This window comes from Lampris incognitus, chromosome 15 (assembly GCF_029633865.1).
Source record: "Lampris incognitus isolate fLamInc1 chromosome 15, fLamInc1.hap2, whole genome shotgun sequence".
Lineage (NCBI taxonomy): Eukaryota > Metazoa > Chordata > Actinopteri > Lampriformes > Lampridae > Lampris > Lampris incognitus.
Genome location: NC_079225.1, coordinates 34,577,450 through 34,649,538, shown reverse-complemented (window position 1 = coordinate 34,649,538; position 72,089 = coordinate 34,577,450). Strand labels below are relative to the sequence as shown.

General features: G+C 44.1%; 3 protein-coding genes across 6 annotated transcripts in view; 2 read left to right on the top strand and 1 right to left on the bottom strand.

The window, feature by feature from the left end:
• Nucleotides 1-15,117: 15,117 nt before the first annotated feature.
• On the top strand, nt 15,118-36,564 carry hnrnpub (heterogeneous nuclear ribonucleoprotein Ub). Its single transcript, XM_056294390.1, has 14 exons — nt 15,118-15,718; nt 16,781-16,895; nt 19,106-19,185; nt 20,142-20,281; nt 20,996-21,095; nt 21,686-21,798; nt 22,262-22,525; nt 23,788-23,907; nt 24,676-24,804; nt 26,906-27,074; nt 30,834-31,115; nt 31,364-31,641; nt 32,713-32,862; nt 34,279-36,564. The coding sequence occupies exons 1-14, from the start codon at nt 15,268-15,270 to the stop codon at nt 34,327-34,329; spliced, it is 2,442 nt and encodes an 813-aa protein (XP_056150365.1). The 5' UTR covers nt 15,118-15,267; the 3' UTR covers nt 34,330-36,564.
• Nucleotides 36,565-37,507: 943 nt separating this feature from the next.
• On the bottom strand, nt 37,508-39,948 carry lft1 (lefty1). The gene is made up of 4 exons (XM_056295085.1): nt 39,681-39,948; nt 39,207-39,453; nt 38,817-39,056; nt 37,508-38,104 (listed from the first exon to the last, which is right to left on the bottom strand). Exons 1-4 carry the CDS (start codon nt 39,946-39,948, stop codon nt 37,780-37,782), a joined length of 1,080 nt encoding a protein of 359 aa, XP_056151060.1. The 3' UTR covers nt 37,508-37,779.
• Nucleotides 39,949-52,280: 12,332 nt separating this feature from the next.
• Nucleotides 52,281-72,089, top strand: part of cdc42bpab (CDC42 binding protein kinase alpha (DMPK-like) b) — a 127,632-nt gene continuing 107,823 nt past the window's right edge. For 3 of the 4 annotated variants that reach the window (XM_056294071.1, XM_056294070.1, XM_056294068.1), the window contains exon 1: nt 52,281-53,198. In XM_056294071.1, the coding sequence (XP_056150046.1) occupies nt 53,021-53,198 (178 nt within the window). In that variant the 5' untranslated portion in view covers nt 52,281-53,020. The remainder of the gene's footprint in view (nt 53,199-72,089) is intronic. The other variant, XM_056294069.1, reaches the window with a different exon arrangement.

Genomic DNA, 72,089 nt, shown 5'->3' with positions numbered 1-72,089 from the left:
CCTGCTGGGGAGCCTGTGTTAACATGTCGGAGGCAACCATCACCCTCAGCACGTAGACTGTGGTGCTTCAGTCCAGTCAAGGAAAGAACAGGCCCAAAGACCAACAAGCTAGTCGCCAAGCAGCCACAGCCCAGCAGGCACAGAGCCCCTGTGCTTCTCTGCCCCAGTGATACAGACCAGCGTCAAAGCCACCCGCTAGCACGCCCACCACTAGTGGTCCTGCACCATCCCACCCTGCCTTAGCCCTGAGCGCTGAGCCTGCCGTCCTGCCCTCTGCTGAGACAACTTAGGCCATACGCAACTTATGGCAGCATGGCAGCGACGGCCTTGACCCACAGCAGTGCCACCAGTTAAAACGCCTCCTTGATGACTATGCGGATATCTTTGCTGCTAGAAACAAAGACTGCAGGCAGACTGGGCTGTTCCAGCATGCCATCGAAACCAGCCCTGCCCAGCCTATCCGTCTGCACTCTCATCAGCTAGTCTTTGCTAAGCAGCAGGTGGCAGAGGACAAAATCCACGAGATGGCTGCTACTGGGGTGATTGAGCCCTCTGACAGTCCATGGGTGGCTCCAGCTGTCTTAATGAGGAAGATGGATGGCTTCTGGCGGTCCTGTGTGGACTATCAATACCTTAATGCCATCAAAAAAATAGGACTCTTACCCGCTCCCTTGAATCGACAACGCCCTCGGCCACATCACGGGATCCAGCTGGTTCAGCCCCACTGACCTGCATAGTGGCTACTGGCAGGTGGGGCTGGCCCCCACCACAAAACCGAAGACCACCTTCACCATCGGACAGGGTCTGTGGCAGTTCCGCATCATGCTGTTCAGGCTCTGCAATGCATCGGCTACGTTTGAGCAGCTGATGGAGAGGGTGCTGGTGAACGTACCCCAGAGCCATTGCGTCACTGTTGTGTTAAGCGACCACTCGAAGACACACGTCTGTTAGCATACGCTTCTTTACTTCAACAACCCACGTCACACTCCATCTCCCCTCTTACAGTCACTTACATCCTATCTTGCCCTCTAGCTCCCCCTACTGTCCTCCAACTGTATCAACTCAAGACATCACATATCCCCTTTGCAAAAGATAACATTTCCATCACCAGCTATACAATCACTGCTGTGCTTATGCTGAACTGTATAAGCTATGAACAGTCTTACAATAACAACAGAATACCTTGACCATAAAACAAATAACAGTTTCGAAATAACAGTCTTATGCAGACACTACTAGGTCATTAAAAATAACAGTTTTGAAATAACAGTTTCATACAGACAGTACTAAGTCTATAAGAAAAAACAGTCTCAAAATAACAGTTTCATACCAACAATAGGCTACTCTTGTTTTAGTTTACCGTCCTCACATAACATAGTCCTGTGCCCAAGCCGGCAGCCTCCTGACCCTGACCTCTCGCAGAGGGGGCTGAGCATGTAGTGGGTCAGGCTGGACTTGGCTACAGTCTATGTCAGGCCCCTCAGGACGAATTTCCTGTGAAATCAGTTGACTACCATTGTCTGAGATGAACTCTTTTGGGTTTCCTTCCCTGCTGAACACTGTAGACAGGAAGTGGATCACTGATGCAGAAGTAACTTGGGACATGAATGCAACCTCAGGCCACTTGCTAAAGTAATCTATGAGGGTAATAGCAAAACGGCAACCAGGGGCTGTGAACTCAAAAGGGCCTACAATGTCTATTGCTACTTTTTCCCATGCAGCATCTGGGAATGGAACAGGTTGCATAAGCATATGTGTAACAGCTGTCTTGTCATGCTGCTGACATGTGAAGCAAGATTTGATTGTGGCTTCGACTTGTGCATCCATCCCAGGCCACCAGTAGAGGTCCCTGAGATGTTGTTTCGTTCTGACGATGCCCTGATGTGTCTCATGAGCCAGTCGTAGCAGTGGTGGCTGCAGTTGCTGTGGCACCAGTAGACGGTAGTCTCCCCGCAGGACACATCCATCCACTACAGACAGTTCTGCTCTCAGTCTGTAGTAGGGTGTCAGTGTTGGATCCAGACCCGAGTGTGGCCATCTTGTGGCAATGAACTTGCGCAGCTGTGACTGAACAGGGCATGCTTGACAGGCCTCCTTGAATTCATCTGCAGACACAGCTGAGAAGCTGCCAATGAGTGCCACCACCTCCAGCTCGTCCTCCTGTCCCTGATCAGCAGTTAGCAACAGGATCCTGGACAGTCAGCTGTGAAATTTTCTGTGCCAGGTCTGTACTGCATGTCATAATTAAATGACAGCAACCTAGCCGACCACCTAGCTATACGCATACCAGCTCTGTCCAGCCCCTTAGAGGAGAGTAGTGTAGTGAGGGGGCTGTGGTCTGTACGTAACGTGAAGCGTGTGCCCCACAGGTAGGTCCTCCATTTCTCTGTAGCCCAGACACACCCCAAAGCTTCTTTCTCCACCATGGAGTACTTCCGCTCTGCTGATGAAAGCATGCGTGACGCAAACGCCACTGTTCTCTCGGAGTTGTCTGAGTGTATTTGAGTCAGCACAGCCCCAACCCCATAATCTTAAGCGTCAGTGGTTACGATGGTGGGCAGATCAGGGTCAAACAAGGTCAGTGCAGGACTGCGAACAATCAACTGTTTCACTGTTTCAAAGCTCTGCTGTGCACTTGCAGTCCAGACATATGCAGCATCTCCTCGCAACAGGCTGCGCATAGGCTCCATCACTGAGAAGTAGTTGGGAATGAACTTTGCATACCATGAAGTGAGCCCCAGAAAGGAGCGGAGGCCAGAGGCATCCTTGGGGGCAGGTGCCTGCAACACTGCCTCCACATGACAGGGGTCTGGCTGTATCCCCTGGGCTGACACCCTGTGGCCCAGGAAGCCAAGCTCTTCCTGCCTGAATTTGCACTTTGCCATGTTCAGTTTCAGTCCTGATGCATTGATGGCCTGGAGTACTGCTCGGAGATGGGCATCATGTTGTTCCCTGGTTTTCCCATAGATGATCACATCATCCAAGTAGCATTGGCACCCGGGTAAGTCTTTCAGTACGGTCATCATCCTCCACTGGAAGCAGCTAAGCCCTGAAGCCTGTCCATATGGTACACGTTTAAACCTGAAGAGACCCTCGTGTGTGATGAAAGCTGTGAGATTTCTGCTGACCTCATGGAGCAGTACCTGATGATATGCACTCTGCAGGTCCAGTGCGGAGAAAACAGTTCCCCCTCTGAGCTCTGAAAACATTTTCTCCATGTGTGGGAGAGGGTAGTTGTCCACCACTATAGCCTTATTAGGCTCCCTTAAGTCCACACATAACCTAATAGCTTTTCTTTGCGGTCACTACAATAGGGGAAACCCACTCTGATGACTCGATAGGCTCTATAATGTCCTGTCTTTGAAGATTCTCAAGCTCCTGCGTAACTGCACCTCTCACTGCAAAAGGTAGGCAGCGCAGTCTTTGCTGAATTGGGGTCACATCTGTGCGCACTTTGGTTTTAAGAACAAATCCTTTTGCATAGCTCAGTGTCTCCCCATTGCCCTGTTCTGAAATGGATGAAACAGCATCTGGGTGACGTGTGACTGGGGAGCAGGTCGGACTTGCAACCTGACCATTCACTGACTGCATATCAAGTCCAGCAAACAAGTCTCTGCCTAGAATGGCCGTGCCCAAGTGTGTAACATATATCTCACTCCTCATACTTTTACTGGCGTATGACACAGTGGCATGTAGAGTTCCACTCACAGGATAGGGTTGCCTCCGTAACTCACAAGTTTCAGTGTCGGTGTACTCAGTGGGGCGTTTGGGAAAAGTTGCATTAACATTGCATTGGGAAGGATTGAAACGCCAGAGCCCGTGTCCAGCATAAGTTCGACATTTTGTCTTGTCTGCCCCTCAACAGCCATCTGTACTGTGCACATTATTTTATTCCCAGTGCGAGCTACAGTATCTACATTTAATATAGTCACTTCCAGCACAGTGCGCTCTACTTGTTCCACATCATCTGTAATTTCACTTACTCTCTTTGGCCCCCTACACACCTTTGCAAAATGCCCCTGTTTCCTGCAGTTATTACAGTGGGCCCTCCTGGCGGCACAAGATGGGTAGAAAGCTTTATGGTCGTGTGCTCCACATCTGAAGCATGTTAGCCCTTGTCTCTTGGCGTTGTCTCTCGTGGACGCTGGCGGTCCCCTGGTTGTGTCCACCGGCTGCATACCTACAGTTGCCGCGGGCGGCGCTACAGCCGCAGTTCCTCGGTTCATGATTTTAGCATTAGATATAACGGATTCAATTAGTCCAGCAATAGTCACAGCCTTTTCCAGAGTTAGGGGCGCCTCCAGCAGCAAACGCTCTCTTATCCGATTGGAGTTAGTCTTTTCCACCAACTGGTCCCGTAGCATGTCATCCTCAACCGTTTTAAAGTCGCACGTAGCCAGCTTGAAAAGCTTATCGAAGGCTCACCCGGAGACATGAGGAAAGGTGGCGTTGGGTTCACATTCACAGCCATCGTCGCCAATATGTTGCGTTGCTAAGGGACCACTCGAAGATACACGTCTGTTAGCATACGCTTCTTTTCTTCAACAATTACGTCACACTCCTTCTCCCCTCTTACAGTCACTTACATCCTATTTTGTCCTGTAGCTCCCCCTACTGTCCTCCAACTGCATCAACTCAAGACATCACAGACATGTACCTTGACTATCTGCTGGTACATGCCAACAACTCCGACGGAGCCCTGTCCAACCTGGGTGAGGTCTTCACTGCCGACCGGTCTGTGGCTGAACCCTATTAAGTGTCACCTGCTCATGAGGGAGACGAAGTTCCTGGGCCATGTAGCAAGTGCGCGTGGCGTAGCCACCGACCCAGCTAAGGTGGCTGCCGTCCGAGACTGGTCAACCCCGACCAACGTCGGCGAACTATAAATCTCCCTGGGCCTGCACGAGATACTAACTCGTGAGCACCAGTTAGTATCTCGTGAGCACGAGATAGTTATCACACACAAAAAATCCGCCCATGTCCCCTTAGGGGCTCCGTAATATTTCGGGTTTTCAGAAAAGACAATAAATCCACTTCTGCTGCCATTCTTTCAGCTGAGCCAAGGCTAGGCGGTAATGCGCCACAGGAAGTGCAATCTCGTGCGCACGAGATACTAACTCGTGAGCACGAGACGAGATAAGTATCTCGTGCTCACGAGTTAGTATCTCGTGATACTAACTGGTGCTCACGAGTTAGTATCTCGTGCTCACGAGATAGTACTTCCTGTGGCGCATTACCACCCAGCCTTGGCTCAGCTGAAAGAATGGCAGATACTAACTGGTGCGCACGAGTTAGTATCTCGTGAGCACGAGATAGTTAACACACACAAAAAAATCGCCCATGTCCCCTTAGGGGCTCCGTAATATTTCGGGTTTTCAGAAAAGACAATAAAACCACTTCTGCTGCCATTCTTTCAGCTGAGCCAAGGCTAGGTGGTAATGCGCCACAGGAGGTACTATCTAGTGCGCACCAGTTAGTATCTCGTGAGCACGAGATAGTTAACAACAACAAAAATTCGCCCATGTCCCAGGGGCTCCGTAAAATATAGCTGATAGCATCATCAACCAACTAAAAGATGATACGGTAGGCTAAATGATGCCGCCGTTATCTCATTGCATGCTTTGTAGATGGGCTAACGTTTAATGGTTTAATCCTAGTCTAGTTTCGCTAGTTTCTGTGCCTGGGATTTTTAATTTCCTTTTTAAAAACATGTCTTGACATTTTCCCTGCTTCTTACAGATCGACATCAGTGTCATAAACGTTATGACTGATGAGGAATTAGGACAGTATGTTGTAGCGAATTCGGGGGACAACGTAACCACAGAAACTGCCGCGGCCAGGAAGCGAACCTGTATCGCCCGCACCGCAGGAGTCATCGCTAACCGCTCGACCAAAGCATGGGACCCGCGAGCCAGCGGCCAGCGTGTCTACTAATCCATGCACGTTACAATATCATAAGATATGGGGACCGACTTGCACTCCGAGCATTTTGTGGGCAAAGAACTGCGACAAACGAAACGTCAGGAGCTGGCAGGTCAGTGAAGTCCGCTCTCATGCAGCAAGTAAGAGACAGACTGCTGGGGGCCCAACAGAACACTCCTGTCGACACAGCAGCAGCAGCAGCAGCAACAGCGGCGGCGGCGGCGGGAGGCCCTGGTGCTGCTGGGAATAACAACGCAACGAAGGACACACGACGAGTTGAAATGGGACGGCTCCACTTTGATAACGGCACTTACCATCAGGTCAGAACAAGAAATGGAGGCGGCACACGACACCGGTCTGTCCAGAAAACAGTAACTGTGGGTGAACTACTGGAGACTGGCAAAGACTTGTTTTTTCCAAATGGACATTCATCCAAAGGACCGGTGGAAGACTTCCCGTTAGATATTCGTGATTTTAGGCAGAACACGGTATCCCATGACGTCACGGTAAGCGAGCTGTACACGAGCAGAGTAAACTACGAATGCTGCGCGTCTGCACGAGCTCCCAGGCTAAAGACGTCCCAGCGATTCTTTCTGACACGTCATCGGACTTCAAGCAAACGGTGTGCAGACAAATGCTCAGAAGACAAATGCTCACGAGACAAATGCTCACAAGACAAATGCTCACAATACTAATAGAAAAAGAGACACATGCTCACAAATTGTTTTACAATCTTTATTTTTCAAAAAGTCAACTGAACATTCTGTTGCATGTCACATAAGACATATCACATAGGCCTAAGCATGTGAGAGGGATCACATCTCCCTGACAAATGACATGGTGATCTTAAAGATAATCATGATAATGAGACTATCAATTACTGTTTGGTAATACATAATCTTAATTAACCTTTATTCATGGAAGAATATTCCATTGAACAGTCTGTTGCATGTCACAAGACATGTCACATAGGTCTAAGCATGTAATAGGGATCACAGTGACCTAATTAAGAGATTTTAAACATTTCATATTTGTATATCTGTATACTATCATTTTCGCTGTAAATATAGATTATAAAACAATTTGTGAGCATTTGTCTCTTTTTCTTTTAGTGTTGTGAGCATTGGTCTTGTGAGCATTTGTCTTGTGAGCATTTGTCATGGAATCCAAGCAAACAGACAAGGGGCCAATGAAGAAGGTAATTTATCTTCTGTCACATTTGTGTTATCAAAACATTGTCGTTTAAATCAGGAGACACATCACTAAACAGAACAGATGACAAATGTTCGCTTGTAACGTGAAACTTGTAGTCTATGATTTATGTCGTCTCTGTTTATGTGTAGGTTTGTTATTGTATCACTGAATCAATCTAGTGTTGCCTTCATGGCTGCATAGAACAACTGTCAGTAGCCTATAGCCTAGCTTACTTCTATTCATGAGCAGAATTAACACTGTTGGTAGTATCCCCACGTTAATGCAGGATATGCAGAGATTATGAAAATTGACACTATAGTTCACGCATTATACTTATAGGTATGTCATAGGCTTAACACATAAGTAGACCATGAAATAAACACAAAGAGCCAATTCACAAAATAACAGGGCAGCTACTGCTCTCTCTTTTGGCAAGAAAATGTGTAGAAGCTGAAATTATAAAGTGTTGAATGTGTGTACAAGAGAAAGTCTCATTCAGCCTAACTGTTTTACTGAGTGAAAAAGCTAAATCAATAGATGATCAAATCAGCTGTATGAGTGTGTGTGTTTTTAAACAGCGCAGACATCATGGCAGCAGACTAACGAGATCGTGTTTGCACCAGCATATTATTAAGCAAAATCTTTTGGAATGGTGTGGACAATATGACATTAAGCAGGGCAGATTGTGAGTGTAAATGCTGCACAGTTCATGTGCAATCTATTGTTTGTGGATCCGGCCCAAAAACTCTTTGTAGAAACTCATCCCTCCTGCTCAGACCTGCGTGGACGGGACCAAGCCTGCTATCAGTAAGACACATCTGACCTAATCAGCAGCCACACTTGGACTGATTGAAAGGCCCAACGATAGCTGTGTTTGAAATCATTCACTCATTCACTATTCCCTACATAGTGTATGTCATATAGTGCACTACTATATCCGTGATAATGGACGGGTTGGAACACAGCTGTAGTGTCTGCTTCAGTCTCTTCTCTGGGTGAGCTGTGGCCTGCTGAGTTGTGGTTCCTTATGTTTAACCCTCAGGTGCATTATTTGAGTAAGTGTGGACATTCTTTACAGTTAGGATTGTTTCCCTGATTTAGCTGCCTTTTAGTTGCATCTGAGTGTCCTAGTTTATTGATTAGCATTTTTCCATCACCTTTTAGCATTTAAATCATCTGAGTTACCATAAACGAACTACAGTCAACTGTTTGAATGGAACCCCGTGAGAACAAATTAACTGTTGAAAGATTTTCCTCCATGTTTTGATCAATGTGCCAATGCAGATGCTCTGAGTATAACCCAGCCATCAGAAAGCAAGTTTTTACATTCTCACTATTGCAGCCATATGACAGCATATGTTGTTTATCTGTCTTTCTCCACATAAAATTCAATAACTAGAATTAATCACTTCCTTTATTTTTGGTGTGAATAATGTCTATCAAACCTGTCTCATCTGCAATGAGTACATCCTATTCTGTAAAAAAGGAATGCATTTAATTCATTTGTATTGTTTTCAAAGAGTAGCACATTTATAAATATTTGCTCCACTTCTCTCCCCACTTATGTATATGTTCAATTACAATAAGTTCAGAAAGAATTGTTTTGTATAATTTGCCGATCTGCTGATTTCTTTATAGACTAGGACTATGCAGAGACGATCCTTGAGGAACAGAACCAGGAGACGTTATCACTGGAAGACTGGAACTGATCACCAAGTGGATCATCCAGAGAGATCCTCTGATTCAGATCCAGCACCAGGTTGCTCAATGCAGGAAAACCATGAAAAAGTAAGCTCCAATAGAAATTACTGCAGTTTTACAGACCCTGTCTGTGACATACAATATACACCGCATTTGAACTAATCACCGCAACTTGCAGTAGAAACCACATGGCTTGCAATCCAATATACTGTACAGCAATGCAGCACACAGTCTGCAAAGGAATGTGGACCATGACGTTGTGTATCACAGATTTAACTTTAATAAAATATGATTTTGTTCCAACAACGGTAAATCCATATTAAATTTAAACTGCAGCTAAAATGATGGAAGAGGGTTAAAAGTTCAAGCTCAATGACACATTAACTCAATATGCATATACAAAAAATATCTGCTCAGGTGTAAGGTGTTTTATTCCCATGTACTGTATGTGATAGTACACATGATGAGATGATGCAAAGGTAATTGTTTTTCTTGTTTGTTTTTTATCATTTGATTATGAACAGAGAGGAGAACCAAGCAGGCAACCAAGACTAGCCCCTCCTAAGATGAGTAACACAGAGGTCCTGCATCCACCATCTTCTGATGATGATGTCAATCATACTTGCCAGTCAACAAGCAGGCATGAATCTGAGTCTTTAATGTCTCTGTCAAATCAAGACACAGTCCACTTGTCAAGTGGCGAGTCGGATCCCCCTCTTGCCCTTGCCATCCAAGCATCTCTTGAAGACTTTGAAGTACAGTTTGGACCCGTTTATGGTGAAGATGAGGATCTAGACTCCGCCCTTCCCTGGAATCCACAGGACTTGAACAGTATGCAGGTATAGTGTAGAACTGAGTTAATAATGGTGCTGCAAACATTATTGCCATTATTATTTAAAGTATTTTTCCTATTCATTATTCAGTCTATGATATGTACCATAAATAAGAGTGCCGAAGTCACGCCCCTTCCGGTGGACCCTCATGGGACCTTGATGGTAAAAAATATGAATGGCAGTGAATGAGGAGAGGAATGTGTATGTGACGTCATAGCTTTCACTCGCTTCCTGCAGCTTGGAGTGACTGCAACCTGGCACAAAACACACAGGCATCTTCAATCTTCAATCATAAATCCATTAACCATAAAACAGTGGAATTTCAGCGGGAGGCCAAGCTGCAGGAAGCGAGCGAAAGCTATGATGTCACATACGCGACCGCCTCCTATGTAGTCTTTCTAATTACGTTTGTTTCAAAAGCTTATATCTCAACAGTTTTACGACAAAGTATGACTTTCTTGACCTTAAAATTTATGTTTTCAATTCATTAACAACATATTTTGATTTCATGTCCCAACTCAAACGGGATCAAAAGATAATATTTCTCTCCTCATTCACTGCCATTCATATTTTTTCAGATCTAAGGTCCCATGAGCTCCACCGGAAGGGGCATGACTTCGGCACTCTATTGCCATCACAACTTATCTCAGCCCAAGCTGGTGTTCTAAGATTACTTTATTTCTAATCCAAACGTTCAACAACCAAAGAATATTCAATGTATTGTGATAGAAAACAGAACAGCAGCAAATCCAGAAATAATTATTTTTGCATGATAAATAACTTGTCAAAGTCATTGATTTATTCTCTGTTAACTAATTGATCGATCGATCTATTATCATACCTAATTACACTTATTTTTAATCTTGCAGCATTCTACACCGAATGACGGCCCTGTATCGTCAAACAGTCTTCCAGCATCAAAACCATTTGAAAAGGAACTCCACTGTGTCAAATTAAGACGTGTAAACATAGTTGATGATGTCCTTAATGTCTTCATGGAACCCAAAGTACTGAATGTTGATCTAAAAATGGAGTTCACAAACGAGAAAGCTGTGGACAGTGACGGTGTGTCAAGAGAGGTATACTCTGCGTTCTGGGAACATTTCTTAGAAAACTGCGAGGGGGAAGAAGAACGAGTACCCAGACTACGACCAGACTACACTGAGAAGGAATGGCAAGCTGTTGGAAGAGTGTGGTTAAAAGGATACCTGGACCACAACATCATACCAATCAGATTGTCACCAGCTTTTGTTCTTGCCTGTTGTCAAGGAGTTAGTTCAGTGGAGGAAGAGCTCTTGATGATGTCATTTGCCAGATTTCTTTCAGCGGACGAGCGAGCATCAGTTGAAAAAGCACTAAAGGGCAGCATGGATGAAACTGTTCAGGAGGACTTACTCGAAATCTTCTCAAGAATGGGTTCACACTGCTTGCCCACTAAAGACAACTTAAGGGCTGCCATTTTAAGAAGGGCGCACAAAGCTCTTCTTCAAGAGCCAAAGTTCATAATTGACTGTTTCCACTCCAGTATTCACAATGCTGTGCCAACACTCATAACCAAAGACAGCATAATGGAACTTTACGAATCTAAGAGGCCAACTAACAAGAAAGTGGCCCAGATGATAAAGCCATCATGTGAAACCCTAAATCCAGAAGAGCAGACAGCCCTTAACCACCTGCTACGGTATGTGAGAAGCATTGACCAAAGAAAACTGGACATCTTCTTGCGCTTCTGCACAGCGTCCACTGTGCTGTGCAAAGACACACTTGAAGTGACTTTTAATAGGTTGTCTGGTTTAAGTCGCAGGCCTGTAGCACACACATGTGGAGCAGTTCTTGAGTTACCATGCACCTACAGCTCATATACCCTGAGTTCCATGAAGAACTTGACAATGTCCTGTCTGGCGATTGCTTTGCAATGGATATTGTGTAGTGAATGCAAGGGATCTTGCACGTTTCCCTCTTCTGTTGACATTTTTATGGCATTTGTCTGACACAAACTATATTTCTACAAATACACTAAATACTGTTGCTGTTCAACGGTAAGTGGATGAAGTGGTCCTTTACAAGGATACAAGTCACTCATATTACATGAAAACATTGTCTCACTTAAATGTAAAAGTACTTGGCTATGCAAATATTGTTTCCTTTGTCATGTCATAGGTCATACATTACCGGTACTTAATTTGCGAGTGTCAAATCAAAACATTTAATTTGTTCATTCATGTATTACAACTAAGAAAAACATTGTACTACAAGGAGAAGAGATGAAACCAGAAGAATTATCTGACAAGATTGCTTAATTAGACTTAAATCTGAAACATAAGATTTCGGATTTTTTTGTTTCGGCATCATCTTATTGCATAGGCTTTTGCTGTAATATTTGTCAGCACACCGAGTTTGACACTTTGCTCAAGTCCAAAAGACAGTTTTAAGTTAATCATTCCGCTAAGTCATAAAGGTCTGCTCCCATAGGTAAACAACCCTTTTTCATGTACCATTTTCACATTTTCATATGCATGTTTTATGCAATTGTTATCAGTCAGTGTTCAACAAAATAATGCCTGCACTGCAAAAACTCAAAATCTATAACACAATGTCCCCTTAGGGGCTCCGTATTACACTGACGCTGTTTCGACTGGGAATTTGCCACCATCGCCAGTCCACCCTACCACTTGACTGACAAGGGACGACCATTCGACTGGGACGACGCCTGTGTACGCACAGTTTTTGTGTCGATGTTAATGCCAGAGGAAGTTTGGACCTCTGCAGTTAGTGAGGCAACAGAGCGTTGGCGACTTTTACGCACTCTGCGCCTCAGCACTCGTTGACCTGTGTGACTTTACGTGGTCTGCCACTCTGTGGCTGAGTTGCTGTTCCTAAACGCTTCCACTTTTCAGTAATACCACTTACAGTTGACCGTGGAATATCTAGCAGGGAAGAATTTCACGAACTGACTCATTGCAAAGGTGGCGTCCTATGACAGTACCACGCTTGTATTCACTGAGCTCTTCAGAACGACCCGTTCTTTCACAAGTGTTTGTAAATGCAGACTGCATGGCTAGCTGCTTGATTTTATACACCTGTGGCAATGGCTCTGAATGAAACGCCTGAATTCAATGTTTAAGAGGTGTGTCTTTTGTACATGTAGTGTAGCATATATTATATTGTAGCGAATTCAGGGGGGCAACCACAGGAACTGCCGCGGCCGAGACGCGAACACGTATCGCCCGCACCGCAGGAGACATCGCTAACCGCTCGACTAAAGGGTCAGACCCTCCCGCCAGCGGCCAACGTGTCTACTTATCCATGCACGTTACAATATATTATAATTATATAATGTGGCCATATTATTTATATATATACACTACCGTTCAAAAGTTTGGGATCACCCAAACAATTTTGTGTTTTCCATGAAAAGTCACACTTATTCACCACCATATGTTGTGAAATGAATAGAAAATAGAGTCAAGACATTGACAAGGTTAGAAATAATGATTTGTATTTGAAATAAGATTTTTTTTTACATCAATATTTGCTTTCGTCAAAGAATCCTCCATTTGCAGCAATTACAGCATTGCAGACCTTTGGCATTCTAGCTGTTAATTTGTTGAGGTAATCTGGAGAAATTGCACCCCACGCTTCCAGAAGCAGCTCCCACAAGTTGGATTGGTTGGATGGGCACTTCTTTGAGCAGATTGAGTTTCTGGAGCATCACATTTGTGGGGTCAATTAAACGCTCAAAATGGCCAGAAAAAGAGAACTTTCATCTGAAACTCGACAGTCTATTCTTGTTCTTAGAAATGAAGGCTATTCCATGCGAGAAATTGCTAAGAAATTGAAGATTTCCTACACCGGTGTGTACTACTCCCTTCAGAGGACAGCACAAACAGGCTCTAACCAGAGTAGAAAAAGAAGTGGGAGGCCGCGTTGCACAACTGAGCAAGAAGATAAGTACATTAGAGTCTCTAGTTTGAGAAACAGACGCCTCACAGGTCCCCAACTGGCATCTTCATTAAATAGTACCTGTTAGAGCCTGTTTGTGCTGTCCTCTGAAGGGAGTAGTACACACCGGTGTAGGAAATCTTCAATTTCTTAGCAATTTCTTGCATGGAATAGCCTTCATTTCTAAGAACAAGAATAGACTGTCGAGTTTCAGATGAAAGTTCTCTTTTTCTGGCCATTTTGAGCGTTTAATTGACCCCACAAATGTGATGCTCCAGAAACTCAATCTGCTCAAAGAAGTGCCCATCCAACCAATCCAACTTGTGGGAGCTGCTTCTGGAAGCGTGGGGTGCAATTTCTCCAGATTACCTCAACAAATTAACAGCTAGAATGCCAAAGGTCTGCAATGCTGTAATTGCTGCAAATGGAGGATTCTTTAACGAAAGCAAAGTTTGATGTAAAAAAAATCTTATTTCAAATAAAAATCATTATTTCTAACCTTGTCAATGTCTTGACTCTATTTTCTATTCATTTCACAACATATGGTGGTGAATAAGTGTGACTTTTCATGGAAAACACAAAATTGTTTGGGTGATCCCAAACTTTTGAACGGTAGTGTATGTGTGTGTATGTATGTGTGTGTGTGTGTGTGTGTATATACATATATATATATATATATATATATATATATATATATATATCTCAATACAGATGCAGGAAAAAAGTTTTAATACATAGCAGTACAAGCCTGTTTCGTGCGTCGCGCACTCATCAGCCCATACCATGAACGACCATCCCTTAACCGGGGGGGGCGGTTAAGGGATACATACATACATACCCATACATACATAAATACATAAATATATACATACATACATACATACATACATACATACATACATACATACATACGTATGTGTATGTATGTATGTATGTATGTATGTACCCACCTCTTGTGTGTGTGTGTGTGTGTGTGTGTGTGTGTGTATATTTAAATATAATCCAGTTAGTCAAGTAAATTTTTTATGAGACCGTACAAGCCTGTTTCATGCTATAAGCAATCATCAGCATGAAACAGGCTGTCCTATAGCATGAAACTTATCACATTAAACTTAAGCTTATAGCATGAAACAGGCTTGTACTGTCTCATAGAAAATTTACTTGACTAACTGGATTATTTTGCTCCTTATTTGTTGAGCACTGCTCCTACCGTTGAGTGTTTCTTTTAACAAAAGTTTTATATATATATATGTGTGTGCGTGTGTGTGTGTGTATGTAAAATATGGTCACATTATAGATAATATACATTGCCATTACCGGGATTACTGAGCATGAGTAAAAACAAATACCGGCTTGTTTAATAGAACACTTTTTCTTTTGACTCATGTAACTAGAGCCTGTTCTACATATTCTGGTACGGTAGATGGCGGTATTCACCTTAAAGTTATTACTGCAATCCGCCAAAAACGCAAGGAAGAAGAAGCAGAAGAACCCCCCCCCCTCCCCCGCGCCACTCGATCCTGTCTCTCTGCCGGTGGAAAGATACGGGTCCCATCAGACGTAGTGTGACCGACATCCGTTGTGGAAAAAAGCGGCCGTTATTTATTTATCGTCCTTTTTCGTGAGTTCGTGTTTTATTTAACGGCACCGCGTGTTTGTCGACGAACATCCGAATATGAGTTCCATCAACGTTAAAAAGCTGAAAGTACAAGAGCTGAAGGACGAACTGAAGAGGCGTAACCTGTCGGATAAGGGTCTGAAGGCCGAGCTAATGGACCGCCTGCAGGCCGCGCTCAATGAGGAGATCCTGGCCGGAGATTCTCCGCAAGGCCAGGAGGCAGTGGACGAGGGCTTTGGCCAGACTGCCGACCAGGAGGGCATGGGTGAAGGCGAGGGTGATGGTGAGCCCGAAGAAGGCCCGATTGAAGAAAGCATGGAGGCCAACGAGGAGGAGGAAGAAGAAGAGAATGGAGATGGCGGTGATGGCGTTGCGGAGGACGAAGAGATGGGCGAGGGTGACGACGATGACGACGATGAGGAGATGGACCCGCTGTTGAAGGGAGACGCGGACGACTTGGAGAAAATAGACACGGAGGACGGTGAGACGGGAGACCAAGCTGCTGAGGGTGAGTCAGCCGGGCTGGTTTGGTAAATGTGACTGGCTGGATGGGTGGGTGACTGGGTGTAAGTGCTACCGGAGCCGGGCGGAGCGGAGCGTCCATGTTGTGAGCCAGCTAACGGAGGCGCCACTTCGCTAAGCTAGCACGCGTTAGCTATCATTTGTAGCCAGATAACTTATTGTTAATTAAGATACACGAGTGACGATAACTTGATTTAAGGCCATCTTAACGACTCAGTAACGCATCGTCTCCGATTGCTTTGTCAGAGAAACGAGAAGTTAACGCCACAGTTTAGCCGATGGAGTTTTCCGTTTCGTTGCGGTAGCTTGATAGCTTGCCAGTTAACGCCATGGTCTTGGCTGGCAAGCTAAAATTCCTTTGTGTCCATGGTACAATGCTAAGCTAGCTAGCTGGCCGGCCGGTTAGCTAGCTAACCCCAGCTATCCAGCAGACCATCCAGTCGAGGTGAGAAAAGTCGGTGTTGATGCTTGTCTAGATTTCGCGTGGTTATTTCGCTCGTGTTGTGCGAGTAAAGTGCCTGTTATTTTGTTAGATCGCGTTACAGCGTAAGGCTTTTCATTATACTATCTGATCTAGTGAATGATCAAAATAAGTGGGGGGAGGGGAGGCAGTGCAGATCTGGGCAGCTGTACCTTGTTCCTTGCATGATGCGTTTTTTTCCAGACAATACTTGTCCCCTTTAGAAAAACATATACCCTAGTGTCCTTGAAAGTAGTCTAATTTAAGCCCTTATCTTCCTGGGTTATTGTACCCTTTTATGTTGCAGTTGCTGTTTTCCCCATCCCAGCAAACACTGTTGTCATTACGTACACCAGGACCAGCTTACATTTCTTAACCGCTATCTGGTCATTTGAATTGTTATCATCCATAGACTTTGAATGTCTTTATATTAAGTGTAATCATGAGGTGTTACCTCTTAACTAATAATGGTCGACACATTGTAATTGCAGAACGGGCTTCGTGGGCGAGAACCCCCCACTGCCAGTCCGACCTCTCTCTCTCTTAAAAAGGAGCACCTCAATATATATCTTTGTTTTATTTCCAAAGGGGATGCGGACAAAGACACGAATGCTGATCAGAAGAATAAGAAGGGTGTTAAGAGACGCCGGGAGGAACATGGAAGGGGCTACTTTGAATTTATTGAAGAGAACAAATACAGCTGGTAAGGATGGGACAGCAAAAATGGCCTTCGGCATTCCTGAAGCGCCATCCATAGCTTTGTTGAATTGTATTGGCTTTAAGTGCCAATGCACTTAACTAGCAAAAGAAAACCCTCATTTTTAAGTAATTACCATTTTATCAGTAACCTTACTTTCACATATGTTTTGAGGGTCATCCCTTTCAACTTAAAAACCTTACCATTTACCTTTTGCAGTGCCCACTCACATTGTGTCTGTAATGGACTGCATTCTGTAGCTGAGGTGCATATATCAAGTCTTAATGAATTATAACATCTGTTCCTCATGCCACTTATTGTTTGGAAAGCCCATTGTGTCCTCAAGGTGAACTGAGGCTGGTCAAAGAGAAGCCAGAGGGAGTAGCAGATGTGCACTTTGGAGGGAGGGAGGAGAGCGGAGGAAAAGAGCCAGGGTGGGGAGGAGGGGTCAATGACAGCAGATTAGCACAATTCCCGATGTCGCAAAATTCCCGGAGTATAATGGAACGTCCAATGAAGAATTCGCTATTGACCGTCCATTGTTTGACCTCGCACTTGTGTATTTCTTTCTACTTTTGTTTAACTGGTATGGTGTCAAAATGCTATATGTGTGTCATGTAGCCTATTGTGTGTGTGTGTGCGTGTGTGTGCACACGTGTGTGTAAACATTTTTGAGAGCATGATTTTATGTGCGTTTCATAAGAGGCTCCTTTCTTGCCCTGAGCTAGTGACTTCAGGCATAGGGGGGGGTGATGTGCCTGTGTGTGTGCCTAGTTCTTGGTCAGTGTTTTGTTTTTATTTTGCTGTTGACTGGTGCGGGGAGCAAATGGGAAGCAGGGGGTTGATCTTCAGCTGTTGGAGACAAATGTCCTCATCACAATAATGCGTTTGGGAGTTCTCTGCACCTGACCGAAAATGATTCACTCAAGGACCTCAAGATATGCCAGCACTATTATCTCTTCTCTTGGCTGTGGCTTTTTTTACCGTTCATTTTTTATTTCCTGTTTGCATTAATTTCCGACAGAGACTAGTTCTTACATTTTGTTTGCAACTTTAATTCCTATATATTTTTTTCCCCTAATAAGATCGCTGCATTCAACAAATGCCTGCCGTGTAGTCAGAGATCCCTGGCCCACTCCTGTCATCCTGTGTGACTGTTTATTAATCATATGCTCTGACTCAGTCTTGCAGAGTGCAGCCCTGTTCTGAAGTTGCCACAATTTTTTCCCCATGGAGGTCATTTGGAGACTACTCCTTGCTCTTTGAGGACAAACAACACGTGACAAATCACTCTGAGATGTTTAGTCTGAAACAGATGATGGAAACTGGGTGATCATGTACCCACTGCACCCCCAAATCTATATTTAGCTAAATACTCCAGTTACTCTATGCTGCTATATCATATTAATCCTACTCCCAAAGCAATGATTTTTGTACCTTATTATTATTATTATATATTCTATTTTTGTTTTTTATTATTAGCGTTAACACTTATTAAATCCGTTGGACTTTTTAATGTTCTGAACATGGCTTGGGCTATAGTTTATGAAACTCTCCACTCGGGATTTTTGATGTCAAATCTGAATTCTACAGAGTTGGTAAGTTACTATAGCGCTCATTTTAGCTCAGAGTCATGGCCTACTTCCAACACACACACTGATCCCTCATGTCATCGCCAGATAGATTTCCTTGAGTGTGGATCAATCAATTCTTACTCAGCAGTTTCACTGGACTTTGACATTTTTAGTGAAAATTCTGTATCCAACTCCACATACAGGGAGTGTATCCACATACACCTGGCTAATCCCATAGCTATCTCAAATACCATGAATGCATTTTAATCCGTTAAGGAAGAGGCCTGCTTTCATTTTTTGTTTCCATCTAGCTATAGTCTTGCAGGCTACCGCTAGGAGAGATGTTGTCTCTCTGTGTCTCTTTCCAATTTTAGATTTCGCTGGATGCCACAAGGTAAGTGCCGTCTGCTGTGGCAGAAGATACATCAGATTATCCAGAATCTTGGAGGCTCATGCCTGCTGGATTCACTTTAGTTTTTTTAGTTTTTTTTTTCCTCTTTCTCAACCCCCTCCCCAAACCTTCAATCTATTTTATCTTCTCTCTCCCACTTACTTTTCAGCAGGTGGCATCCAAGTCATCTTCACAGGTTCCATGTGGCGCTTGGCCTCTATCATCTAACTCTGGTTGTGTGTCTATTTCAGGGCCTCATTCAAGTCTCCTGTGCCACCCTTGGAAGAGGCGGATGAAGAATTTGATGACACAAAAGTCTGCTTGGATACCTGTGAGTAAAGCTCTAATCACAGTGCAGTTTTTCCTGAGGAAGGGCTCTCAGTTGTTGATTGGAGGCAAGCATAATTAATGTCCACACAATTATGAAAATGGCTGGAACAATGCCTGTTATAGGTCGAACAAGATGCACTGAGGTTGACTGCAAGAAGGGAAAAGCATAACATTTTAAACAACTAGTTTATTGTTAATTTTAGGGTCTGGGTATGAATTTTATGTATGACAGTATACATCACAATCCATTTTATTGCCAAATTTTCACATTACCAAGATTACCACATTATTTGGTGCATTTCTTACACTGTCGCATCATATGCTCTCTGTCCACACTGAAACCGTCATGTGAACAAACCACGTATCCATCAGCTGTGAACTCGAGATTGGACCGGGGACATTCCTCGTCCATGACACAGTGCTTTTTTCAACACGAGCAACAGGAAGTAAATTGAAACGGTGACAAAAGTTCACCTCAGAACAGCACACTGCGCTGCATCATTCGCAGCCAGTTCAGACATTCCAGTAGAAAATAAAGCAATTAAATTGATTTTTGTCGCTGATGCTCACTCGCATCACATTGTTAGGACAGTGTTATTGTGAACCTATAAACCTAATAAAAAAATCTAAGAACATAAATGTCAAGGTATGAGTCACGAGTAAAAGTAACTAAATAATAATAAGTAAAATAAAAGTAGCTAAAAGTATTGAATTGTTTGATATAATGTTAGTTTGACGTAATGTTGGTGTTAAGCAGACTTTGGAGTGCTGGATCTCTGTATTGTTGATAATCTTGTAAAATGTAATTTACTTGCACACGTTAGAATCATTGTCTAGAAAGGATTACTATATGTTGGCTGTGGTTGAAGCACCAAACTTAAATTTTTGCTTGTTTTCTTAATGTTTTTTACTTCTGAAAAACATTTGGTGAATTAACTGTGTGCCTTTGTGCCATAGATAACTGTGACCTGCACTTCAAGGTGTCACGGGATCGTTACAGCGCCTCATCTCTCACCATGGAGAGCTTTGCCTATCTCTGGTCAGGAGGCAGGGCCTCTTATGGCGTGAACAGTGGCAAAGTCTGCTTTGAGATGAAGGTACAGTCATCCCTCAGTGCAATTTTTTTCTCTGTGAGGTGTTGAGAATATTGTTCTTCACTTTTGAATATCCCGAGTATTGAAGTTTTACAGAGTTTCTATTGATAACTGTCACTAATGGTAGTCTCGTATCTTCAGGTTAATTCTGGATCCTGAGGGTGGTCTTTTTTGTTTAAATATACTGACATTGTGGACACCGTGGTAAATTGAATAGTGTTTTGGCAATCTGAATCCCAGAGGTTCATTCGAAGTGAAACGCTAATTTACAGTGCTGCGACATCAGCACCTTTTTAACCCCCAAACAAATTAAAACATGCCTGAACTTGTTTGCTTTTGATGTTGGACTATCTTTTGGTAAAAGCCTTCTATGAATGTCACCATATCTTTTTGCTAGCCGCAATTGGCTCCCCTGAACTTAATGCAAGGTCACTTCTTCATATTTGTGCCGTCATTTTTCCCAGGAAAGTCCTATCACATTAGCAGTCAATATGAGCAACTGCAAAAGTAGTCATTATTTGGATATTCACTGATGAACTATTGCCTGATGCACACCAGGGATGATGATTATCAAAGCATGATTGTTCACATTTAAATTTTAAAGATTATAGCTCTAAGTAATTGTCTGAATCTGGCTATTTAATGATCAAATCTCATGCCCAACTTTGTAGACCTTGGCAGAGCTCACTTCCTGTTGACATGTCTTTGTGTTAACAGATAACAGAGAAGATTCCAGTGAAGCACATCTCTAGTAAGAACATGGAAATCCATGAGGTCCAGGTGGGCTGGTCCTTGGCTACTGGCAGTCTCCTTCTAGGTCAGTGTGTCCCCTGCTAGAAATTACGAGCTATACCATTTAGGCATAGCATTGTTGGTTTACAGATTTGCCAACACCAAGTTCCATCTAGTTCTGATAAATTCTTATTGTCTGGTGCCAAATACTTGAAATTGGCTTAACTCACAGATGACATAGCCTCTAAAGTTTATGTTAAACACTTTCCAGAGCCCTGGTCTCTTAAAGGTAGCTGTAAGTGTTGCTAAAATATCACTACATTTCTGGAAACTGTACTAGACTATAAAATAGGGATGTGCCCCAAAAATTCCGATGTGACATCAGTTTTGCCATTACCGCATAGGATGTATGTCAGTGTAAAAGCAAACCCCAAATAAGTCAGTTGGGTATCCATCCTGAAATGACTCAGAAGTGCCCTCTACTGGTATTTAGGGAGCACAGCATGTTGATTGTAAAATGGCTGCTGATGCTAATAGTAGTTGGTCAATTATAAAATAAAATGACTTTTAGTTCGCTCATGTTTACACTACACTGTCGTTGTTCCCCAAACACCAGTGCTTCAGATTTAATCTTTTGGATGTATAGTAACATTTTTTTTCCTCCTCAATGTTAAGGTGAGGAGGAGTTTTCCTATGCCTACGCTGGGAAGGGTAGGAAGACCACCAACTGTGTGACAGAAGACTTTGGTGAAACCTATGAGGAGAACGATGTCATCTGCTGCCTTGTTGTAAGACATGCACTGAATGATATGCTACTCGTTTTCTTACGGTTTTATTTATTTGAGCAGTAGTGAAGTGACCATGCAAAGCAACAAAGTGAGATGAGGAATGGCACAGAGATATCAGACACCAACTCGTGTAGTTGAGCACAAAAAAGCAATAGCTTGTTTGTGTGTTTGGATGATGTCACTTGGTCACAACAATTTCAACTGACTATTTTGTCCTCGGATTAAATCAAAAGGGGTTGTAGGTCATTAAGCTTGAGGGAGTGTCCTCGTAGAAACCCAGCTAGCGTGTTAGACGAGAGGGTTAATCTGTTGATAGCTTGCTTATTAAAAATGGAACTGGGACTGAGGTATAGCCAGTAAAAAGTTGTGCAGACGTCAAGTGATTAATTTAGCCTCCCCTCGACTTTTTCAGTGTGAAATCCACATGTCACAGAACATGTACATGTCCTTTGCTTTTCCACAGAACTTTGAGGGTGATGAGGTAGAGATTTCCTTCTCCAAAAATGGTGGTGACCCAGCTGCTGCCTTCCAGGTCAGCAAGGACTCTCTGGCCGGCCAGGCTCTCTTCCCCCACGTTATCTGTCACAACTGTGCTGTAGAGTTCAACTTCGGCCAGATGGAGGAGCCCTACTTCCCCAAGCCTGAAGGCTACATCTTCTTGCAGCAGATCCCTGTTGACGAGCGAGTCCGGGGTCCCAAGGGGCCAGAGACCAAGGCTGACTGTGAGGTTGGTAGCAAGTGGGACATAATTACTTGTTTATTTTTCTAAATTTTGCCTGCTAAATTTTTCCATCACTCGTGTGTGTTTCATGGTTACAGAAAGGTGTGCATAACTCCAGTTAATTTTTTATTAGTATTATTTTCAAACCCATGCTGTCATCGTGAACATACACACACAATTCGGGTTTCTATCTTAACACTAGAACGACTGGGATTTCACTCCTACCTAAAATGACCATGGACGGTCAAAATGACGGCCGGTTTTTAAACTCTATATTCTATCAAGATAAATACCCAATTGAGATATTAATGCATTACATATGTTAGTATGTTTGTTAGGAAATGACTGACGCCAAAATTAACATTGTAACAACTATAATACTAATTTTAAACAATTTAAACTTCAGAGAGACTTGGTTGAACTTGAATAGCAACATTGAAAAGGTGAAAATATTACCTGAAAAACATAACGGAAAACACATCTTGCTAATCTAACAAATGTAACAAGGCCTATAAAACGAAATGTAGAAAAAAGAACTGAAAATAACTCTTGAAACAGTCCCAAACAATGACCAGAACTTAAAAACTACTAGAACGACCGTGGGCCATCAGAGTGGCCACCCATGGTTTTTAAACTCTATCAAGATCAACTCTGTCAAGATAAATACCCAATTGAGATATTAATGCATTGCATATGTTAATATGTCTGTTACGAAACAACTGACACCAAAATTAACAATTTAACAACTTGAATTCTATTCTTCAAACAGTTTAAAATGGCCGCTGTCCAACGCCTGTAAATACTGCAACGCTTCAGTGGTAGTCACGGTGCATCTGAAATGGCGGCTGTACAAAGACTTGTTGAAAATAATCAAAAATCAAGTTTAGACTATTGCTCTGCACTGGAGAACACTAATGTATTTCTAGGACAGAGCAATGAACTTTGTGAAGGAAATGATGGGACCAGCACACGTCATAAATGGTGACATGATGTGCAAGATTACGCACCACCATTTTGACCGCTCATGGTCGTTTTAGGTAGATCTTATCTTTTTGTGTGCAATTGATCTAAAACTCATTTTAATGCAAATAAATGCAATTTTAGAAGCATTTGGGGAGCGGCAGGTCTGTATGTTTTTCCCCCACAGAGTTATTAAACTTGGAAAATCCAAAACCACCAAATTAATGGTTTTGGTCGTTCTAGTGTTAAAAGAAATTCTTTTTTTGCTTCAACTGCATACTGACCCATTTCCTGCCATCACATTGTAGATGATCGTGATGGTGGGCCTTCCGGGCTCAGGGAAGACCACATGGGTGAAGAACCACGTCCAGGAGAACCCTGGGAAATACTACATCCTGGGAAGTGACACCATTGTGGAGAAGATGATGGTCAGTACCAATAAAGACTGTGTGGTTCTCGAAGATACCGGCTTACACAACAACTATTCCACACATACACTAAAATGTGGAATGAGAACACATTTTACATTAGACTAATAACCTCTATTACACACTTCAAACAGGCATATGAACACTTGTCTCACGGAAGGACACACCTACAACCACTGATTCAACTAACATACCATCTTACTCCACTTCTCCTCTGTAGTGTCTGTATAATGGCTTATGGTTTGCTGTTTCTGTCATAATTTTCTGCTTTTGTAGCGTGATTCTCTTTTATGTGGTACAGTACAGGAACTTGCTGTCAACCAGTTTTAACTGAGTCAGGCCAGTTTAAAGTAACACATTTTAACATCTGTAATAGTGCTTTTAATATTTTCCTGTATAATAAAAAGGTTTGACTGATAAAATGACTGCCAGAGTAAAATCAACAGTAAGACTGTAGGCAGTGCAGCCTGTTGGTTGTAAAGACTTCTGTGGACCAAATGTTTCAGAATCATTTCTCACAATTGCTCAGCCATGTATCCTTTTAGTGTTTTTTTTAGCATGATTTGTATGGGTCAAGTTGATCTGAGATTGAAGATGTCAAGATGAGATCAACTTTGTTCAGGAAAGGAAAACATTATTGAATAGAATTTTCTATGCACCCCTTTTCATGCATTTTACCAGTAATTTTTCCCCTTTCTTTCTCTGGTTTGAATACAGAATTTGTTGCTGATTTATTTTGTAGTAATCGGGGAATCTCATTTCACTCAGATTGGCAGATTGAAGCAGCAAGCAAAAGAAGCTACAAAATTAACTACAATTTCCCAGCGCGCACCACTCTTCCTGGGCAAGTTCATTGAAATCGCTGCTCGCAAGAAGAGGAACTACATTCTGGATCATGTGAGTCCTTTTTCCATCCATCCATTATCCGAACTGCTTATTCTGCTCTCAGGTTCGCGGTGGTGCTTGACCCTATCCCAGCAGTCATTGGGCGGCAGGCGGGGAGACACCCTGGACAGGCCACCAGGCCATCACACAGGGCCAACACACACACACACACACACACACACACATTCATACCTAGGGACAATTTAGTATGGCCGATTCACCTGACCTACATGTCTTTGGACTGTGGGAGGAAACCGGAGCCCCCCGGAGGAAACCCACGCAGACACGGGGAGAATATGCAAACTCCACACAGAGGACAACCTGGGACAACCCACCAAGGTTGGACTACCCCGGGGCTTGAACCCGGGGCCTTCTTGCTGTGAGGCGACTGCACTAACCACCGTGCCGCCTGAGTCCTTTTCCCCGCTCATACAAATTAAAGTACCCCTCCAGACACATTTTTAAGTTTAAAAATACTCTTGAGATGATTAATATATTGTTTAACATGGTTTTCCCTACCTAAAAAGTAATAAACTCTGAAAAGGAGCTGGAAGCAAATATACCCTCATTGAGAAACTCAGGATGAATGTGCAAATATCACAGGCCTTGCGCCCCGCCCACCACAACTGATTGCTCTAGGTCAGGGGTCTCAAACTCAAATTACCTGGGAGGCACTTGACAGGTGGTCTTATGGAGGAGGGCTGGTGCAGTAGGGATGAAGAAAAAACTTTGACTAAAGCCTTCTCATCGTTATTTATTATTTCACATTTCTGTTCAGAGTTTTCACATGAACAGGTTAGTATGTACATAGTTTAGCCTGGCCTAGGCCTACATATTTAGCCTACTTCTTGCCAGAAAACTGGCACTAGTTCTGCTGACACAGGTGAGGCACATTTGCTTTCAGGAACTGGGCAGTGGACACCCTAAGGACAGCCTTGAGATTTTCATTGGTCAGTCTGGACCTATGCTTTGATTTATTAAAATTCATAGTTGAAAATAGTTTCTCACATAGATAAGTGCTGCCGCAAAGACATATGATCTGCCTGAACAGTTAGGACAACTGTGGGAATGTTTTGGGAAGCTCTATGAAAAACTATCCTAGCATCTCCTTCTCTCCTTGTGCCTCTCTGAGCTTTGCCTTGAGCTCAGTGTTGCACTGCAAGTCTGTGAGCTCCATTTGAAATGTGCTTGGAGCACTGTCCACATCAAAGGAGAAGGGGTCTGCAAATAACTGGAAAGTTGTGCTGTGAGTCTTAAAATCAAAAAAGCGATGCCCAAACTCCTGCTGCAGATTGTCCATGGCAGTTGCATACTCATCAGCGTTGACCCTGGTACCATAATCAGTAATTGACTGGCATGTTGGGAAGTGGACAAACCTTTTCTCTGTGAGCTGTGTTTTCCATAATCTTGAGTTTCACAGAGAAGGCTTTCACACTGTCAATGCTACAGTGAGAAGTTGGCCTGGCCCCTGCAGTTTTGAATTAAGAGTGTTAAGTGCCTATGTGACATCAACTAAGAAATCTAAATCCATTTGGGATCATCAAGCTGAAGAACATGTAGCCTGTCTTTCATTAATTCTCTGATTGCCTCCCTCAGTTCAAAAAACCTTTTAAGGACACTGTCCCTGCTCAACCAGTGCACTTCTGTGAAGTACAACATATCTCCAGCTTTCTTGGAATCAATGCTACAAGCCCCTTTTTTTCCCCCGTCATTGACGGGGCACCATCAGTGGCAATTTCAGTCAATTTATTCCAAGGTAGACCAGCACCCTCAATTGCATTGCGCAGCACTTGAAATATTATCTTTGGCTGTAGTCTTTCTCTACATTGGATATAAAGTTGGCAGTTCTTCTGTTAACTCAAAACGGTCATTGATACCCCTTACAAATACAATGAGCTGAGCTTTGTCATTTACTCCTGTGCTTTCATCAAGTGCCAAAGACTAGTGCGTGAAATCGTTTGCTTTAGTGCATAACTGTCTGTAAATGTCGCCTAATAACTCGCTGATCCGTTCTGCCATTGTATTTGGACTGAGACTGACGTTTCCGAATAAAGATGCATTCTCCGCACGGTTGCACGGATTACCACTTAAAGTGTCTTTCTCCTCTCCACAGACCAACCTGTCAGCCCCAGGCCAGAAGAGGAAGATGTGTTTGTTTGCAGGCTTCCAGCGTAAAGCAGTTGTTATCTGCCCTTCAGACGAGGATTACAAGCAGAGGGCCCAGAAGAAGGCCGAGAGTGATGGCAAAGAAGTGCCTGAGCATGCTCTCCTCAAAATGAAAGGTAACAAGCCTTTTCCTGCCTGTTGCTGATGTTTGTCATTCAAAGTTGCTCACTGTGTTGAATTGAAATGAAACTTTGAATTGGTTAAGAATTTGGCTTTTCTGAAGAATTTGAGGACATCGGATTTGACTCGGGAGTCTATATTTTAAACTGTCATCATATCAAGAGTTAGCGGATTGCCCCCTCCCCCCTTTTAATTTACATAGTTGTCTCGTGATGCCTCTTTCCACAATCTAAAATCAATGGCTCAACCATACAAGCTAAAGTTTATACATCACTTTATCCGCTATACAACAACTACTACTACTACTATTGGCTGCTCCCATTAGGGTTGGTCACAGCAGATCCTCCGTTTTCTTCTCTTCCTGTCCTCTGCATCTTCCTCTGTCATGCCAGCCACCTGCATGTCCTGTCTTCACCACGTGCATAAACCTCCTCTTTGGCCTTCCTCTTTTCCTCTTCCCTGGCAGCTCTATATTCAGCATCCTTCTCCCAATATACCCAGCATTTCTCCTCCACACATGTCCAAGCCATCTCAATCTTGCCTCTCTTGCTTTGTCTCCAAACTGTCCAACCTGAGCTGTCCCTCTAATAGTCATTTCTAACCCTGTCCTTCTTTGTCACTCCCAATGAAAATCTTAGCATCTTCAACTCTGCCACCTCCAGCTCCGCCTCCTATCTTTTCACCAGTGCCACTGTCTCCAAACCATATAAATATAGCTGGTCTCACAACCATCTTGTAAACCTTCCCTTTAATTCTTGCTGGTACCCTTCTGTTGCAAATTATTCCTGACATTCTTCTCCACCCACTCCGCCCTGCCTGCACTCTGCTCTTCACCTCTCTTCTTCACCTCTCCCCTTACTTTGAACAGTTGACCCCAAGTATTTAAACTCATACGCCTTTGTCACCTCTACTGCTTGCATCCCACCATTCTACTGTCCTCCTTCTCGTTCACACTCTTTCTGTCTTGCTGCTACTGACTTTCATTCCTCTTCTCTCCAGTGCATACCTCCACTTCTCCAGGCTCTCCCCAACCTGCACCCTACTCTCGCTACAGATCATTGTCATCCACGAACATTATAGTTTAAGGAGACTCCTGCCTGATCTCATCCGTCAACCTGTCAATCACCATTGCAAACAAGAAACGGCTCAGAGCCGATCCTTGATGTAATCCCACCTCCACCTTGAACCCATCTGTCATTCCAATTACACACCTCACCACTGTCACACTGGCCCTCATACATATCCTGCACCACTCCTACATACTTCTCTGCCACTCCCGACTTCCTCTTACAATACCACACCTCCCTCTGCACCCTGTCGTAAGCTTTCTCTAAATCCACAAAGACACAATGTAACTCCTTCTGGCCTTCTCTATACTTCTCCATCAACATTCTCAAAGCAAACATCGCATCTGTAGTGCTCTTTTATGGCATGAAACCATACTGCTGCTCGCTTCTATTACTCTTTCCCATATCTTCATGCTGTGGCTGATCAGCTCTATACCTCTGTAGTTGCTACAGTTCTGCACATCGCCCTTGTTCTTGAAAATTGGTATCAGTATGCTTCTTCTCCACTCCTCTGGCATCCTCTCACTTTCAAAGATTGTGTTAAACAATCTAGTTAAAAACTCTACTGCTCTTGTGTTGTGTTACCTCTGGCTTGGTTGGGCATCCCCACAAACATAATTGGCCATGTCTGCAGGTGGGAAGCCAGATGTGTGTATGTGTCCTGGTCGCTGCACTAGCACCTCATCTGGTCGGTCGGGGGCGTCTGTTCAGGGGGGAGGGGGAACTGGCTGGAATAGCATGATCCTCCCATGCGTTATGTCCCCTGGCGAAACTCCTCACTGTCAAAGTGAGGGTAAGAGTGGGATAATTGCCCAGGTACATCTGGGGAGAAAAGGGGGGGGGGGCAAAAAAACTCCACTGTCACCTCTCCTAAACACCGCCACAGGTATGTCATCTGGACCAACCGCCTTTCCACTGTTCATCCTCCTCATAGCTTCCCTCACTTCCTCCTTGCTAGTCCACCACACTTCCTGATTCACTATCCCCACATCATCTAACCTCTCTCTCATTTTCTTCATTCATCAGTCTGTAAAGTACACCTTCCACCTTCTCAACACCCTCCTCGCTTGTCAGCACATTTCCATCTCTATCCTTGATCATCCTAACCTGCTGCACATCCTTCCCAGCTCGGTCCCTCTGTCTAGCCAATCGGTACAAGTCCTTTTCTCTTTCCTTAGTGTCTAACCTGTCATACAACTCACCATAAACCTTTTCCTTGGCCTTCGCCACCTCTCCCCACGCTTCACGCGGCATCTATTTGTACTCCTGTCTACTTTCTTGATCTCTCTGACTATGCCACTTCTTTTTTTGCCAACCTTTCTCTCTGTATACTTTGCTGTACTTCCTCATTCCACCACCAAGTCTCCTTGTCTTCCTTCCTCTGTCCAGATAACACACCAAGTACCTCCCTAGCTGTCTCCCTCACTATTTCTGCAGTGGTTGCCCAGCAATCCAGCAACTCTTCACTACCACCCAGTGCCTGTCTTAACTCCTGCCTGAACGCCACACAACAGTCTTCCTTGCTTCTGCCTTCACTCTCTTCCTCTTCTTGGTCTCCAAAGTCTTCCCTACAGACCACCATCCAATGCTGCCTAGCTACATTCTCCCCTGTCACCACCTTGCAGTCTCCAATCCCTTTCAGATCGCACCTCCTACATAAGATAAGATATCGTCCACGTGTGTGCACTTTCCTCCACTCTTGTACGTCACCCTGTGTTCCTCCCTCTTCTTGAAATATGTATTCACCACAGCCATTTCCATCCTTTTCGCAAAATCCACTACCATCTGTCCTTCCACATTCCTCTCCTTGACACCATACCTACTCATCACCTCCTCATTACCTCTTTTACCTTCACCAGTATGCCCATTGAAGTCTGCTCCAATCACCACTCTCTCCTCCTTGGGTACACTGTCCACCACTTAATCCAATTCACTCCAGAATTCTTCTTTCTCTTGCATCTCACACCCAACTTGTGGGGCATATGCACTGATAACATTCATCAACACACCGTAAATTTCCAGCTTCATACTCATCACTCTGTCTGATACTCTCTTCACCTCCAACACACTCTTAACATAATCTTCCTTCAGAATTACCCCTACCCCATTTCTCCTTCCATTCGCACCATGGTTGAAGAGTTAGAACCCTCCTCCGATCTTCCTGGCCCTAATCCCTTTCCGTCTGGTCTCTTGCACACACAGTATATCCACCTTTTTTCTCTCCATCAAATTAGCCAGCTCTCTCCCTTTACCAGTCATAGTGCCAATGTTCAAAGTTCTGACTCTCACCTCCACACTCTTACCTTCCTCCTCTCCCATTGCCTCTGCACATGCCTTCCCCCTCTCCTTCTCCTTCGCCCAACAGTAGCATAGTTTCCACTGACACCCTGCTGGGAAACGGTACCAGTGGCGGTCGTTGGTAACCCGGGCCTCGACCGATCCAGTATGGAAATCTCATTTTTGATCCGCAAATTTGATATGGTAAAGGTTTTACACTGGAAGCCCTTCCAAACACAACTCTCCTCATTTATCCGGGCTTGGGACTGGCACTAAGAATACACTGGCTTGTGTGTCCTCAGTGGCTGGGTTCCTTCCACTCTAGTTTCTACTATCCAACAACAAAGGCTTTAAAATAAAAATTCTATTCCCATTCCCCGAATAAATTCAGAGGGTGCTCTCTATCGACAGGCTTCTTTTCTCTGCCTGAGGACGGCGAGAGCTTCGATGAGGTCACCTTTACTGAGCTGCAGAAGGAGGAGGCTGCCAAGCTGCTGGAGCAGTACAAGGAGGAAAGTAAGACAGCCCTGCCTGCCGAGAAGAGGCTCAACCATGGAGGCATGGCCCAGAAGAAAGGCGGAGGCCAACGCGTAGGCAGCCGGAGTGGAAAGAACCAGTTCAACCGTGGCGGAGGACCTGGACAGCGAGGTGGGGGCCGTGGAGGCTTCCAGAACAGAGGCAACTTTAGAGGAGGTAAAGGAGTGGCATTTTGTCAGATGGGAAAATTAAATGAGACGTGGTCAATCTTTGCTTTAGTGCTTGTTTGCTTGTGTTGTATTTTTAATTCCTAAAAGAGTGATAGCTATGTTTGTTATCCTTAGTCTCTGTACTAACTGAAACAAATATGAACAAAGGCTCTTATGGGGTTGATCTTCAGCACTAGAGGTGTAGGGCATACCATAACATTTCTGTAATGCAAATACCTACCTGTCTGTCCCTAGCTCCTGTTCCTCGGGGTGGCTTCAGCCGTCCCCCCCGAGGCTTCCTGCCTCCTCCAGTCTTCAGAGGTGGTTTTCCCAACCGTGGCAACTTCAGCCGGGGTGGCGGCCTCATGCCCAGCTTGGGTGGCTCCCCTAGAGGTGGTCCGATTAGGGGTAACATGGGTCCCAGGGGTGGAGTAATGAATAGAGGTGGCCCAATGAGCAGGGGGAATATGAACAGAGGAGTAGGCGGCAGCTCAGGAAGAGGAGGTGGCTCAAACAGGGGTAACTACAACCAGGTGGGTTTGATTTAAAAGAAAAAAAGGTTAATGGGACATCCTGCTAAAGTTCACCATCTGCATTCAATCGCCAAAACAATAGAAAACACATAAGGAGCATATCCAAGTTTTTGCATTTTATTGCCCATTTAATACAAATCGTGTATACTCTACATTGCTCCCAACCATTTTCCAAAGTATACCGTTGTAACGATAATCCATCACAGTATTAGTCACCTTTATTTCTATCAAATTTATATTGTGTTATAATGCGGTTGAAAGCCCTGGACAACTTCTCAAATCAGTCTGTACTTTCAACTGCATTTTCCCACCATTATGTAATTTTTGACAAAAAACGGCAATTGACTGTTCGCTGTGATGGATTACCCCATCTCAGATAAGTTTCAAGTATCTGCGAGTTGATTTTTCTTTTGCCTTTTTTTTTTCCTTGCTTTTAGAAAAGCTCGGTTTTCACCGTCCCCACTACGAGAGACTGGTGTTTTCAAATTTATCAACTTTGGAGGGTTTTGTCAAAAATACGTTTTTATTGGTAAACACAGCTGGCTTACACCCGATTTACAGTTCTGTGTTTAGGTGACCATGGGCTACAGCAATGTCTGTAGCTACACAAGGAGGTAGATGGTACACTGTAGATGCATGTTGTGGAGCCCCATGGTCACCACGGTGTGGAACCATAAATCTCTTTTTGGTGTGGGTGAAAGGCCAAAACTGAAGAGGGGGGGAAAAAATGCATTTTCAAACATTTTCAGGGGAGGATATAGCATAATGTCCGAACGTGAATTTTTTTTCCTAAGCGGTGGGGGCGGTGCTTATAACAACAGCACTAGTGACTATTTCATTGCTAACGCCTTTTCTGGAATTAAGTGGTCAAACACCGAATTGGTTACCATTGTCATTGAAGGTGTCAGTAAGACAAAGAATAACAATGGTCTTAAGGATTGTGGCTATAAAAATCTCATGTTGAAATTTATTAGCACATAGACTGAACTTTACACAACTGATGAGGGTGCACAGCTTGCCATGTCTCTGTAACTGTTGACGTTTCATCCCTGGTTTTCATTTTCCTCCCAGTTTCAGCAGAGGGGTGGAGGTAACCGTGGCAACTACGGCAACAAGAACAGCAACTTTGGCAACAGCAGAAATGCAGGCAACTATGGCAACAGGAATGGCAACTTTGGCATGGATAAGGCCCAAGCCTTCAATCAGAGCTGGCAGCAAGGGGTCAGTCCTACTGTATGCTTTAAGAAAAAAGTTTCTGTGCTTTGTGTGAATGAACTTGGGTGTGTGACAGCTCTCACATCATGTCCGTATTTTGTTTTTGTGTATTTAATCACACTCTGAGTCCAGTGGGCGAGGGGGTTTCTTCCAAAGTTAATAGAGGTGTTTACTTAGTATAAGGTTCCACGGTTAATTCAAATTTTATGCAGAACTTTTAAATATTGCTCATTGAGAGCTTGAACTCCGAAAATCAATAATGGGAATTTGGCACTCGTTGTACACGCATCCAGCTTAGACAGAGTCTAGCGAAGGCCCTGGGCTGATAGTGGGTTTATTGTCCTCAATTTCGGACCAATTTTCGGTCTTTATGTATGCTCAATAATCCAGGTAAGAAAATCAAAGAAGATTGAATCAGTTAATCGGGATACAACGTTTATTGACAGATACGTGTCATCAGTGACCTCTTCAGTCAAAGGGCCCTGGCACACCAGTAATGTCGGGCCATCAGTGAGCATCTGTGACCCTAGTTTTTGTGGTGTGTCCCGCACCGTTGGCACTAGTCAGACCCCTGTCGGCAGCTTTTCGGCTGATTCAGCATGTTGAATCGCCGGAGCCCGTCGGTGAGAGAGATCACTCTGATCGGCTGTTCAGCTTAACGAATCAGTGCAGAACGTACATGCTAGTTGGCTCTCAGCTATAGTCTTTGCAGTGTGTTCAATTGCTACTTTTTGGCCCAGACGGCAGGCGACGTGAGGCGATGCAACAGTCGGCCTTGGTCGCCGCTAGTCGGTTTGGTGTGTCTGGGCCCTAAACCGACTGCAGGTGTCCCCACCCACCCACCCATCAACCAGTTTCATATGCAAATATGGGCTTGACCATTAACTAGAGTTTCAGTGGCCATGTGTACTATTCACAGAGCATTTGGGAACTTTTGATTCTAATGTCTGACCAAGTGTGTCTGCTCCTGAAACTGTCTTCAGTCCATGTACGTCACATACAGGGGGCTGTGCTATAGGCAGAGGCATGGGCATGCTAGTGACCCAACTTGTATATGGAGGAAGTGGGAAAAGGGTGCTGATGTCCTATCCAGGGACACCACCTAGCCATTGGTTCAGTGCTGTGATTGCAAACATTCCCAAATCTTCTGTGAATAGTACACATGGCCATTGAAACTGTATTGTTTATAAGAGTGGAGATACCCGCGGTCAGACTGAAGAGGTCACTTAAAGTGATGAAATGTGTCCGTCAATAAACGTTGTGTCCAGATGAACTGATTCAACCTACTTTGACACAGTGGATGAACTTAAGTTTTCTTTCCCAGTTTATATGCCATTGAGTTTAACTGCTGATTTACTTGACATTTACGCTTTTGTCATATAAGTTTTAACCGGTCATTGTGTGTGTTCCTCTCTTCTGTAGTTCTGGAACCAGAAGCCATGGAGCCAGCAGTACCAGCCCGGCTATTACTAAGAGACTCTTATGTTCTTAAGGACTGGTGGCCCGCTCGGTAGATCCACCACAAGCCACGGAACATCCCTCCACCCTGCGATTTTTATTTTTTGCTTTTGTTTGTTTGTTTTTTCCCTCCCTCCTAGAGCCCACTTTGAGAAATTTGAAAAACTACCAACTGACGATGACTACTATTACTACGTAAGCGATATGGAGCAACAACATTCCACATAAGAAGAGACGAGGCTAGACGAGTCTCTTTAAAAAGCTTTATACATTTGTCCAAGACATGGGTTCAGTCTCGTTCAGTTTTCTTCTCTGTTGTATATTTTATGTTCTCTTCTCTGCCACTTATAAATCACATGCTTTTAAAAGCAAAGAATCTGAGGATTGGAATATCGGGAATGTTTTGCCAGCATGGCAGATGTTTGTTTATCAGGGTTGTGAGTTTAAAATGTGCTGTGGTTTATTTTTTAAATTTTTTATTACAAATTGTAAATATTTTGTTTTTGCTTAGTTTAATTTGTATGAGAAAATTAAGAAACGGTAATGGTTTAAAGAAACTTTGCGGTAGCTAATCTAGTATTGTTAGATTGTCATCACAGCTGAATTTAAGCAGCAGCTAAATTTAAGCAAGCATTTTTGTTTTTGTTGTTGTTGTTTTTTAGTCTTTTTTTTTCCCATAATCCAACCTGTAACCTAAATTTCCATAGATTTACAATAAACAACTCGTTGGCTTTTTTTACATCTCCTGCCGGCGTATGACTTTTGATTATGCTCAAAGGTGCGTAAAGGACCTTTTGTTATGGGCTGTGGCCTGGTTTGCTACTTCAAACATTAAGGACATTTTCTCCTCTGGTCCACATTTGGCACTTCATTAGCCAAATCACTTCTGTAATGCACCCCATCTTTGATTAAAACTGTTTCAGGTACCTGAAGGTACTCCAGTGCATATCGTTTGGAGAAAGCATTTTGTCCAAGCCAACATTTTTCTAAGGATATGAGTAAGCCATTTTAGCACAGCGTTATACCTTTAATTTGTTTATTGATTCAACTTATTATTTTTGATCGGTATTTTTTAATCGTAGGGCACTGACTGCTTGATTCTGAGGTGTGTGGCGGAGAGAAAGTAGTCCCTGCAATATTTGAACCCTTGCGGTTAAAGATTCCTCAAGTGCGGTAGACTTCTGAACAACGGTCTGTTGAATGTTGCGATGTAATTAAAAAGAACACCAAGTGGGACAGGTCCAAAACGTCCGTACGATAGTATTTTACAGTGTTGCATGTACATTTTCTATGTTTTTGTATTGCAATTTTTTTTAAATATATTTAATGAAGGGGGTTCAAGAGGCTGGTTGAGCACATAGCATCTGCAATTCAAGACAGTCAGGTTTTTGCAATGGGGAAACTGGTGGCTCTTTCACCAGCAAGCAAAAGGGCCACACATTGTGACAAGAGATTCATATTTGGGCACCGTTTAAAAGCTTGAAATACATAGGAGGTGAACAGGAAGGTGAGAAGTACAGTTTTCAACTATGGACAAAGCATTAACCATTTTAATAAAGCACTTCAGAGTACTTGCCAGTGATTGTGGCCCTGTGTCAATGGCAGCTCCTCATTTTAGAGCACATATATCAGCAACATGCCACATGCCACCATCTCTCTCACAATGGACACCCAATAATGGTGTTACTGCAGCTTATGTTGCAGCATCAAGAGAATTAAAAACATCAGGCTTACTATGTACAACCAGAGATCTTGACCATTTAGATAGAAGAAGCAAGGGATGGTGCTTTGTGTGTCTGCTGAGTATTCTTTCTAATCTGCTTGTGTTGATATTTAATGAACATGTACATAGGTCACTGCTAATTCAACCATGCATGAATGTTCATAAACTGACTTCAGGTAACTGTGTTGTGATTATGAAAGTGTTAGTTTGCCCGACTACTGGTATGTGATGAGCTGTCGATATATGAGAAATTTTTGGAGTTTCTGCTCTCCCATTTTATTGTACTAGAGACATAAAATTAGCATTTTACAGTTGCTTAGTTTGCAGGATAATCTATTGAAAATGTGGAGTATATTTTTATTGCTTTTTGTTGCAGGTTGAATATCGGGTGTTTTATTAAAACCAACAGTCCAAAAGCTTTTAGACATTCTAAGATTTTGTCTTTTCTATCAGAAATTGCTTATTTTTGTTTCAAGTCTGAATTCTTTTGTTGTCTCGGCATTATAAAGTAAATAAATCTGTTTTACAGCTTATATCTATTGGCCTTGCAGCTTCTTATATCTATAGACACTCAAATTTAATCACCCTTCTCAGTGACCAAGCAAATGTAAACGATGTCTCTGTGACCATATTGGCATTCATTTTTCTTTTCAGTGTCACTTTAGTGTGTTAGATTAGATAAGACTTAATTGTCCCATAGGACATTTGTTTTAGACATATCAGATGCTTGCTTTTAGACGGCACATATAATAGCATAATATGACAGACTGCCCATCACATATTTAAGGCCGGTACAATACATAACACACAACAGTCATAAAGAACACAACACAGCAGACCAAGCTCCTATTGTCTTCCATTCATATGCTTCCAGGTGCTTAAAGTCTGCAGTGGGAATCAACTTCCCCTCCATTCAGACAACTCGACTTTGGGCAGCATGTTTACCTCTGTCAGTAGCTTATTAGCGAACGACAAGACCCCCCTGTGCAGATAGCAAACAGGGCATTAGATGTTGGGTCCTGATAACCATGTTTGGTCCGGTGCAAATGCTAAACCTGATGTAAACATGTGAATCTACTCTGGTGTAAATGTAGGTTGACTGCATGTTTGTGTGTGTGGCTGGGTGCCTTCATACAACACATAGTGTGCCAATACACACAGAAGGCAGGTGGCAAGTATGTTTGCCCTTCATTGTCAGTGACAGAATGCCCTCACTTCAACAAGTGTCATGAGTCATTTAGCAAATTATTTACTCTGCATTACTATTTCCTATAGTGCAAACAAGCAAACAAGTGAGTGAAAAGCCTTGGCAGCTCTGTTTCGACTTGTGAGGCCTCAGTATGAGGAAGAATTTGAATAGACCTAGGGGTGGGGTGGGGGGGGGCAGTAAGGTAGAAGAACGTTCAACACTGTAAATGACAAAAAGAATACTTTATTTCCCAAACATAGAATATGTCACTCCTACACATTATATACAGCTCGCAAATATAGCACCTTCGAAATAAAATCAGTGCTTAACCGAGGTGAATTCAGTGTACAACTCATACAAATGAGAAAAAAAAGCTATCACAGCTATTTACAAAACGTAACAAAGTGCTTGAGGAAAACAAATGTGACTCGATCAGACGGCAGCGCTCTTGCTGCACTCTGCCCCTTGCCCAACTCAATGACAACGGTCATTGAAATAGCGTATTAAGTACTTGATGTGCTGTTTTGTCTTTGGTTATCTCCACTACACACGTTCATACTATAGAGACGTTGTCCATCGTACACGCACACCTCTCTACGATCATATTGGGGAATTCGGCCACTTCGATCTCGGTGTAGTCGCCCTTTTTCACCAGGTACATGATGGGTAACGGGGCGCTCTCCGCCACGGTGCACTTCCTCTCCCCGTAGCCGTAGTTGCGTCGCGGCTGCTTGCAGCTTCCGGTGCACCTGTGCGCCTGGTAACCCGCCGGCTCGATAATCCAGTACTGCGTCCAGGTTAGCGCTCGGAAGTCGACAAAGTACTGCTCACGGCAGCACGCCTCCCTTTTCTGGTTCAGCTCACAGTCGCCGCGAGATCTGCGGAAGGAAATGGGTAGAGGGACAGGCGAGGTAATAACAATGATGACAATAATAATGATGATGAATTGGATCGAAAAACGCCTTTCAAGGTACACGGAGACACTGTTACAGAACGAAAAATTTCTTCTTCTGTACAGAACTAATTTAAACGGTAAAAAAGGGGGAGTGTGTGATACTGTCGCCCTCTGGTGGTAGCGCTCCCAACCTCTGTGAACTGTGAAATGGCTGTTTATACGGGTATAGGTGTCTCAATATTACACTTCAATGTGAAACGTAATATTGACGAATCTGTTTCTTTCTTCTTCTTCTTCTTATTTACAAGCAGTGGCTCAAAAGACTCGCGGAAGAAGAGGAGCTGTGTTCACAGATGAGGTAAAGTAAAAAGGATTATGTGCCATAAAGCAATCCCCATACTTGGCAGGGAGGTTCCATGCCCGGTGGCAGACACAATGCGTAGCGGAAACTAGGCTTCAATTATGATATGCTAAAGCAAAAAGAACAACAACAACAAAAAAAAGTCACCTTACCACTTGAGAGCAGTGAATGCCACCTTAGTTAAGCCTCTTTTTTTTAAACCACAACAAAACGTAAGTTTTCACTTTCCCCTCCCTAATAATGCAAATGCGACACTCCCCTCCCCCTAAAACAAGGATACGGGCTAATTCTCACGCTTATACAATATCCTGTATATCAAAGCGCGCCTCCTTACCCGTACTCTTCGAGGTTGAGTGTGTAGAGGATCAGCTCGGGTGTTCCCAAGGTGTTGTCCGTCTGGTCTTGGGTGGTAAAGTGGACACTCTTGGCCATCTCTGCGGCGTAGCTGCCGGGTCTCTCGCCCTCGATCCACACCTCCAGGTGCATAGGTGTTTCCTGTTGGGTTTTGGCCCAATAGTGCACCGCCTGGGTCACATCAAAGCTCTTCCAGCCCGTCTCGTGGATTGGGATCAACCTAGCATGCGATCACCGAATAGAGATGGGAAAGTAGGTGTGGGGGGGGGGGGGTAATTAGAAACATGTCACGCGCGGCCACAGAAATCCAATTAGTCACCTTAGCGTTTGCGCATCTTCGGATGGGGCATTTTGTGAGTGTATCTCTTACCGCGAGTCAACCAGGTGGGTTCTGTTGGTGCCGCTGGGCAGCACCTCCGCCCAGTAGACGCTGACCCTGGCGTTGCTGACGGGGCGGTGGCTCTTCCTCTCCACCATCGACCTTTTGTGATGCGGAGCCCTCTTGTAGAGCTTCAGCTCTGCCATGGTCACCTCGCTGTTGTCCGGAATCCTGGCCTCCATGTCGAAGACCATGCGCTGCCGAGTCGTGTCGGAGTACACGTACTCCCCGGCGATATCTGAAACGTGTAAAAGACAGGGCCGTGACGTCACTCCCGGCCAGATGCGCCCCGCGCGTCGACGTTAACGATTACCGGGTGGAAATAATCGCCCGCTTTGGCACGTTGCGCTGTCATTTATCAAAAAGAAACCCCCCCCCCCAAAAAAAAGTAGTGAACTCATACAATTTAAGCACATGGTTTTTTTCAAGCGTCATCGTATCCCGTCGTTATTTCTTTTTTTTTACCTGCATTGCCAGGGATGCCTCTCAAGATGCCCGCCAGGCTGGGGAGAGATCTGCGTTTTCTGCTGTGGTGCAGGGTCAGCATGGACGTGTACTTGTTTCTGAGATGCGTCGGAATCACCAGGTTCTCCAGGTCCCTCTTGTGGATGTTGGGGACCTCATCTAGACCCAGCTTCTGGAGTAGCGCGTCCTTTATATGCTGGTGCGTAAAGGCCTTGGCGAGGGCGAGGGAGCAGGCGCACAGGACGCAGGCACGCAGGAGAAAATCCATCGGTCAAATGAACGGCGGCGGTCCGGCGATGCGGGAGCGGTGATAGTAACGGGGCGGTGATGAAGTGAGCACTGTGGCGGGGAGAGGGGGAGAGAGAGTGCGTGTCGGGGTGATACTGGAGGGGCCCTTATATTCCTGTGGCACTCCCAGTCGTTCGCACTTGGTCGATGGGGGTGGGGACCGTTATCAGAACAAAGGTGCGACAGTGAAGCCTCGTCCTAAACAGGATAAACAAGTGGCTGTGCGTCAAACAGCAGCCGTTCGACTCAAGGGAGAGAGGTTTTGAACCGTGGCTTCACTTAAACTGCGTTTATACTCCTGTCGTGCGCTACGAAATGTTGACCCTTGAGAAACAGGGAACAAGCCAGAAGAAGAAGAAGAAGAAGAAGATAACATTGTCTCTATGATGCACTTGGGCTGCAAGATATGTCTTTGTGCTCTGTCCTCCTGGAGAACATGTTTGATATTTAAAGAGGCCATACAGCACACTCTACTTCGACAAGGCCGCCGTGAAACTGGCAATGGGAGTCAAAACTCCGCTGTACAAAATTTTCCAAATAATGAAAGAAGATACAGTCGAATGGCACCTAAGAGGGCTTTCCATTTGACTTAACTGCTAATGTTGACATCTTGTTTGTTTGTTTTTTTTGGGGGGGGGGGTTTGCGGACGTTCAAACAAGTTGAATAGTTTTGCCTCGATCCACTTGTGTGATCCACCACCACGTGTCTGCCAAACTTCTACAGATGTGCCCAGCCAGGTCAGACATCTCTTGACCCTGTGAACCTGGAGTGCCCCCTCCTCGATAGTACCCCGCTCTACACACACCTCACACTCTGATGCGTACATTCCACCGGACAACGTCAGGCCGGGGCAACAGTCTGGCCACAGTTTGTCACACAACGACCTCATTTCTGCCCCAGACTTGATGTGTCTGGTAGCAAAGAGGAACATTTTTATCTACATTAACAAAAAACCAAACAAACAAAAAAAAAGCAGTAGGTCATGGTGCACCGTGGAACAAGTGGAGTGGAGGTGGGGTGAGGTGGTGAGGGGTGGGGGGTGGACAGGTCTACAGGATTAGATGTTTATTCTGAGCCCTGCCACCACCACCCCCCCGCATCACCCATTCTTGTCCTTGTCCATCAGATTAAAATTATTAGCCAAACAGACAGTTAATCCAGGGACTGGGGGGGTGGGTGGGGCTGGGTGGGGGTGAGGGGTGGGGGGCGTGGATGTGGATTCGGGCAGGCTCTTCACAGGTTGGTGATTATCTGATTCCATTGCGAGGATTTGCCCAGCCTTTTTTTTTTGTCGCACAAACATTAGAAGAGGGCTGCTTTCACGGGCTACCCAGAAGGTCCTGTCCTGTGGTTGTGTATTGGGCTCTGTTTGCTTAGAGATGTCAGACGGACCTGAAGGGGGACACAGGAAGAGCAAATGACAGATGACTGCCAGGAGGGGAACACCATCTCCTAGACAGTCTGAGGACCACACAATCCAGCAAGTTAACACACTGCACCGGCAACCAAGGGATGAATTACATCTAAAAAAAAAAACCCCAAAACAAAACAAAAACAAAAATGCTGCAGGCCTTATCTTGGAAAAATTACACAGTCCGGGATGAATTAAGTTTTGGATGTTTAAAAGGTTTTTGCATTTGAGCAAAGAGGAAAGATAAAGGTTCAAGGGGTCACCATGTGTGACTATCTAGTGTGCAGCCAGGTCATGTTATTGCTTCAGATTAGCAATGACATGACGGTGTTTTATGATTTAGCGTAATCTACAACATATAAAAGGAAGAAAAAACGTTTTATAATGTGTTATATGACTGATTTAGATATGTGTGCATGGACAACATGACATGCACTGCAGCAGAGGAGTTTTGCACTGCATATGTACAAAATAAATCCCATAGTTTTGCTTTTAAATGAAGAATTTGATTCCTATAATGATGATTGCCACTGGAAGCCTTTCTGGTGCATCCTATAAAAAGCAGTGTTGGCACATTATGCATTACTGATAATTTTAGCACTCCTGTTTACCAAAAAAAAAGAAAGTCGTGTGTTTGATGATAACACCGTACATGTCTTTTTGAAGAGATAAAATCTCAGGAAAGATCTTTTTTTACCACCTGGATAGACGGTGTTTTGGAGTGAAACCCACCCTCTCTTGTGTGCAGTAATGTGCGTCACAAGGACGGCTCCCTGAAAAGCCCACTCTGCCGAATTGAATCCTAAAGGTCAATCAGTCTGACGTCAGGCTCGTCAGTGTGGCCATGTAAATTCAGGCCAAATCCATTGTCCGGCCCAGTCGAAGGCCACAGTCGAAGGCCACAGTCTCTCGGCGTGTCATCTCCCCAGTCTGTGTGCTTCGGAGAGCTCAAAATACACATGGGGCACTCTGCCCTCACATTGCAACCCCTAATTTGCCAAATTAAGATGCCCCTTTGTGTGATATTTCTCAGTCTTTCTTCCAAGTTTCCTAGTTCAAAGCTCCATCAGATGCTCCCGGGTGCCATTTCTTCTCAATCAAAGGCCAACAAGCTTCCACAATCAACAACCAGGGTGTTAATTAACATCCAGGCATTTGCATTCTAAAGCAGTCCAATTTATAGGTCATTCCCCTCCATTTGTGAGACATGAAGTCTCCTTTCTTCAAGACAATGACAACATGAAACTGCAGCCTACAGGGATGGAGGAAGGGGCCCTGCAGTTTTGTATGTGTTTGCACATTTCAGCACGCCACAAGAAACCATATTATTCCCATGAGTTGCCCAGCGGAAAGTAGGCGGTACTACTGTCTGCTCAAAAGTCAATATTGCAATTGTGTTGGTGGCAAAAGGCCGAATTCACATCCACATCGATGTCAAACACTTCCTGATTAAACTAGGTCTCATTATAGTCTCCTTTATCTTAACGGCAAATATTGAGAGAAATGAAAAGCTCTAGTTTGCACCTTAATAGCCCACCTTGTAAGCCCATACTGCTGCAGACACGCGCGCGCACACACACACACACACACACACACACACACACACACACACGCAGTCTGAATGAACCTATAGAATCAATTATCTGAGTCTGAGCTGAGGCAGACAGAGACAAGAGACGATATCCTCATTGCTCAATTGCCCCCACATCTAGAGACCCTACGGGCCAGTCTAATCACGTTTTGCACAATTGACGATTAATCAACCGTGAGACGGCACTTTGAATTCCTGTAATGAAATGGGATCAGACATTCAGAAGACTGATTAGGTAAAGTCAACAGGAGGTATTTTCTTTAGTTTAGCCTGATGGGCAGAGGAGGCACATCTTTTTAATTTTATTCATTTATTGATCTCACTGGACAACGAAGATTTTGCTTCCTGAACACTTTTGGGTGTATTTTATGGATTTGGGGCTGCTCATCATGGAAGTCCCCGTAAAATTTCCCCATCACATACCTTTTTGTAGATATAACCTATTTTTGCGATTTCCCATCATATTTTAATTCTACTAGTGTATTGCCCACTAAGCAAGCTGGTTTTGGTCAGTCCAAGCCTGCCTGGGCATGCACTCAGTGTAGGTGCTATGCAGATGTTGTCTTAGGCTTGCCTGGGGATGCTTAGTCAGGTCAGATGCTGGCAGACAGGCTGTAAAAGCTGCTCACATTTACAGATGCTGTTTGGACACGTGCTGATGAACATGTTCTTCAGGCAATAGCATAGTGAGTATAGGATTTACAGCAGAAATATCTCGTCAGTGTTGTGACAGCTGCAATACATTCTGTTACATCTGTGGCGAGTATACACATGAGACCTCCTGAGACCACAGCTTTTGTTTGGCATGCATTTGCTTTTGTTTTGTAAGCATGGCATCATATGAGGCCGCATGGTCTCAGGAGTTAAGGCTCAACGACACAACATGACTGGACTTATCAAAAAAGTCTATGAGCTCTACTTCGGATGTAAAATTGGTGACAAATTTGTGATAATGCGCTATACAAATACAATTGACTTGACTTGACCAAGAGAAACCCTGGGCACCTTACATGTGCCGTCAACCTGAGACCTTGGCTCAGAGGTACTCGGAAGTCAATGCCATTTGCGGTCCCAATGATATGGGGAGAACAGAAGGATCATGTGGTGGGCTGTTACTTCTGTCTGACCAATGTATCTGGCTTCTCTGCTAAAAATAAGAAATTTATTGAATACCCCAATCTGCCTTCAGCCATGAGACCAGTGCCACATGATGACAGTTTGCCAGTAACAAAGCCACCAGAGACATGGAGCCTAGATGAGGCAGATGAAGATGCCACAACTCAGGAACCAGATGTGGAAAACGACACTGATTCAGATGTTGAACCCTTTATGCCTGGTTATCCTCATCTGATAACACAGCCAGAATTAAATGACCTGGTCAGGGACTTAGATTTGTCAAAAGCTAAAACAGAACTACTTGGTTCAAGATTGCAAGGATGGGGTTTGCTGTCTCATCTCATCTCATCTCATCTCATCTCATCTCATCTCATCTCATCTCATCTCATCTCATCTCATCATCAGCCGCTTCTCCGGGATTGTGTCACAGTGGCAGCAAGCTAAGTCAGGCACTCCAGATGTCCCTCTCCCCAGCAATGCCCTCCAGCTCCTCCTGGGGGATCCCAAGGTGTTCTCAGGCCAGATTGGACATATAGTCCCTCCAGCAAGTTCTGGGTCTACCCCGGGGTCTCCTCCCAGTTGGACGTGCCCAGAAAACCTCTAAAGGAAGGCGCCCAGGAGGCATCCTAATCAGATGCCCGAACCACCTCAACTGGCTCCTTTCGACGTGAAGGAGCAGCAGCTGTACTCCGAGCTCCCTCCGGATGTCCGAGCTCCTCACCCTATCTCTAAGGCTGAGCCCAGACACTCTACGGTGTCTACAAGCAGCTGAAATTGGCTTGCTGTCACCAGATACAAAAAATTCTATCTTTTGGAACCGTCAAGGACATTTGACAAACTTCCTTATGCAGGTTGACAATCTCTGTTTCTGCACCGACAATGATGGATTGTTCATGGCTCTGGGTTGTGTGCATGACCCACAACAATGGCATCTTTTTATAGATTCGTCAAAGTTAAGCCTGAAAGCTGTCCTGTTACCCAAAGGCAATGTCCACCCTTTAGTACCCATTGGCTATGCAGTACACATGAGAGAAACCGACAATAACATGGAACTGTTGTTGAAACACATACAGTACAACAATTACAACGGGAACATCTGTGGTGATCTAAAAGTATTGGCACTGCTACTAGGAAGGCAGCTCGGCTATACAAAGTACCATTGTTTCCCTTGTGATCGGGATAGTCGTGCTAAAGAGTCACATTATATTAAAAAGGACTGACTCTCCGTAAGCATTTTGTTCCAGGGCAGAAAAGTGTGGCGCATAAACCACTTGTCGACCCAACAAAGATATTTCTGCCTCCTCTTCATATAAAACTCGGATTGATGAACATTTTTGTGAAAGCGATGATCAAAGAAGGTGATGGATTTCGCTATATGAGACAGATGTTTCCAAGAATAACTGATGCCAAGATTAAGGGAGGCATTTTTGATGGTCCACAAATCAGACCGGTCATCTCAACGATAAGGAGTTAGAAGATCTGCTAATGGGACCAGAGAACATAGCATGGAAGGCACTTAAGGATGTTGTTGAGAATTTTCTCGGCAACTACAGAGCCCTGAACTACATTGAGCTGCTTGACAACATGCTTAAAGCATACAAAACCATGAAGTGCAACATGTCACTGAAAATTCATTTTCTGCATTTACACTGACTTCTTCCCTGCTTGTCTTGGTGCAGTCAGTGACGAACACGGTGAAATGTTTCACCGGGACATTGCGACCATGGAAAAGAGGTACCAGGGCAACTGGAATCCATCAATGCTGGCCGACTATTGTTGGACGAGAGGCACCAGATGCTGAGTACAAACGAAAATCAGCTGTAAAACATTTTAAACTCAGTTGAACTAACACAACATGTCAGCATCATTATGCGATTCAACATGTTGAATGCAATAAAAGTTATTTTAATGTTTCTCCAAATTCTTACGTGATACAGCAAACCTGAAAAAAAATTGTGTTCATCTTGACATTGTCTATCATAATCTGTAATTTCTTCTCAGGAAGCAAAACGTTTGAAAAAAAAAGTGTTGTCCGGTGTATTTTGAAATTCAGGGCAGAGAGAGAGAGACAACATCCAATCTTCATGATGTCGAAACCGTTTGATTTCATATAAATCAAAGAAAGTTGAATCAGTTCGTCTGGACACAAGGTTTATAGAGAGAAACGTTTCATCACTCGTCTAAGTGACCTCTTCAGTCTCAACTGACTGCAGGTATCCCCACCCTTATAAACAATACCGCTGCATAACGACCGAAACCAACGATCAGTTTCATATGCAAATATGGGCTTCTTTTTTTTTAATCTTTCTTTTCTTTTCTTTTCTTTTCAGGCCACTATTTGTTTTTCCCTTAGGAATGTCTGTCTCTTACTCTCATCTACTACGGATATGCCTTTTTTTTTACCCCCCCCCCTTTATTTCGGTCCTTATACATTGTTATTAGTGTGCCGCCCTGTTGTTGTTTGTGTGTTTGTTGTGTCCGTTTGCTGTGTCCTGTTTTTAAAATAAAAATTGGTCCAAAATTTTTTTTCAAATATGGGCGTGACCATTAACTAGAGTTTCAATGGCCATGTGTACTATTCACAGAGTATTTGGGAATGTTTGCAACCACAGCATTGTAAGATGGCAACAGATGTACTCTTACCCCCTCCACCCCCCGGTTCAGGGGTGGTCATTCCCTTTTAACATACACTATATGTACAAAAGTATTGGGACACACCTCTTAATCACTGAATTCAGGTGTTTCATTCAAACCCATTGCCACAGGTATATAAAATCAAGCAGCTAGCCATGCAGTCTGCATTTACAAACATTTGTGAAAGAATGGGTCGTTCTGAAGAGCTCAGTGAATTCAAGCGTGGTACTGTCATAGGACACCACTTTTTCAATAAGTCAGTTCGTGAAATGTCTTCCCTGCTAGATATTCCCCGGTCAACTGTAAGTGGTATTATTGAAAAGTGGAAGCGTTTAGGAACAACAGCAACTCAGCCACAAAGTGGCTGACCACGTAAAGTCACACAGTGGGGTCAACGAGTGCTGAGGCGCATAGTGCGTAAAAGTCGCCAACGCTCTGTTGACTCAATAGCTGCAGAGTTCCAAACTTCCTCTGGCATTAACATCAGCACAAAAGCTGTGCACCAGGAGCTTCATGGAATGGGTTTCTATGGCCGAGCAGCTGCATGCAAGCTTTACATCACCAAGCACAACGCCAAGCGTCGGATGGAGTGGTGTAAAGCACGCTGGCTCTGGACCAGTGGACACATGTTCTGTGGAGTGACGAATCACGCTTCTCTGTCTGGCAGTCTGATGGAGGAATCTGGGTTTGGCAGTCTGATGCCAGGAGAGCATTACCTGCCTGACTGCATTGTGCCAACTGTAAAGTTTGGTGGAGGAGGGATAATGGTATGGGGTTGTTTTTCAGGAGTTGGGCTAGGCCCCTTAGTTCCAGTGATGGTAAATCTTAATGCTTCATCATCCCAAGACATTTTGGACAATTCTATGCTTCCAACTTTGTGGGAATAATTTGGGGAGGGCCCTTTTCTGTTCCAGCCCCAGTGCGCAAAGCAAGGTCCATTAAGACATAGTTGGGTGAGTTTGGTGTGGAAGAACTTGACTGGCCCCCACAGAGCCCTGACTTCAACCCCATCGAACACCTTTGGGATGAACTAGAATGGAGATTGCGAGCCAGGTCTTCTCGTCCAACATCAGTGCCTGACCTCACAAATGCTCTTCTGGATGAATGGGCAAAAATTCCCACAGACACACTCCAAAATCTTGTGGAACGCCTTCCCAGAAGAGTGGGAGCTGTTATAGCTGCAAAGGGGCGGGGGGACCAACTCCATATTAATGCCTATGGATTTAGAATGGGATGTCATAAAAGCTCCTGTAAGTGTAATGGCCAGGTGTCCCCAATACTTTTGTACATATAGTGTAGATGGCCTCTCTGGATAGGGAGGAACCAGGATGTGCACATCCTCATCCTTGAAAGAGTGGCCACTGGCCTGTAGATGGGTGTAGACTGCAGAGTCCTGGCCTGACGCGTTAGCTCTCCTGTGTTGTGCCATTCTCTTGGCCAGCGTCTGTTTGGTTTCCCCAATGTACAAGTCACAGCAATCCTCCTGGCACTTAACAGCGTGCAGTATATTGTTGTTTGTGCTGGGGGACCCGACCCTTGGGGTGGACCAACTTCTGGCGCAGCGTGTTTTGGCGTTTGAAAGCAACTGAGACTCGGTGTTTGGAAAATACGTGTCTCAACTGTTCCGACACTCCCGCCACATACAGAATCACCACTGGTGTATGCTTAGACAGCTGCTGTCCTCCTCTCTTCAGTCGGCTGGTGCAATGTTTGAGCATCTTCCTGGCTTTGACAAACATCCAGTTAAGATAACCACACGTAACCGAGGCCTGTTTAATGTGGGATTTCTCCCCTTTCCCGGTGGGGACCTTGTCAGCTCGGTGGTACAGCGTCCTGAAGACTCCTAGTTTGTGCTCCAGTGGATGATGAGAGTCAAACCTTAAGTACTGATCAGTCTGTGTTAGTTTACGGTAAACAATAGAATGTTAGCATGCATAAAGAGATTTCATATAAAGTCAGTCATTGTATGGCTATTCCATTTCACTAGACAGGAATGTCTGAAACCATTGCATGCACATTTTCGTTACGACTCTACAACTTGGATTTTAAAGGCTCTGGAGCCGAAGCTGGTGGTCATAAAAATCATCAGAAAACACAGTATCCAACGAAGTCACACGCTATCGACTGCACAAAAGCCTTTTGTACTCTAGAGGGCGCAATTATGATACATTTTGTGGATAAAGGCCCGGCAGAGCGTGAGAGACAGAGCGAGAGAGAGAGAGACAGAGAGAGAGAGAGAGAGAGAGAGAGAGAGAGAGAGACTTTTTTACTTTTAAAATAACTTTTATTTACATCACAGTATAAAAGTCATCCATTCCCATCATGTCAACATTAAACTGGTAAACTTAAAAAACAAAATCTCAGGCATCATTACTGTGGCTCAATCAAAATACACAAACACACACACACACACACACACACACACACACGACCATAATAAATTAAAAATTAAGAACAAGTGACCCATCTTTACTTAGTGACCACGAAACTTGCCTTAACCCCCACAGAGCCCTGAGCCCAGATATACTGGTCAGGGTGTAGAAAGCATGTTCTATCCTCAGAGAGAGAGAGAGACAGACTGACTGACTGACTGACTGACTGACTGACTGACTGACTGACTGACAGACAGACAGACAGACAGAGACAGAAACAGAGAGATAGACAGACAGAGCGAGGTAGAGACGGACAAAGTGAGAAACAGACAGAAAGATAGACAAACAGACAATGAGAGAGAGACAGAGGGAGAGAGAGAAAGGGGTGGTGGTGGAGCTGAGAGAATTAGGCAGGGGTCCCTTTAAAATGTTTTTCATCTGAAACACCACTGGAAGTTGTGTGTTCAACCTGTTCCATTATGACTTTGCTTCAAATGGTGGATATTATCTCTTTTTAAAAAAAAATCTTAGCCTATCCTCATTTAAAGCCATAAAGACCCCCCCACACACACACACGCACGCACGCACGCACGCGTGCACACATGTAACAATGACAATTGCCCTATGAATACTTTGAATATGCACTTTGAATATAACGACATATATTGCTCTCAAGGCTACTCTAGCACATCCTCAGATCATTTATGTCGTTTCTGTATGAATGCTGTAAACGAGGAGCAAAGCATTTTAATACCCGGTGCTTTTCTTTATTTTTTAATGCCTATTGCTGTTTGATTGTGAAGGACCATGGGATCGTCTGAAAGTTTACCATGGCCCATAGGTTCATTTGTCTCTATGTGGTTAGTTTGCGCCTCACTCTTAATTCTCCCCCACCCGGCAGATATGTTAGGCTTAGCCCAGAAATGAATACACAGATCATCCTGGCCAAGCTTTCAATAGTTTAAGGTTGTGAGCCCACATGTGGCCCCTTAATATAAAACCACACTTAAACCAAAATAACTCCTGACATTCATTCACGTTTACATGAAGCACTACTGCCAATGGCCTTTGGACCATGCAGAAGCTATTGTGAAAGTCATTCTGCTGCAACACACAGTTGTAAATGCCCAGCCCATTTCTGTCTGCCCCAAGATGTCAAACACTTTCTAAAAACGCCCTTGGTATGCATGATCAAAAAGACTATGGAGCATGTTTCAATACACATATAAGTAAATTGGACATCATTAGGCTGGCATCTCTGAGAGATGTGGGGGGGGGACACGTTAACGTGAGGAGGCATCACGCCCATCATGTGAGTACATATTAGCGTCCCACAGAGGGAGCTATGGAGGAGAGAGGCCATGTCAGTTGCATTGTAGCAAAGAAAGAAGTTAGCGTAGTTGACAGTAGCAGGATTAGTGTTCCCATAACTGGACAACAAGCACGGCGCGCGCACACGCACGCGCGCACACACGGGAACTCGGAGAGAGAGCGAGAGAGAGTGAGCTGCCTGCCTGTAAATTGTTTGATACATTTACTCTCTAGTCGGGGTTTATGAAAAATGCTGTCCTTACGGTTCCCAATTGTGCCATTCTGATTTATTGTATTGCTCAGGTAAGGAAATAAAGAACCGGTAGAGTTCCGTGTTGACTCATAAAGGAACAGGAGGCAGCTCCGCCGGGCAAACCTTAACCAACACCCTGGCTGTTGACTTCAAAAGAAAAGAAAATGGATTGCAAAATGGAGATAGAAAACAAAACAAAACAAAACAAAACAATGCTGATGAACTCTCCTCCAAATTTTCAACTGTCTATTGCAGGTAAGACTGACAGCTTGTTTGACAGCAGTCCTCTACAAGGCCTAACAGGGCTAGTCAGGGTTTTTACTGACGCAAACCGTATCATCTAGAAACAGAATGTTTGGAGGCAATTAAAGGGACAATCGTTGTTCATTCTGCACCACGTCGCCACTAGACTGACAGCCTGCAGTTTTCATTCATAATATTGACCATTAGTCACCCCCCCCCCCCCCGCCCGCGCGCGCGCGCTCACACACACACACACACACACACACACACACACACACACACACACACACACACACACACCACTCTCCACTGCCTCCCTCCCTCCGCACAGCAGATGCTGTGACGGCAGCCATGATGATTATCTGGGATTTTGCCTGCAGCAGCTACCAGAAATGCTAGAAAAGTGCAGTGATTGGCTATTAGCAGTGGAGTAAAAGACGAGCTACGCTGTCAGATCAAAGATGGCGGAACTCGACGTAGCGCTTCGCCATGCAAATAACCAGCCGCATGACCGGCTTGTACGCGTGCTTCACAGAACGGCCTTCATAAAAAAAACAAAAAAACAAAATGTCAAACATCGCGGATTCAAAACGCAACGCGTTTTTATTGCAGCGAAATAAAATGTCGGGATAGAAATAACGACAAAAACAATCCACATAAGCTCAAACTTTGGCGCTCCTTTAAGTGCCATCCTAACCTGCTGTCATTCCCCCCCAGACTCTCCCATGATCCATTGCAGGAATCCGCAGACGGGTTGACTGAGATCGCACCGCGGCGGCATCGCGGATGAAATCCGTGCCCGTCTCTTTTTCTCTCTTTCTCTCTTCAAGGCTCTTTGGTAAGTTTGGAGGCTACCCGTAGCTTGACTGTGCAAAGACGGCGAGAAGCGGCCGGCGGGGGAGTCAGAGGGAAAAAAGAGGCGGGGGAGGGGGGTGAATCTAGGCTGTGTCCCGGTACGAGCAGGACGAGACTAACAGCCTTCATCTTGACGTGCAGCGAGGTCCCCCCAGTACCCTTCAGAGGAGCCGCGTTTTGACGGCTGCGGGCAATGGGACGTCACCCGAACCACCGCTTCAAACTGCAGACAGAGTAGACGCTGCGGTTCCTGGCGAGAAATGGGACATTTAAAGGACGCGATATCTGCCAGCGCTGAGTGGTGAAAACGGAGAGAGGATTTTTTTTCTTTCTCTATCCCCCCCTCCCTTTCCATTTGGACATATTTGACCCGCTGTCGGAAAGGGTCAGAATTATATTAAGGAATACGCGTTAAAGCTGAACAGTGAGTAAGTTAACCCGAGAGCGAGCGAGAGAGGGAGGGAGGGAGAGCGAGAGGGGGGGGGTGTAAAACGGGAGCGTTGGCAGCTATGAGATGAGATGGGGAGGGGGGGGAAGTAATGTTAGCTTGCTGGCTAGCTAACTAAGCTAACCTAGCAGCCTGCTAAGCCTCTCTCGCCCTTCCAGTCCCTCGACCAGAGGAGGGGCGGCGGGGCTTTGTAGCATTGCAGATCTGGCTTGCTACTAGGTGTTGATGCATATATATATTTTTCTGTGTTACTGCAGGAATGGAGAATCACAAATATCACCAACTCAGGGGATTTCTTTAAACTGCAACTGAGGTGGCTTGTCATTTTTTTTTCTTCGCGAAGAATCCTTCTTTGGCGGAGAAGAAGAAGAAGAAGAAGAAGAAGAAGAAAACAACAATAGCCCGAAAGGAAATAACTGCCAGCAAGGGGCTTTTATCAAATCTGCCGGCCGGGGCAGGGTCTACAAATTGGAAGGTCTTCCCTTTTTATTTTATTTTTTTTAAAAATGTGTCTCGGGAAAGAGTCTGATAAAATGAGGAAATATCCCACGTCTTTCCCACCTCTCAGACGCTGTATGGTTACATGTTTGAGAGGGAGGCTATGATTAGACATCCTATAACCTAAGAATTAGCCTCGGCTTGCCCCTCAACTTAAAGTTGTTTTTTTCCTCACTCTGTTCAAGGTGAGAGAACTTCTGATCGACCCCACTCGCATTACTAAACCCGATCGATTAATCCGTATCCTGTACAACTGTACAATTTCACCCATTGCTCAAAAAAACAACAACAACAACAAAACAAACACGATCGGGGAATCATGTCGGGAGAAGTGCGTTTGAAGAAACTGGAGAAGCTGATTTTGGACGGGCCGGCTCAATCCAACGGCCAGTGCCTTAGTGTGGAAGGGCTATTGGATATCCTTATCTGCCTTTACGATGAGTGCAACAACTCCCCGCTCAGAAGAGAGAAGAACATCTTGGAGTTTTTAGACTGGGGTAAGATTTTTTTTTGTCTTTTTTCCCCCTTTCTCTGTCCTCTTGTTCACATTTTGTTGCGCCTTCCTTCTCTGGGAAGATGACAGTGTAATGTTGGTGGTGCAGTGGCCCTCCCTTCCCCATCCAGTCCTTTTATAGTAGTAGTAGCAGGGCTCAGTCGGCCTGCTCTCTCAGGCTGTCCCTCCCCACACCAGGCCACTTCACTTCAGTCCAGTTTTCACATTCACTTTGCATGTCTGCTGTATATATTTTATTATGTTATATTTTTTTTGCACAACTTTTAAACCTGCTGTATTAGTTTTTCACTACTCAACGCTCTTCTAAGAAATTAACAAATACAGTGGTGCCGTGTTATACATCACTGCATAGACGTCGCATTATGCTTTTGGGCTTTTTCTTGGAGGGTGAAGGGGTGAGGTTTGCAGTTTTAAAGTTTTCCTACTCCCTTAGTTAAAGAAAAAGCTACACACACACACACACACACACACACACACACACACACACACACACACGAGGCAGGAAGACCACACAGAGACAGCTCAGTCATTTGTTTAAAAGTGTGTGCGTGTGACACTGGCTGACAACAGGGGTTTGGTTGGTGCATGAACATGGAATGTGAACAACTCACCTTTTTAACTGGCTGAGAGGCCTAGCTAGTTGCCGGAGCATGCCTGCCTGCCTGCCTGCCTGCCTTGCCTGCTCTGGATGTCTTTCAAAGCAATGACAAACGGGTAGCAGCAGTTTGAGTCTATGTAGGAGCGCGTTTTTGGTGTCAGAGCCAGAGACGCAAATGGGAAATGCTCAGTAAACTATGAGGTGCCAATGTTTAATTGGGGAAAGCTACAGTTGGTCGTTGCTCCAGGCAAAAATTGCCATGTGGATTTCCGAGACTTCTCAGTGTAACACAAATATTGGAACTATGAGACGTGGGGCATCATTTTGACCTTGTATTGTTATCGCTAGTCTCTTGTCAGATGTTGCTAGGTTTTGGCTGTGGCTGCTGTTTGTTTACCCAACCGCCTATTTTGGCAGGTAACCAACCATCATCTGATGGTCCCTTGCCATCTTTAAAAATGTAACTAGCTGGTATAACAGCGATGCAGATTTTTGCCAGTGGATCGGGAAAAAAAAGGTAGTCATGTGCCCAACAATATTTATTAGTAACTCAGTGGATTTCTTCAAGCACACTAGTTACGTTTTTGTAGCGCTTGCCGGTCCCCGGCCCTGCTGCTGCAGACACACCTGTCCACCAGGCTTGCCCCATAGCAATGTCTGTGCACCCTTGGCTTTAAGAGAGGTGCCATGTGCTTGTGTGCCAAGTTGTGACTTCATTCTGACATTTCCCTTTGTTGACACAAGACACTCACAGACCGAGTGCTGTGAGACACATGAAACAGCGACATATGGATGTGTTCTAGCTGGCACACAAGTTCCTGTTCATCGTGCTGTGTTGCTGCCTGCACCCATGCTCCACCCTAGAGAGGAATTGTTAAGAAAATCCTGCTGTGCAAAGCATGAGGGCTTCTACAATGGCTGCCAGAATACTTCAGTGAGTAGCAAGGGTCTTCCCTGAAATTTCGGGGTGTTGTAAAACAATAAACTGATTTTCCTACTAAGGTTGGCTGCTGTGGATTGTGTGGCTGGTATGTTCACATGTGATGCAGTGTTGCAACTGAATGTATTGCCAAGAGGCGTATGTAGACTTTAGCTGGTCATTGAAAAACGAATAGTTAGGCATGGAGTGTTTCCTGGCCAAGAAGTGGTTACAGATAATAATGCTAAGGAGATTTCAGTGTATAAATATAGTCTGTTTTTCAAATAGTATTTTGATCTGAAGTTGTTTTTCGGAGTGCTGGCGCTCCCATCTTTTTCATCTGTTTTTTTTTTAAATTCACTTCATACTTCTTGGCAAAATACCCAACCAGAAAGTTACAGGGAGAGGCGCACCTGCTGCACATCTGCCACCTTTTGTGGTATCGAGACAACAACAAGTTAAATGTTTGCCGAAGAGGAGTTACAATGTCACAACGGCCCATTTAATATATCAAAGCCAAAAGCTTGTGCAACCGATTGTGCCGTTTCAGAACAATAGATCGGATCAGAAAGTCGGCGTTAGCTCATGCTCAAAGAGCGGCCTAATCCTACATCCAGGAAGAACACTCTAGATGGGCCTCGTGAAACACAAGATCCCCTCCTGCTCGCTCCGAGTCAACCCCTTTTGTTAGTTACTTCATGTCCCCTTTGCTGTACTCTCCCTGGAAAAAAAAATGAAGCACTGAGCCTATATACCTTTTGGTACGGCCCCAATGACGAAGGCATTGTATTTAATTTTTTTCCTGAGTGTATTTGAGTCGCATAGGAAGACAAACATTTGTATAAGGTTTGTTTTTCTTCTAGTTTGGTGACCTAATTTCGGTTGAAATCGAGACCCTTCCATGACCCGCAGCCATAGGATATATATGAACAGAGGACAGTACCTTATATCCCGATGATTCCTCATGTATACCTTGGTGTACCTTGTTCACTAGCTTGGGCTCATATTCTTGTATTTCATGATGGCTTGTCATCATTTCTTGCATCTTATGTCAGTATCGTGTCTGGTTTTTAATTACAATCAAATTTCATTACTCATTATCAAATTCTGTAATTGCAGAAAAGTTGTGTGTGTCATTTTAGATGCTGAATCACGCAGTCAACGACTATTGGTAAATGACAGTAAATGAGACTGGAAAGAAAAAATGAAAACTTGTTCTCGCTTTACTAAGAACAATGGTATTATTAATTAACTGCTCTTATTGTTTTTATTTTTTTCAATGAGCAACTCTTCTCAGTCAGGCGATGAATAGTGAATGGTTGTGAATGTGAAGTCTTGGTCTCAGTTTCCTCTGTCTATTACACAGGTTGGTCTAAGTTTTCTATTTACCAGCCATCCAGTCGGGTTCCTGGTGTGTTTAACCGTTAAACAAAAATTTTGATCTTGTCAGTCTTTCCTCAGCGGTTTAACACTAAATTTTGTGCACCAGGAAGTGTTTTTTTTTCCTCAAGGTTTTCTCAGGACACAACAATCACAGCATTTTTTAATAATGGAGCTTTCGTGTTTTTTTTTCTTTTTCTGCTTTCTCCTTGTTATCTCTTGCTTGTTTTTTTGTACGGATCCCAGTTCCCTGTTTTGGGAAATAGACCCCTTGGCGGTTAAATGAAAAAGGGGCAGCTATGGCAGGCTGCAGTCGGCAAACACCAGCAAGGCAAGCTGACCTTTCTGGATCTCGTCTGAATGTTAGCCTGCAGTGGCCAGCTGTTCAGCTGCAGTTGATGGGTGCTCCACCCTGCCAGGCTTTTATTGGCAGCATGCCGTGCACACGCTACTCGCAACACACACACACACACACACACACACGGTTTGCATGCAGGCAAGAACATGGACATACATGCTCATATAAACATACACACTTAAAAGTGTGTGCATTATATCCACTAAAAAGTAACAACATACTTATTCTGCTATCACACACGTCTGTGCATGAAGTTTTGGCTTATTTGGGCAAAACCAAGGTGGTTTTGCCCAAATAAGCCAAAACTTCATGCACGGACTTGTTGTGCAGTCTGTGCAACATCGCACATGCCTCTTAAACGCCTCTTTATTGTACAATAAATGAGCATCTGCCACCCCGCGCAGAGAATTTCATTTGTGTTTGTTTCAAAAGAGTGTGAACATCACATGCGCTTAATGCAGCTCCGAAGCGTTTCCACGCTGCCAAAAAAAGTGTAGTCTTGGAAACCTCAGAGTAGACATGCGTACTTAAACATATGGTTGCACTAATTCGAGTTAACAGATAGGAGCTATATTGCTATATGCTGTTATTTCTTTCTTTCTTGACCAGGGTGAGTAAATAAGTAAAGGGTGAGTGGATGAATGAAAATTTTTTTTTATAGCTTTAATTGTTAAGCAGTGGCATCTATTTTTGGGTCAGGAGTAGTGCTGCAAAGATATATTCTCACTCTGACAATGTTTGCTAAATTTGCAGTTTGCCAAAATCTCTTTTAACTGCAATATGTGTCCACTCTGCTCCATAGGTATTGTTTTTTAAAAAAAATTTTTTTTTTATTGTGATTAATCTCCGAGTAAATTAAGTAATCGACTAACAAATCAATTCTGATATGAAGTAAAGATATCATCTATCAGATTATTTAGTTGCTGTCATTTCTTTTTGAATAGTCAGTTTAATTCAATCAACTTACTGATGTGATATGCAGACGCACAAGTTCTGTGTCAGCAGAAGATGACTCACTAATCTGTGCTCTGGTTCCAAAACAGTGATATTGGTATCAGACCCAGAAATTCCAGAATGGGCTTGGCCAAAGTCAGGACATTCTTGTCACCAATCTAGCTGCTCTACCCATTTCCTGTCTGGCTATCCGGCGGTTCCGCTGGGCAGGGGGGAACAGGAAGGAACCGCGGGGAACTCGCTGAGCCACTCAGGATCCAACGGGCACATGATGTCATGCCAGGAAGTGGGCCAGCTGTGTTGTATTGTGTCGTTGTGTACTTGTTGGGCCACCTTTGTATGACAGAGTTAGGGGTTGATTGGTGTAGTTGGGAAGGTGTAAAGATCACCAGCTTGCTTCCTGGTTTGTTGATTCATTTCTCCCTTATATGCTCTCTCTCTCTCTCTCTCTCTCTCTCTCTTCCTCTCTCTCTCAAACACACACACATGCATGTGTGTGATTTGTTTCGCTCATATGCTCTTTGTCATTGTCACACGCACACATAAAGCCTTTTCCATTGTCCTGTGTCGGCTCACAAATAGACACACATAGCAGAGGGGGGCCCATGTACCTCCTCTCTTCTCTCCTTTCCTTTTCTCTCCTCCAGTCTGCCGTTCCATACCAGACCAGACAGCTCTGTTTCCCAGCTGCGACAGACTTTAATAATAATGATGATAATGATGACACTAATAGTAATACTGTTTATGTTTATTGATCTCTCCATGGCAGTGTGCCTTTTATATTCTCTCTTGTCAAGTCTTTAAAGTTTTTCATAAGGTATGAATTGCAGCTTCAACTAGCAGGATGCGTTTCACCGAAGCGTTGGAAATATTGTATAAGCACACTCGGGACAGTTGTGAAGCTATCGTCATCCATTCTGAAGTCCATTCACTGAAACTAATCGGATCAGTTTTACAGGGAAAATGTAACAGAAATTCTCTGCGGTATTTCTAGAGGCTGGATATTTCAAATATTCCTTTCAGTGGTGAAGGAAAAAAAACTTTTCGAGCTGTCTGGGAGTCTAATAGGTAGGGAAAGGCCTGCTAATTGTAATGCGTCACCAGGAAGTACCAGGGGGGAGGGTTGGCTCCCCCCCTCCACCCCAGAGGACATGGCTCAGGCTATTAGTTTGGCCGTCCCTGGACCCTAGGGATCAGACTGCAAATTCTCTTCTCTTCTCTTCTGGGACTCCCACCATCTCATTCTGGGTGACCTCTCTGCTCTGTCAGCGGTCCATCAGCTGTGGCCAGTGTTTGCAGAGCAATTGACAAGAAATACTTATAGGTTGGTTAGGGACTCATTTATCATGATGCTCCTTTTTCACACTGGGACTTTGGGAATAAGCCGCACTCTTTTAAGCTGGGATCAGACTGCACGATATTTTTGTCTTTCATGATGTCTTTCCACGTCAGATTAGGCAATCATAGTGCCATAAATTCTTGCCGTGTCTTTGCAGGGAGACTGGCAAAACTACAAGTATGACCCTGACCAATCATTGTATGCTGCTTTTCACGATCTTGCGTGAGTTTATAGGTCATTGGGGAGGAGGGTCAGTGCTACTGGGGAATGATAACCTGGCATAGTTTAACCAGCTACTCACCAAGTTGCTGAAGTGCCTCTGCTATTTCTTGCCAACATTTAGCCCATCTTTTTTGGCTCTGTCATGGTACTCTCTCGAGGAAACGTCAAAAAGGCAGGGGTATTTTTGCCAGCATAGCACTTTCTCTCGGCTGTGTTTATCAATGTGCACCAGAGAGCACTCTGTCATCCTATTGGTCAATGTCAAGGAACACGTCGCAGGAGTTGTCAGACTAGGCAGGAAAATACAAAAATTTCTGACATGCTGGACTTTTCATTGGTGTGCTGGGACGCCACATCGCTGTTCTTTGATTATGTCACACTTCTTCTTTCGGCTTGTTCCGTTTTTCAGGGGTCACCACAGCGGATTTTATAGTTTCCATCGGTACCATGTGAGGGCACACAGCACCAATGGCAGCTATTGTTAACCCGGGTCTCAACTGATCCAGTGTCTTGTCAATCCGTATACTGATTTAGTAAAATTTTACTTCGGATGCCCTTCCTGATACAACCACTAACCTATGGATGGGGGGCACAGGTAAAGCGCTGGATGCCATCCCAGTATTCATGGACTTGTGCCCATCCCTGTTGCCTAATTTGATTCAATTCGGCAATTATGTCACACTACACTGGGTGAAGACACCCGTTCATGGTTCCCGGCATTCATAATCGGTTCCAACACTGGAAATTTGTCGGCGACGACAAAATCGTGTCAAAATCGGGCTGAAATCCTGTAGTCTGATCCCGGCATTTGGGGGATATGGCATGAAACCTAAGCTTGTTTGTTTGAATCGCTTCGTCAGTTTTAACAACTGCAACCATGTCTTCATTTGTATTACTATAACCACAAGTAATAGTTGCTGGTTGTTTTTTTTATCAGGCTTCTAGGGTTGGCGTCCAAGATTAATTTGACTCCTTAAGGAGCATAAAAAAGGCTTGAGTGGTGCTTTTGTGCTGTTAAACATTTGACATAAATTCCACACAAGAAATACTTTCCTACATGTGTGGTGTGAGCAAGTGTGTGTGTGTGTGTGTGTGTGTGTGTGTGTGTGTGTGTGTGTGTGTGTGTGACTCTATACATACTGTGAAAGAGGAATGTAACACTGCTCTCCCCGTAATGACTCTCGAGCCCAGAGGAGCAATTAGCCCGTCCACCGCCAGCTCCGGTCTAGACCAGTGACACACAATATACGCCACAGACAGAGCAACTTTATTTTCTCAAATGATTTTTCAAGTTGTGAAAGGGTGAATTTTTGCAGCACCCCGCCCCCTTTTCACTCATAAACAGACCCTCATGCCAACTGGCAAAGGCACTCGGTCGCATAGTTTTGTCTCTTCCCTTTGCTCACTGAACTGGGGGGTTTTGTGTTAGCGAAAGGGAGCGAGTCCAAACTGCTCCTTATGAGCAGGATGTTTGTGTTAAAAAAAAAAACAGGGAAAACAAAGCTGCAAAAAATGCACAAAGCTGACATTCCTTCGTTTTGTTTTGTATTTTTTCTCTCTATTAGAAAAAGTCTGAAGTGGCTTTTTGGATTTTAATTGCTAAGCAAAAAACATGAAGAATTTGCTAAACTTATAAAACTTATTTGTAAAATGTTTTTGTCCTTCCTGAACAGGCTTTGCCAAAAAAAATGATTCATAGATAGGAAAGATGGATAGATGGATGGGTAGAGGGCTGGATGACTGCATAACATGCAAGCATAGAAAACAAAACTTTGAAAAATAATAACAGACGTTACTGAGTCGCGTCTTTATGCAGGAAAACAACTCAGATGTTTAAGAATGTGAATTATTTTGGAAAAAAATAATGCCTGTCAGTACCTTGCAGTGTGTTAAAGCCCAAAACTGATGTCAAATTAAAAGTTATTTTCTTGATAATGATAATGCTGTTGTCACATAGGCGCTAATGCAGGTGAATAACCATTGCCTGCTAAGGCGAAATACGTATTTTTTTTTCGTGCCAAATATGGGAGGTGCAGGATGTGACACATGGGAAATCAGTTTGCTAGTTTGTAGTCCGTTTGAGTGGTTCTGGTTGTCGGTCTTGCAGGAACAATTGTTGGTTTTGCGAAGGGAGAATGTGCACTGAAGTCCAGAGAAGGATAAATATACGTTTTTACTTAATTTTCTCACTTGGACAGGTTACAGTTTTATGGACAAATATGGAAGAAGAACATTGGTGTACAAGTTATATTTGTATACAGTGAAATATGAATTGATGTTATTGATAAATTGTCCATTTATTTACCTTCAATGCCCGTCCGCCAACTCACTGCCAGCCAGGCAGCATCTCTTGTGGGGAAGTTTGTAGTTTTCACAGGCAATGTTGTACAATACCGGCTGGTTAGACACAGCAACAATCAATCTCCTCTATCCTGGCTCACTAAGAAAACTACAGCCAGTTACAGCCAAGTGGGGTCAAACTCACCCACTTCTTTGCTGTTGGTTGAGGCTGCGGATTTGCTGGTCAAAGGCCATCAAAGTTGAACTCCACGCGAAGCGAAGAAGCAACTTTCTTTCGCCACCGGAAGCGAATGTTTTACTTACTCCGTTGCTCGCTTAGAATGGAAGTGAACGGATGGCCAAAATTCTCCAATGTTTGTTTCTTGTATGTGTAACCGTAGCCTAAAGCATTAATTCCTTTTCTCGTCGTCCTTGATGTTGACAGTGTTTTACTCTTGTATGTCATGTATCATCACCTTTTTTATTTGTGTCAGTTTCACTGTTCATATTGATGTCACATTCTTGGCCAAGCCTCCGCTGAAGAAGAACTCGATCAAAGATAATTCCTTTTTTTTTTTTTTTAACAACATGGGTGTTAATTTTGGAGATTTTTTTTTTACCCGCGTGCAGTCGGTTATGATATCATTTTACTCACTGACTTGATTTTGGAGACTTTGAACAGAGGACCCCTACCAGACATAGCTTTACAATGGAGTCTTACATGGCGGCAGCCGAACACAAGCCTTAAAACCTGTTCTTTCAACAACAACAGAACAAAATCACATAGTGCCCCAGACTGTTTACGTGATTCCCCATCATCTGTGACTTTTCTTCAGTTGTGCTGGCCTGGTAGTTTATTAGTGGTTACTACCAACTTTGTTCACGAACATGGTCATCCCTGCATGTTGAACCAGGAAGTAGTTCAACAATGTGATGGACTGTCGTTGATGATATTGGACGTTTTAAGGTTATATCTTTTTGTTTTTACTTCCAAATATGCAGTTTAGATAATTGGGTTGAATTGGACTTGTTGAAACATGTCTGGCATTCGTATTACAATACCCTGTAAGATTAAAGCTGCATCCAGCAGTGCTCCTGTATCCACAATCTCCACAATGAAGCCAGCGAGGAAAATGATATAACCAACATGCACGAGGAAAAAAACTACATCTATAGGACCCTGATTATAAAAAAAACAACATCATTATCCCCATAGAAATGATTAAAGAATAATGTTTTCCCATACTTTAAAGGTAGCTCTGAGGGAAAGAAGCTACTTTTTTCAAATCTATTTTTTTGTGACAGGTTCAGTACGGCCCAAGCGCTCAGACTATAGATAAGTCTCATTAGCTGTTGTGTGTATTTAATGCCCAGCCCTCTTTCGTCTCCAACCCAGGGATGAAAACTATTAGACGCCCTTAAAATCAGCCCCCCCCCCCCAGTAGCCTCGTCAGGGCACAAATTCATAAGTTTGCATGTTCATAAGCATGCAAACTTCCCTGTTTTGTTTTTTTCTCCCCCTCACTCCTTCTGTCCTCCCTCCGTCTAAGCACAGGAAGTTTCCCTGTCACACAGGGAGACAGCCAGGGCGTTTGGCATGCAAGCCTAAGCTGTAATAGTATGGGAAGATGCCAAAGACTCCAGTTCACCTCTGCTCCTCTCTGCTCCACGCTTGTACTTTCATTAAGCGCTAGCAAATCTTGAGAGATTAGTTATTTATTTATTTATCTATCCAAGGTTTGAATTTTTTGGACCCTTCGTTTATTTTATTTTTAGTGTCGTTTTCCTTCTTTCTAATAATTAGACTTATCGGTTTACGTTTATGTGTTTACGTTTGCTCTTTTTTGTCACTAAATTCCCCCCCCCTTTTTTTTATTGCGTTTCAATCACATGTGAGCGGGGAGTGGCCCAGTAACACGAGCCTTTCCTCAGAAGAATGCATGAATTTTATAAGATCGTGTCAACCAACTTAGCCATTCCAGATCAGGTCTCCTATTCTTTTTATGCTTGTTAGAAATGAAAGTCTGCTCTCCGTGCCCGGCTCCAGTTCTGTTTGGTTTTGTTCGTCAGAGCCTTGCAGAACAGTGGAAAGTTGACAAAATGGAAAAAAAAAATCAAGTTTAGAAGCCTAATTAGCTTTGTGTAAACCTTAGTTATTAACGTGTCTTTGTGATCTCTCCCTGAGTTGCTGCTTTTAGTGCATGGTTTAAGGGGGGAAAAAGAGATTTATTTATATGTGGCGGTGATTAGCTCATTGAGTAAAGCTTGGCACTGACATTGCCAGAGATAGCAACTTTTTTTCTCCCCGTTAGGACCACCCGCCCTGAATTTACATGCACTCGTGGTCCGGTAAGACGCTTTAGATGTCGGCGTAAAATGTCAAGTGGTATACATTGTATGTTGTGCTGTTGCTGACTTCCCTAAAGAGGGCTTTTGAACACACGGGCAGCTGGAATTAGCGGCTAGGCTTTAAAACGAAGGCTTAAAGTCGAGATGAAATGAAAAATGCCCCCTTTTTTTAACCCTTTTATATTACATCCTCTGCTGTATTGTGCACCTATTTAACAATATATGTCAAAAAAATACAAAAAAATCTATTTCTTTGTATTTCTATATCAGAATGCAATCCTGTTTTCTTCCTGTAAAACAAAATTATAACGCATGCTTACGTAGGCTTGAACCAACCAGTTTCAACCTATAATATCATGACATCCACCCGTCAATCAGTCTTCCAATTTTTAGCGGCACAGGGCTGAGATTCATTGGTGAGCTCGCTAGCTACACGCCCACTTTTCAACGTTCAAATCAAATTCCCCTCAGCGTTACGCCCTGCCCGTCTATCCTGTTTCACTCGGAAATACATCACGATATGGAAACCAGATACTCTCGAAATGCCGTTTTGGACTTTTAAGTGATTCAGCAGAGTCAGACAGCGAGACTGAATTCTGCTGCCCACAGGTTTCCTTATTTGGCTGCCAAATCAGAACAAAGTCACATACTATATTCATTATTTATTTACTCGTTTTGGAAGCGCTGCAGGAAAGCCAGGCAAAAAATCCCCAGAGCTCTCGGCGTTGCTGCATTTTGTCCCTCTGCACATGCCGTAGCCAGCGCACCCCCCCCTCCTCTGCTTTGAGCAGAGGGCTCAGCTGTGTGTGTGAAAGCGCTGACTCAGGCCCCAGCCCCTCATAGCTGGGCTGCCTGTGGAATTTGGAGCCGAGGTGCAATGTTAGGAAGAACAGCAGCTGTTTAGATGAGGCCAGACCCGGCTCTTTGTCCACCAGCACCAGCCGCCCCCATTCAAACTCTTCCTTGCTCCCTCGCTCTCTCTCCATCTGCTTTCTCAGTTGCTCTCTGGCTCCCACTCTTTACATCTATCTTACTCTCTATCGACCTCGGCTGTCTCACTCAGCATCGTTCTCCATGTATTCCGCAATGCTCCGTTGTCCCGAGTTTCAATTGTGATTTCCCTTTTCGGTTGCTGTTTCTTAAAATCTTTTTCGCTCTCTTCCTTTGTTGTACTCTCTTAGTCTCGTTACATCTGTTTGCTCTTTTTCTCTCTCCCCCTCCCTTCCCTGCCTCCCTCATCCCCCTCCCTCACAGACCGTATCCTAGCTTTGCCTAGCGACAGAGGATGGTTGGTACGTGTGTGTGTGTGTGTGTGTGTGTGTGTGTGTGTGTGTGTGTGTGTGGTCTGTTTGCACACACGAGTGTATGGACATACACCAGATAATGTTTTGTGTGTGTGTGTGTGTGTGTGTGTGTGTGTGTGTGTGTGTATTTGAGAGAGTGAGAGAGAGAGAGAGAGAGACTTTGCAGAGGTTAAGTCGGTCAGACAATGCAGTCAGTCCAACCAGCAGTGTCCTGACTTCACAGAGCTGTGCTGCGTCCTAAATGATGCATTATTTTTTTTGTGCTTTGAAGACACACACACTCACCACTGCAACACATGCAGCCAGTTATGCGACTGACGCCGTTATCCTTTAAGTCAGGCTGCTATACCTTAAAAAACTGCCTGTTAAATGTAAAGCATTGGAATTACGCCTTTGAGCAAGGCACTTGGCTCCCAGCTGGTCCAGAGGAGACGCCTACGGTACATCCACTGGTTCACTGTTGCTCTGTATAGCTGACACTGATGGAGCAGTGTCCTTGACTTATGATGTGCTGGTGAATTTCAGGGTGACCAGTTCTATTTTTGGGCCTACCTATCTATGTACTACACGTCTGCGTCACATTTTTGTTTTGCATTGCTTCTGATTACAAAGTCATTTGATTTTGTGCAGTTGCGGGGAGGTATTTGCGTGTGTTTAACTTCTCTAGTGTGTGTGTGTGTGTGTGTGTGTGTGTGTATCTTGGGCTCAGTACATGGCGTGCACCCATCCCTCAGCCCTCCTGGAAACGCATGACTCTAATTACGTCAGATAGGCACACAGTCAGTCAGTACTTCTAATCCATCTGCCATCTGAATGACAGCCATTCACTCACACAGCGGGGCCTCACAATCAGCCGACACGGTTGTACATCAGCCTACCTCCCGGACCTGAATCACTGCGTTGTGTGGCTCTAGGTTCACACCGATAATAAAATGGAGCCCCTGTGCTGTGTGGTGGTGCCCCGTCTAATGTGTTTACATGCTAGCCCGTAAGCACGATGCCCTCGCGGTGCTCGGAAGAGTTGTTGCACTCAGGCTATGAGGAAAATCAGGTAGTGGTTTTGTGGTTAAGTTACTGAAAGTGGTTTCGGTGGTTGTGTGTGGTGGAGTAGTGCTGTCTGTCTGCATGTTGTGTGCGCTCTCATGTACACCTGCAAGGAAAGCTGTGTATGACTTTGTGTGTGTATCTGAAGATATTTAGCTCTGCATTCAGTATAGATTCCTTCCCTCAGCAATTACAATCCCACCCACTCGACCACCTCATCTTCTAGTCTCTCTCACACACACACACACACACACACACACACACACACACACACACACACACACACACACAGAGGAAGCCTTGGTTTCTGCACCCCCCCCCCCCCTTGAGACAGCATGGTGAAGGAAATCCTGTGGTCGTCATGATTGTCATCACAATTGTCAACCGCTGAGACATTTCTGCCGCTAACCTCTATATATAGAGCTCTGCCTCACAGACCGCTTCCTCCCCACACTTCAGGTCATGATACATACGCAGCCGTTGAACACAATGCTGATGAGTCTGTCTTGGCGAGCTGATTATTATTCATGGGAAGTTTTTCTCGTAGACCACATCCGTTCACCATGTCTGTTTGTTTTTTTGTGAAGCTGCGGAAAGTGTGTTGGGAAATTGTTGGACTCTTACAGTGTTATCTGGTGTCCATTGCTGGTTTCACAGCGTTTCTACGGAGTAAATGAGCTGGTCGCTGTCCGGTTTTACATTTGCACTGATTCACAGAGGAATGCAATTCAGTTCAGCCAAAGAACATGCTCGGTGAAGTATCTTGATGGAACTAGTATTACATTTGAAGCATCAAGTTAACACTGTCTGATTGATATTGGAAAATGTTCATAATTGGGGGGGGGTTTGAATTTACCCCCATTTCCCACAAAGTCAGGGCAGACAGACAAATAACTATTTATCCCAAGGGGAAATTCATCTTTCGCAGAAATAGCGTACACTTGAGACACAATATGAACATGAGTTAAACTTGGAATGATAATAAAGCAAAAAAAAAAAAAAACTTTTAAAATTGCCGTGTTATTGTCATGGTACATTGCACTACTTATTATTTTGATCCTAATTTAAATATACACACAAAGCACATTCCCATGCTGCCTCTCTTGCTCACTGATCGCATCACGTCCATTCCAATAGCAAATTGTGAAATTCGCTTATGCCTCATTAACTGCAATGCTTACTTAACATGAGGTGGAGTTTGAGGGCCCCCCCCCTCCGTTTTCCCTCTATGGGAGTCTACATTCATAAATAGCCCATTAATTGATATTGTGATAATTATTCTCCATATGCTGATGCTAGTTCAGCCCCTGTGGTTAGCTAGATGTTTACCCTTAATTGCTTTGAGTATCCATCTGTTTCTAAAATGGCTTATTAGTGTAAATCTGTCCCCCACCAGACCCAGACATTCAATGATTAAGGATTGCTGTCAATGTGGCATTTCCATAAGTTATTAAAATGATATTCTAAAGATGAGAAAATGGCTTAAGTGAGACGTTAACCCAAGTTTGTATTGCTTCACTATGCAAAAACTATAGTGATTATCTATCCACCTGATTTAGCATTACTTCATGGTGTCTGCTGTAGGGGAGCGTGGTGATGGCTGAAATTATATTCCTGATTATATTTTTCAGACATTGTGATTGTTGTTACCAATGATGGCTATTATTTAGATGATTTTCCTTTACTATTTGCATGTTATAGCGACATTTTTATTGTTTTCACATTTTTATTATATTTTGATGAAATTCTTTAATGTTTTCAGAAATATTCTACAGTAATTGCAGAAACAGATAGTTGAAGACCAATGATTATGTAGCTTTGTGTGAGTCTAATTCAAACTGGCTTGTCACATGTGGGTTTTAAAGGTGTGTCATGGAAGATGGATATCTTGTGTTGTGCAAGTCATCCGAATGAATTCTTTTCAGCAAACTTTGCTTTAATCCACAATCAACTACAGCTATGCTGGTAATACTTGTTCACCTAACCTAAAGAAGTCTTGTCTGGCTGTTGGTCACCTCAAAGAGCCCTGCTGCTTCTCACCAGTTCAAACGGAGATGTTACTCCAGGCGTAGCCGGGAAGGTAGATTGTGGAGAATTGGTGTTACCGATCACCTAGATGTCTGGTGTCCTGGTCAAAACAAGGGCCCGTCTCCACCGTAGCCTCCCACGCCAACGCAATCTGCTTATCAGTGAGGTCACTTGTCTCGTAGCCCTTATCTGGGTTTCTGCCCTGCTACTGCTGGGCAGCTGTTTCCCTTTGCCGGCCAACAGTGTTGGGCCTGAGCTTATTAAAAAGCCCCTGGTGGATGAGACCCTAGTTTTTCCTCCCAGTCAAACTGCCACCTGGGTCACCTCATTGCTTATACTAATCATCTAAATGAAATCTTTCTAGATGATTTAAATTAAAAGATAAGGGATGGTTTGTGTACAAAAAAAGTGACTTGTTTTGCAGTCAGGTCTGAATCAGAAATCCCCCCCCCTTTTTTTTTCTTTTTTTTGTTGCATAGTGTTGTTGTCTGCTCTTAGAGATCTTCCAGTCTATTTGCCATCACTGCACAACCACCATCACACCAGTTACGCAGAGGAAAAGCTTGGCTCTCTTGCAAAAGCTTGGAACATTTTTTTCATGAAAGAAAAAAAAAACAAAAACGTTGAGCTCCGCTAACTCCTCAGCATGGCGAAGGTACATTCCCTGCCTCCGGTCTTGAACGTCTCTGGCTTTCTGTCGATCACTTGGACCTGCTTGCCTCCCTGTACAAATATAATTCATTTCGTTTTTGTAGCATTCGTGTGTATCTTCCTCTCGCAGGAGGCATGTCTCAGCACGCCTGCCTGTAGCCAGATGCATATTTTTCAGGATGCTTTTGGTTACAAGCCCCAGCACTGACACCTTTCTTTCTCCAGGTTATAATTAGTAGCCAAGCTCGTCTTCTCCAGCGGCGGGAACTGCTTGTGGCCTAGAAAGTGTCTGTTGTGCAGGGCTGTAGCTGAAGGGGAGCATATATATATGTGTGTGTGTGTATGTGTATGTATATATATATATATATATATATATATATAGCTTAGCGTCTCGGTCCCCTCCATTTATTTTGGGAGTGGAAAGCAGTAATTTAGTGGTTTTCTGCGTCAGTAAGCTACGCAGCCTTCCCATTATTGTTTGTGTCTGTCGTAAGGGCAAAGGTCAACACCTGCAGTAGAGAACAGAAGGCAGTAGCAGTGTGTGGGTATCATCAAGGGATCCAGGTCCTTTCTTTTTTACAGGACTTTGGGACACAACATGGAGATACATTTCCCAAGGAAATGCATCTCCTGTTTTTCTTCCGTTTTTCTTTTTGCTGCTTGTTAGTCAGCATTCCTTTTTTTATTTTACCTGGCCTTGATGTTAAGAATGTGTGTACACACATACACACGAACACTGTGACATCCTCTCAGGATTAAGTAATAATGAAATGACAGCGGTCTCTAGAGGGCTCCATGGCGGTGTATATAGTGTTGACTCCTCTCTTAAGACCAACACACGCCGGTGCGAGCCGGCGTGTGTCTAGAAGGACACTCCTGCATTTTCAATATAAAACCCTCTACACCACTGGCATCTAGCCCCGAGTCGCATGTATTTGGCAAACCACGACCTCTCACAACACTAAAATTCAAATTCACAGCCTTCGACAACCCCTCAAACTTGTATTCTCGATGGTGGGGCGGGGGGGGATTTAGCTGGTTTTGCAGAGCAGTTCTAAATACAGAACCTTTCATATTTGACAGATGTCACCTGGCGTTTCTTGTTTGCGCTACAGATGGCTCTTGATGCGAGTCATTTGACTCGGCGCTCTCCGGCTGCGCCAGTGTGTTTGACTTGCATCATGTGATACATTAATTAAATTCATCTCAGGTGCCAGTGGGTTGACTGTCGCTGTGCCTATTACATTGGTGGACTTGACTGCACATCACCTGTCCAAATTTTGTTTGTGTCCACATCAAGGTTATTATATATTTTTTTGTTTTTGTTTTGTTTTTAATTTTTCCCACCCCCTTTTCTCCCCAGTTGTACTTGACCAATTACCCCACTCTTCCAGGCCATCCCAGTCTCTGCTCCGCCCCCTCTGCTGATCCGGGAGGGCTGCAGACTACCACATGCCTCCTCCGATACATGTGGAGTTGCCAGCCACTTCTTTTCACCTGACAGTGAGGAGTTTCGCCAGGGGAACATAGCGCGTGGGAGGATCGCACTATTCCCCCCAGTTCCCCCTCCCCCTGAGCAGGCGCCTTGACTGACCAGAGGAGGTGCTGGTGCAGCAATCAGGATGCCCACATCTGGCTTCCCACCTGCAGACACGGCCAATTGTGTCTGTAGGGACGCCCGACCAAGCTGGAGGTAACACGGGGATTCGAACCGGCTGTCCCCGTGTTGGTAGGCAATGGAATAGACTGCTACGCTACCAGGACGCCCCAAGGTTATTATAGTTAACTGAAACTAGGTGTGAAAAAAACTTTTTAGTTAACTGAAATAAGAATAAAAAATAGACTTTGGAAAAAAAGTCAAAAGTTCTTACCCTAGCTAACGAGGCTAACATTAGCTATCTGGCTCCGGTAAAAGATATTAGCCATTTATTACACCCTCGTCTGATTATTACTAGTTTTCTTAAGCAAATACAACACCTAATTAAATATTTGTTGTACGTCCTCAACATTTTGTGTAGGCTTCACCCGAATATATGGGATGTTTCATCATTGGCACCTGTGCGACTTGGGAAAAACACAAACTGTTTGACCGATGCCGTTACATACATCATGGGTGGACTTGGGTGCAGTGATTTTGTGGCGGTCGATGTTGTGGAGCATCACTATGCTAAACAGCATTAAAATCTTTTTTTTTTTTATACTTTCAACAGAAATGCCAGGAGTGACTGCCAGCAGACTGCATCATAGCACTGGAAATAAAAATAAATCAAAAATTTATTTGGTCAGCCAGTTTATCTTGGCGGGCTGTCCCGTTTTATTCCTTATATGGGAAACACTGAACTGAGAAAATAAGCCGTAAAAATTATACTTACTGGCCCATTGCTGTTATACACACAAACACACACATGCACCAGTTTGTCCTTTAGTTTTCCTTTGGAATTATGGGTCTCCTCTCATGAAGCTGATTTATTGGGCCGGATGCTTATACGTTGCCTCTTGTCATATTCTGGTAACGTCGGAAGGATCCTCACATCAGTGGCCCTCTGGAAAGAGCTTTGAGTTCAGTGTCAGCTGCAAAATGGCACCCCTGGAGCTGGTAGGAATCACTGCCTTGCCCCACCTCAGTAGGTCAGAGACTTGTTGGTGAGATGTGTTTGATGAGGGCACTGTCTTATAGCAAGTCCCGGTTAACGCGGCTGTAGAGAACCGTACAAATCACCAATATGTGCAAGTTGGACTTTTATTTGCCGTCATAGGATGAGGTGCTTTACTTCATCATACTGTGTAATGGCAGCTACTTCTAAGTTGCAATTTTTTGGCAGAAGGAAGCTATAAATGCATGGTTTCATATTTGAAAAAGCTACAAGGAATAAGTCAAAGAGCTAGTTTTTGGAGTCATTACTTTGTCCTTCAATTGCCAAGTTGCATAAAATGATAAAATGTTTGTAAAAGTTGCATTTTTTTCTTTTACACTGTAGCTCACTAATCTTGAAATGCCACATTTGTCATTTCGTGGGCAAGATTTAGTTGCAGTAGAAGGTCATTGCTATCGAATAATATAAAATAAGACAACCTAAAATAGAGTTCTTATAGCGACGGTTGCAAATATTCATCGTGGGAACAACCATGGTGTCGACCCTGCTCCCTGTCCGCCTTTGTCCCCACCCAGCCTCGGGTCTTTCCTGTCAGCCCCAGCCCGAGCAGACCTAGCTGGGCTGTTTCCCAGAGAACAAGAGGGGGCTTGGGTTACCTCCGTCATGGCACATACCGCCACAGGGAGCTTGCAGCCGGACACATCTTAACACTGAGCAGAAAAGACCTGGGTCATCTACGAAGCAAATGGCAACTCTTTGTTTGTTTTCTCCAGTGACGGAGAAGGGGAAGATGGGAAGAGTTGTGGAAGGGAGGGGTTGCGTGTGTGTGTGTGTGTGTGTGTGTGTGTGTGTGT

Excerpts from the sequence above, each read along its gene's own strand:
- hnrnpub (XM_056294390.1), top strand. The coding sequence starts at position 15,268 with ATGAGTTCCATCAACGTTAAAAAGCTGAAAGTACAAGAGCTGAAGGAC. Across the intron at positions 15,719-16,780 it reads GGGAGACCAAGCTGCTGAGG|GGGATGCGGACAAAGACACG; the intron begins GTGAGTCAGCCG and ends TTATTTCCAAAG. Across the intron at positions 27,075-30,833 it reads TGCTCTCCTCAAAATGAAAG|GCTTCTTTTCTCTGCCTGAG; the intron begins GTAACAAGCCTT and ends CTCTATCGACAG.
- lft1 (XM_056295085.1), bottom strand. The coding sequence starts at position 39,948 with ATGGATTTTCTCCTGCGTGCCTGCGTCCTGTGCGCCTGCTCCCTCGCC. Across the intron at positions 39,057-39,206 it reads ACCCACCTGGTTGACTCGCG|GTTGATCCCAATCCACGAGA; the intron begins GTAAGAGATACA and ends ATCGCATGCTAG. Across the intron at positions 38,105-38,816 it reads CTCAACCTCGAAGAGTACGG|ATCTCGCGGCGACTGTGAGC; the intron begins GTAAGGAGGCGC and ends TTCCTTCCGCAG.